The sequence below is a fragment of the Dromiciops gliroides genome, chromosome 5 (genome assembly GCF_019393635.1).
Source record: "Dromiciops gliroides isolate mDroGli1 chromosome 5, mDroGli1.pri, whole genome shotgun sequence".
Classification (NCBI taxonomy): domain Eukaryota; kingdom Metazoa; phylum Chordata; class Mammalia; order Microbiotheria; family Microbiotheriidae; genus Dromiciops; species Dromiciops gliroides.
In genome coordinates this window covers 222,002,006-222,071,371 of record NC_057865.1, presented here as the reverse complement: position 1 = coordinate 222,071,371, position 69,366 = coordinate 222,002,006, and the positions used below count along the sequence as shown (strand labels likewise).

Genomic DNA, 69,366 nt, shown 5'->3' with positions numbered 1-69,366 from the left:
ATTTTTTGTTTTGGTTTTTGGGGGTTTTTTTTGGTGAGGCAATTGGGGTTACTTGACTTGCCCAGGATCACACAGCTAGTGTCAAGTGTCTGAGGCCGGATTTGAACTCAGGTCCTCCTGACTCCAGGGCCGGTGCTCTATCCACTGTGCCACCTAGCTGCCCCTAACTCATATTTCATTGAAAAAAATCATGAAGGGGCAGCTAGGTGACACAGTGGATAAAGCACCGGCCCTGGATTCAGGAGGACCTGTGTTCAAATCCGGCCTCAGACACTTGACACTAGCTGTGTGATCCTGGGCAAGTCAAGTAATCCCAATTGCCTCACCAAAAAAATAAATAAATATATGAGGTAAAGGTGCTCAGATGAGAGAGCCACAGGAGGTGTGAGGAGGGATGAAAAGGTTTAGAAAAACCACTGTGGTGCTCGCTTCGGCAGCACATACACTAAAATTGGAAGATACAGAGAAGATTAGCATGGCCCCTGTGCAAGGATGACATGCAAATTCGTGAAGTGTTCCATATTTAAAAAACAAAAAAACCCCACTGTGATGATTGGAATAGGCATTCAATTTAAGGAAATGTTAAGATTGCCTTGCCACAGTGAGAGCCCACTTGAGAGTATATAACATACATTCACAGCAGACCTGGTCAGCACAGTTTCATGATTTTCTCCGGCTTTGTTCAGTAGCATGTGGATAGGACTGAAGGCAGCAGAGGGTGAGAGTAACCCACAACTGAGGCTTGGCAGGACAAAACGGACAATAAGATAAAGGAGCAGAGGTCTCTAGAGAAGAAGACAGGCTAGGGTTGAAATGATTCACTAAAGGGTCAAAATGAGGAACTGAGGAGAGTGTAGCCAGTGCAAGGGTGATGGTCTGGGAAAGAAGAGAGGGGCAAGGGCAGCTAGGTGACACAGTAGATAAAATACCAGCCCTGGATTCAGGAGGACCTGAGTTCAAATCCTGCCTCAGACACTTGATACTTACTAGCTGTGTGACCCTGGGCAAGTTACTTAACTTTCATTGCCTCACAAAAGAAGAGAGGGGCAGAGAGTTTGGAAATTTTGATGAGCACAAAGAACAGTAACAGCGGTTTCGAGGCAGAGGTAGAAGGGGAATGACAACAGATTCAAAACAGATGAGGGAATTTCAGAATTTCCTCCCATTCCCTGGTTCTCACCTCCCATCTTCCTAACGTCTGTTTTTCCCTCATCTCTTTCTCACCTACCCCCAAGATCCCTGACCTTTCTATGGGCTGGAGGGAGTGTGTGTGGTGGGGGTGGGGGCAGATAGCCATGGAGAGCTTAACCTGTGTTGCCGGACTATATTGTGTAATTTAAATTTCTAAATGTAGGTTCTAATCTGCCCCCACCCCCAGTTTTTGGGGGAAAACTGACTAAAATCACTGACAAACAAGTTTAGGTTTTTAAGGGTTTATTGAAAGATATTAAAAGAAAGAGAAAGATTTGAGAACAGAATTCCTATAACCTAGCAATCCTAGCTTTCCTAAACTCCCCTGTGAAGTCTTCTCTCCACCATAGCGAAGTCTTGCAGCCAAAGTGACTGAGCTCTCTGCAGCCTCCGCTTCCCCCTGCCTGTTCCCCTCCCAGAAATGGGAGGTTCTTCAAGCTGATTGGTTGACTGGGCCCGAAGGTGGTCAAAGTTCAAAGTTGTTAGCTTCTGAGAACCATGCTTTCTTCCAAGTATGCTTAAGTACCAGCCAAATGTGCTTACAATCTAGTTAACTAGAAGTCAGCCAGTAATACAGTCAACCTCTTTATCCAATTCAATCAGTTTAAATCTCCAGGTGGGTCCCTGAGTATCTGCTAAATCCATTACCTTAACACAATATTTTGTGGGTCCTCTTTCTCCAGCTTCCAGGAAAATATGGGCTTTGATATGATCTCTAACCCAACCTGCCCTGCTCCCTAGACCCCACTATTCCTCCCAAAAACATACCAATCACTAGTGGGTAAAATATTCCACAGGGATACTGCTTCCTTTCTGTGGATTGCCCGTGCTTATAAGAGTCTGGCTTGAGAGAGTGATGACCCTACGGGAGCTTTCATTGCTCAATTCCCCAGAGGAAATGCCTGGATATGTGTGTCAGGTGGGCTAGGAAGCTTGACTGTTGTATACCAGGGGGCGAGGCTAGGTGTAAAGCTTGGGAAGCCTATGCAAGGAGAATCCAGAGCTAAGAAAGAAGGAAGTGATTATAAGTAAATGGGGGGGGGGGAGGGGGACAGCTAGGTGTTGCAGTGGATAGAGCACCAGCCCTGAAGTCAGGAGGACCTGAGTTCAAATCCAGTCTCAAACACTTGACACTTACTAGCTTTGTGACCCTGGGCAAGTCAATTAACCCCAATTGCCTCACTAAAAAAATAAAATAAAATAAAATTTTAAAATCTAGTTAAAAAAAAAACATAAATGGGGGGGTGATTATAGGTGATGTCAGCTGAGGGCTGACTTATAGGAATAAGAGGGCTAAGAAAAGGAATAGGGGTTAAATGTGGGCAAAGGGACACTGGGATTGGGCAGAAGAAGGGAGGTTGCATGTAAGGGATGGGGCTGAATGTATAGGTGATGAAGAGCTGAGTGGAGCAGATGGGGGATGCTGAATGGAGTGGGAAACTGGGTATAATAAAAGGGGGAATGAGTGTGGGGAATATGAAGGGGAATAGAATGGGGGGGGCAGTGATCATAAAGGACTGGTGAGGGGTGTGGGAAATAGGAGCTTAGTGCTAGAAATGGGCTGTGATGGACAAAGTCCTTTCTCTGGCCTGGATAGGTAAGGCCTCTTTCCCAGGGAACTGACCCCTGTCTTTCCTTCCACAGGGCCTTGATATCCAAAATGAGCCAAGCTTTGAGTCCCCAGTGCCATATTCTGGGCCTGCAGCTCCCCCTGCTTATGGACCTTGCACAGTTCTCGCTGACACCGGCAGTCACCTCACCTCACCCTATGAGGGTCTCTACCAGGACTTCCACCCCCCCTCAGCCCTGGTTCCAGACTCTCCCTATGCCTACAGCAGCCTGGCCCTTCCCGTCTCCAAGCCCATGACCCTCTCAGGACTCCTCAGCGACCCTCTCCCCAAGTCCCTGTCCCTGCTGGACATGGGGTTGCCTGTGGGACCCACTAAACCTCAAGAGGATCCTGAATCTGACTCTGGTTTGTCCCTCAACTACAGTGATGCAGAATCTCTAGAGATGGAGGGAATAGAGGCTGGGAGACAGAGAGGAGAATATGTGGAGATGTTCCCAGTGGAGCACCCCTACCCACTCATGCCTACCTCTCTAGTCCATCCCAGCTATGCTCTGCCACCTCCTGAGACTCACCTGACTTTTGAACCTACGCTGTGTCCTGGAAGGGCCAAACCCTCAGGGCGAGCAGAGTCAGGAAGCAGGGATGAACGCAGAGCTCTGGCCATGAAGATCCCCTTCCCCACCGAGAAAATAGTCAACTTACCCGTGGATGACTTTAATGAGCTGGTGGCTAGGTACCCACTGAGCGAAAGCCAGCTTGCCCTTGTCCGGGACATCCGGCGGCGGGGCAAGAACAAGGTAGCTGCCCAGAACTGTCGAAAAAGGAAGCTGGAGACCATCGTGCAGCTAGAACGAGAATTGGAGAGGTTGAGCAATGAGCGGGAACGGCTACTCAGGGCCCGAGGGGAGGCCAACCGGACCCTAGGGGCCATGCGCCAGCAGCTGTCAGAGCTATACCGAGATGTCTTCCGGAGGCTTCGTGACGAAGCTGGCAATGGCTACTCCCCAGAAGAGTATGCCTTACAACAGGCTGCTGATGGTGCCATCTTCTTGGTGCCCAGGGGAGTCAAGATGGAGACATCAGACTGAATGGGGAAAGAGAAGTTAGGAGGGAAAAGAAATTGGAAGTAGTAAGGTGTGCTTTTCCTTCTTCCCCTTGCCTCGCCCTTCTCAGAAAGGCATTCCTCAAATTTGACCTTCAGGACAGAGGTTGGAGAATTGAATTGATTTGGAGGACTCAGGAAGAAGAGCATCTCTGGGGAAGTGAAGGGTGGAGGTACAGCTAGGAATGGCAGAGAGCTCCAGGGGCCCTGGAAGTTGTCTGCTTCCTTCCTGGTCACCCCACTCCCTTCACTTCCCCAGACAGGCCCGTCCACCTCCAAAGACTCAAATTAAGCTTTAAAAGATAAAGCGTGATACAGAAAACTTTATTTGATCTTCTTTCACTTGTTTAATTTGGGTAGCACTGGGCATCAACACAGAGCCTGCTCATGGCCCAGAGCTGTTGGGGGTAAAAGAGGGGCAGGGGCATGGGAGAGTGGGTAGAGGATGAATGGAGAAGGTATTAGTCAGATCCTGAGGAATAGGTCTTGTCTCTATTCCCCAGTAACCAACAAGGTAGGTTCTGGAGGCTTGATGTCCATCAGTTATCTTTTCAGCCCCTTCCAAACCAGGAGACCTCTAATGGTACAGGACTTCCCCCATCCCTCACTTCCCAAGGATATTTCCTCCTAAAGGGCTTGGGATCAGTGAAGGGTGGACAGTCAGAGAGTGAGAAGGAAGAAGACACTAACATAGCCTCTCCTGTCCTCTTTGTGAAATCCATCAGCCTGTATTCCAATGATATCAGCCCAGGGTCTAATTGTAATAGAGAACCCAAACAGAACTAACAGGCAGTTTTCAGCGGGCCCCTCCACCACTGCTGATTTTCACTGAAAAACGTGTGAAAAAAAATCTCATCACTTTATGATGAGCTTACTAAGTCTGTTTGACCTAGATCAACTGCCTGCATTCCCTGAATTACACACACTACTTTACCCTCCCGTGTCCAAATTAACTCAGAATTTCAGGAGAGGAAGCCACTAGCCTAGGAGGATACCTTGGTTCCAAAGATACGGGTCACTTTGCTGTGCCATTTATAATAAAGAGATGACTACACACAACTATGCGATGGAGGAAAAGACTGGCAAAGCAAGACAACAGAAAGACTCTGGTACCCCCAGAACAGATCCCAAACTGCCAGAATGGGAACTTCTACCAAAGAAAAGAAAGCTGGTGGGGGTTGGGGGCGGATCTAGAGGGGCTAGCAATGTCATTAAGCAGAATGGAGAGCTTGTTAGATGTGGAGGTGTTGAGTTTGTTTTTGTTTTTGTTTTTTGCGGGGCAATTGGGGTTAAGTGACTTGCCCAGGGTCACACAGCTAGTAAGTGTTAAGTGTCTGAGGCCGGATTTGAACTCAGGTACTCCTGAATCCAGGGCCAGTGCTCTATCCACTGTGCCACCTAGCTGCCCCAGAGGTGTTGAGTTTGAAGGGGATGTAGAAGGGGAAATAAAAGTTATTCAAAGTAATTCAAGCGTGCACTCCCATTTCCAAAGGGAGTCCTGAATTAGAGCAAGGGAGTGTAATTAGACAAAAGGATCCAGACCCTGAACAGGATAGGAGATGAGGATCAAGGTAAAAAAAAGAAAAAAAATCAGATTGACAAACAGGTCTTGAAAGCAGGGGGTGGAGTTAGACTATTTATAATTTTGAAATCTCACCTTCCTCTCTCCTCCCTCTTAGAAATGCCACCATATCCCAGGGTTTGTCATTACATTCCAGAAATTCTAAGTCTCCTCATAATCCATCATGCTGCAAACCTTGCCTATTTCCTTTATAAAGCATTGGTTCAGACAACTGGAAATCCACAAGCGCTCCATTACATTGCATGGTGATTTAGAAATTCCAGGCTAGGAAGTGGACCTGTGATCTCATTGGTATAGGGCACTTCCAGACAAGGAAATAATTTACCTGGCTTTGAGACCAGTTTTCTGTCCTGATTGGGGGGGGGGGCAGGGCAATGAGGGTTAAGTGACTTGCCCAGAGTCACACAACTAGTGTCAAGTGTGGGAGAATCCAGGACCAGTGCTTTATCCACTGCACCACCTAGCTGCCCCCATCCTACTGATTTGTTTTTGTTTTTTGGGGGGGTTTTTGCAGGGCAATGAGGGTTAAGTGACTTGCCCAGGGTCACACAGCTAGTAAGTGTCAAGTGTCTGAGGCCGGATTTGAACTCAGGTACTCCTGACTCCAGGGCCGGTGCTCTATCCACTGCGCCACCTAGCTGCCCCTACAGAATTTTTTTTTTTTGGTGAGGCAATTGGGGTTAAGTGACTTCCCCAGGGTCACACAGCTAGTACGTGTTGTGTCTGAGGCTGGATTTGAACTCAGGTACTCCTGACTCCAGGGCTGGTGCTCTATCCATCCTACTGATTTCTAAAAGCAAAACCTCAACTTATTCAACTGGAAATAGGAAACAAAAGATTTCATAATAGTTAACAATTAAATAGAACCATGTGCCACTTTACAATGAGTAATAGTGAACATTCATATACTGCTAGGAACCAGGTATACTTATGTGGGCCTTACAACCCTAGGGAGGTGCCATTATCCCCATTTCACTGATAAAGTGATTATGACTTGCCCACGATCAGTGTCTGAGGCCAAATTTGAACACAAGGTTTCTAGCCTCCAGGGCCAAGGCTGGAAACTGTGCCACTTAGCTGCCCCCTGCTAGCATAGGACATGGGTTCAGATCTTGATAGGGATTTTTAACCTTGAGATGTCATAGATGGGAAAAATTTCATCTTTTATCAATATAACTGGTCCATTGTAATCCCAGTGAAGACAGCTCATGGTGAGCCCTGAGATTTGAGGTTTAAACTCATGAACTACTGGACAAATGATCTGAGGACTTTTCTGGACCTGTCTGTGCAAGATACCCCTTTCTTGGTAGATGGACAAAACAGACAAACTACTCTTCACAGGACTGTCTCATAAGGAGATAGATGCATAAATGTAGTGCTACAAGTAAATTCAGGGGGGTGGAGGGGGAGGGCTGTCAGGGTAAACTTCAAAGAAAGCATTTGATTTGAGCTTTATTATTTATTCTAGTAGGTGTGGGTTGGGGAAAAGCTCCTCAAATGCACAGAAAAAAGCCAAAGGCAAATAGAATATTTTGAAGTTGACATTAAGAGTAACAGCCTCAGGGGGTGGCTAGATGGTGCAGTGGATAAAGCACCGGCCCTGGATTCAGGAGTTCCTGAGTTCAAATCCGGCCTCAGACACTTGACACTTACTAGCTGTGTGACCTTGGGCAAGTCACTTAAGAGTAATGGCCTCATCTGAGGACTAGGGGAAAAGATGTCCGGACCTGAAGAGGCAGGAGATAGGTCATGTATTTTGGGGAGGCCTTTTTTTCTTTTTGAGGTAATTGGGGTTAAGTGACTTGCCCAGGGTCACTCAGCTAGTAAACTAGGACTCCAAGGCCAGTGCTCTATCCACTGTGCCTCCTAGCTCTGCCCTTGGCCTTTTTTTTTTTGGGGGGGGGGAGAGTTGTTTTTGGGTTTTTTTTGCAGGGCAATGGGGGTTAAGTGACTTGCCCAGGGTCACACAGCTAGTAAATGTCAAGTGTCTGAGGCCGGATCTGAACTCAGGAACTCCTGAGTCCAGGGCCAGTGCTTTATCCACTACACCACCTAGCTGCAGCCCCCTTGGCCTTTTTTTAATGAGGAAATAGGAGCCCTGAGATTTGAAGTAATTTAATGGTTCATTAATAATATTCTTTAATGGCTCATTGATAAGCCTATTGACTTGCAGCTAATCCCCAACCCGTGAAAACCCGATGCACGGGTTGTGAAGCCCATGCTAGAATTACCTCAGGTAGATGACATAGAATTGAGGCCTCCATTGTAGTTATCATGACCACCTAGCAGTGTCCAAGGAGAGGCCCTGGGAACCAACTCCTGCCTCCTTGCTACTTTTCTATCCCTACCATGACCTACCTCAGAGCTATGTACCAGAAAACACTCGCTGGCTGTGGAAACCTTGGCAAGTCACTTGACCCTGATTACCTTCCCCTAACAAACCAAAAAAAACCCCCTGTACCAGGGAGGGGCAGCTAATTTGTATCCTAGACTCCAATGCAATTTGTTACTTGATTTCTTCACTTAGGGTTATGTAATCTAAACCAGTGGGGGCTAAAAGTCACAACCCCAAATACAGTTGCAATGATCAAAATACCTCAAAGGTAAACAGGTGAGAGAAGACCCAATTTTAAGACTCTTCCCAACAGCCAATATATTCAGGTTTGAGATTCTCTGTTCAGGTTATCACATGCCTTCATCTTACTCTTTAGGGCCCATGGAACTAGGGAGTTGCTGTTGAGTACACTCATGTGGAGCAAGAGACTAATCAAACAGGCAGCTGGTCTCCACGGAGCCAATTTGAGCTACTCTTATAGCTAGGAAGTGTCTTCTTCAGCAAACAAGCTGGAAGCACTTCAAACCTAGGTGTCACCAGCTAATACCGGGCACTTCTTTACGACCTTTTCATTCTAATCTGAGAGCCCAGTCCTGGCTTCTCCTACCCTTGTGTGGCAGTTCTCTGCTGATGGATTTTCCAAAGCCACCCTAATTATTCAAAAGCAGCTAAGGTCGAAATGGAGTAATTTCACCTCAATTTGCCAATCTATAAAATGAAGATAATGGCACCTGCCATTTAGGATTATTGTGGGGATCAAATGAGAACTGTAAAATGCTTAACAGTGCCTAAAAATAGTTAAGGGCTATTCTTCTAAGAGTAGCCAAAGTGACCTTGGATTCAGGTGTGGGTCCTGGTCTCAGGTCCTCCATAAACTAGCATTGCTACATGGGTCACCTCCCAAGTTTTCAGAAAGTCCTTGTATGGTGGAGACTAAATTATGACAGGAGACAGGTAATAATTCATTTAAACACATTTTACTAAAACATGTCCATTCTTAAAAGTTGTGAACTGCATGGCAGTCAAGAATCAAATGAACTGGATACCAGCAAAATGTACAAAGTGGCTTCAAAGTTCTGGACCTCAAATGATCCTGCAAAAGAAAGATTCTATTTAGCAGAAGCATGAATAAACAAGCACCTCCTGGATGTACAAGCACTCACTGTACCCTCCCCCCAGATAAAACCTGGGTAATTCACTTGTGCAACTGCTAGCACCCCATTACTATTCGCCTCGGTTTCCCTAGTCTCAAAAATAGTCACTGCATTTCCAGAGTTAACTTACATTTGAAGAAGCCACTCGAATATGCCAAAGGCCTCTAGTTTTTAGAGGGCTGACCTGGTAGGAACAGGAACTTCCTTCCTGGAAAAGCAAGAAAATCACTATTATCTCTTCCCTAGGCTAAAAACCAAGCTCAAAATACCCCTCCCCCCAGCTCCCCCCCAACCCATTAAGGAATATACTCCCCAAGCTAGCCCTTTGCAAATTAAATTTTAAAGAAAAATGCTTAAAGGGCATTCCTAAGGCATTACTGTGAGCCACTGTGAAGAGAAAAGGGGAAAGAGGGCAACAGAGGCCAATACTTGAATATTAAGATTTAAAGTGCCTACTGGCTCTCATGGGTATTAATGACAGATTTCATCAGGGCAAGTGAAAACACTGGAAAGGGGTTTTAAAGACCCTAGATGAGTACCAACTAGACTGGACTATTTTATTTGCTGGGCTCAATGTTATTTTAGCAGAAAAGAAACAAAACAAAAACAAAACAGAAACACAGAAAACTATAATTTCAGACAAACTATATGGACAGAAGTAAAATCTGTTCTTACCTACCAGTATAGCAATAAAACCTTTCCTTCTGGCTCTGACTGCTAGTCCTAAGAGTCAGATGTGCCTTACTCTTGTCTGCCTCCTTCCTTCCGATGGGCACTGAAACTTCTCTCCCTCCTAGCTTTCATGGATCGTGCCGAGGCCTGCCCCTGGCTTATCTCTGTACACTTGACTCCATACCACAAGTGTCTAAGCGCGGAGCCATTCGCGCTATACTTGCTAGCAGTTCCTAGTAGCTGAACATCTCCTGGATCTTTAAAGCCATTGATTGTCACGATTCCTGAGGTCTCTGCAAACTCCCTGAACAGTTAAGGTTCCACCTGCCATTGCAAACTCAGCCAATATCAAACCCAAGGGACTAGAAAACTTTAACAGCGTAACCATGCTTTTCTCCCCCCCTCCCCACACCCTCCCCTCCCCAAATCATCCCATCCATCCACCCTTCCTTCCCCACCCAGGTTTTTCAAAGATTAGTTAAGGGAGAGGGTAACAAACCAATGAAATGGAATACACACACCTATTAAATAAAAGCTTTGTCTAGTCTACTGGGTACAAAGTCACTGGGATCAACAGAACATGAATGGACTAAATGTGGGAACCAAAAGGTTTAAAAAATGACCTTAGAACATGTCTTCTAGGAAAGGGGACTGAAACTGGCCCAACCTCAAGAATACTACACTGACAGGCAGCCCCTGGAGTGCATGAGAGCCTGGGTGACAAGTTACACTTAAAAGGAAAACTGCAGTTAGGAAGCCTCAAACACGGCCAGTTAACTACTTGCAACCCCCCATCCCCATTTAACTCGGAAAGTAATGAACTCCCCCCAGATGTTGAGGATGTAGTCTATAAGCCCCACCAACCTAATGCTAGTTTCATCTAATTTATAAAATGTGCATCATTTAAGAAAAATTTTTAACCACTGCAGTTTTCCTTTAATGATCCATAAGCCAGTACATGCCCCCTCTTAAATCATGAACCTGGTTGGTCTGCAATGTTATTTACCCCAGCTCCCCCCACCTCCCCCAATCAGGGCCTTTACTGGGGGGCGGGGTTTGTGTGGCACACACAAGCCAGCTGATTTGCTGGCTAAGTGGGGAATGGGTCGACTCCATAACACATAGGGTCCTTGAGTTTTCACTCTTAACAAAATTGGTTTTAAATCATTGCCAATGAGCACACACATTAGAGGGCATGATCGTCTTAAAAAAATCAACTCTGAAGCCTTGTGAGTAAGCAGGGTTCTAAGTTTGAGGAATCCATTCATAATAGCCCAATTTTTGTGATCAGAAATCTCCATTTTAGCCTAAGTATGGGGTCTGGGTTTTGGCATTGTAACTGCCAGTCTCAACATGGCAAGACTCTAAAAGGTACTCAATGATTCTGTAGGAATTCACTCACAATGAGTTATGGTTATTTTAGAAGTGACCTGCAAACACCTTGGGTCTAACTTGATACTGCATGCTTGTTGGGGCATTTATTGGGAGGGGGACTTCGAGTAGACTAACTTAACACAGCACATTTAAAAAAGACACATTTATTCAGCGTCATGATCAGACTATTACATTTAGCAATCAACAGCATGGGTGCAAAAAAAAAAATCTACATTAAAACCCTTTGTTGGAATGCTTTACACTTTCCACAGAACAGAAACTAAAATAACCTGTTATACAATTAGTCACAAATACAGTCCTGGTGTTTTTTTGCCCATACACAAAAAGTATTGTCTAAAACATGTCTTCTTGTAGCAGCTAGGCCCTGCCACCACTGTGCTTGGCTGAGTTCACAAATCTGTTGTAACCTGTAGCTTCCCTGTCACTTCTCTGGCTCTCCTCTCCTGCTAAGCTTTGTTTCCTGTTGAACAATACGAATAAAGTTGTTAATCTAAACACATATTAAGACTCAAAGCTATAATCCAATAGCAAGTTTTGTTCCCCATAGATTTTGCTGATCTGAATTATTAACATCCACAAATTTACTGCAATTAAAAATGTTAACTATGTTGCACTGCTAGCTACATTAGTATTACTGGGTTCATTAATAACTGTAAGCTCAAGTGTGAGGTGAGAAGGCTTAATACTTACCTAACAGTAATTAAAATCTTCTGCCACTGCCGTAACTACTGCTACTACTGGAGCCACCATAGCCACCTAGGGACAATTCTTTCCATTAGTTCAAGTTCTCATTTCTCTCCCAGGTAAGAATCTTACCTATACCACTATTGGATAAGGAGATGGTTTGATTGAATCATGCCTACAGTTAATTGTCCTGACCCTAGGCCTAGTGTCTTGGGCTACTCAAAGGTGCTTTTGGTAGTCGGAGTTTCTCAATCAGGAATTAATATAGACTGTAGCCCTAAGGCTACCTTTTTTTTTTGGGGGGGGGGCCCGCCGGCAATGAGGGTTGAGTGACTTGCCCAAGGTCACACAGCTAATGTGTCAAATGCCTGGATTTGAACTCAGGTCATCCTGAATCCAAGCCACTGCACCATCTAGCTGCCCCAAGGCAGCTTTTTATTTTTATTTTGGCTTTTCAACCAAATAGTGAGTAACCTCCCTAAATGGACCCGTAAAACATTCCTGAACCATAACCATTAGCTATGCACAAGCAGCTTTGGAGCATTTCTACCATGCTACTTTATTCAAAGGAACTTCCGCATTATCATTCAAAATAAGTAAATATTCTACCTTGGTTACGTGGTTTGGCAAAATATTGGCCTCCACCATAAGGGCCTGAGCTCCTGCCTCCAAAATTTCCTCCCTTCATGGGACCAAAGTTTGAAGATTGATTGTTGTAGTTGCCAAAATCATTGTAGCTTCCACCACCTCCAAAGTTGCTTCCTAGAACAAAGAGGGACCCTACTAGTTACTAAAAGACAATCAGGAGTTAAATAAATCATTGCCATCCTCCCACAGTTCTATGAGTCACTAACAGACTACATGGCCCTTTGTGCACTCACTTTCCATACTGGTTGAGACAGCCTGTTGAGTAATCCAATCAATCACTATGCCACTGGGTAAATAAAATATAGCTATTTCTCCAAGGCTCTGGAAAAACTCAACTGGTCTGGTGCATATAATCTGATCAGACCACCACTGCCTAACACTGTTGGAAAACGTAGTGTCAAAGGACCCAAAAGTCACACACTAAATCCTGCTATGGAAGTGACTCAGTAACCTAAGACACCATCCTGCTTTATCTAAAAAACTTAAGGCAGGGAGTGAGGCGGCCCAGCTTAAAGCTGGGAGGAGGTAGCTTTTTGAAAACCAGGTTTCATGCAGTGTACTTGTTCAATGCTGTTAAGAGCATCAAACCCAAAACAAGATTGAGAATTTAAAAAAAAAAAAAAAACACCACTACAATACTAATCTAGACTACCACACCATAGTACTCATTTGGGTTCACTTGATACCTACCACTACCACCGCCAAAGCCGCCTCCGCCTCCTCCGTTGTTATAGCTGTCATAGCTGCCACTCCCGCCATAGCCACTGCCCTGGTTTCCATAACCCTGTCCACCACTTCCATAGCCTCTGTTTCCTCCAGAGTAACCAGGGCCGCCTCCTCCATAACCACCTACAGAAGAATACAATTCTTCTCAGTAAGACAAATTTGACAGTCAAAAAAAAAATCCATGCAAGCCTTAAAGGCCCAAGGCCATAGACAGCATGCATGTTATGTTGGGACAATCAGGTCAAGCTCAACACATGCAGCACTTAAAACAACCCCAAAAAAAAAAGAAAAAAAGCAAAAGAAAAAAAGCAACACTAGGCCTGTTCTAATGGGGGAGAGGAAGGGCCAAGAATCCTCCATTTACCCAACTTATATATAACTAAGTAAGGGAGCACGTACCATCATTTCCAAATCCATTGTAGCCATCTCCACTTCCACCATATCCTCCACCACCACGACTGCCACCAAAACCACCTGGAAGAAAAAGGGCTTTCAGTTGGGCAATTATAAAGACTATTTGAAAAAAAAAAAACAAAGCCCACCTATCCGCACAATTAGCCTTTACTATAACAAAGTAACTTCTTGCTAGATACCAAAGAGTATCATATTCAAAACAAACTACCTGACTCAAAGTAAAAAGCCCAAAGGGGGAGGAAATCACAAGAATGCTACCCAAATAGGCAGTGATTGCTTAGTATCAAATGACAAAACCCAGAATGGGTAATAATAAGGATGGTCACTAGACTGGAGAGAAGTTCTCTTTTCCATATGAATTAACACCTAAAGGCTTTTGCTTAGTATGAAAACACATACCACGACCACTGAAGTTTCCACCTCGGCCAAAGTTATCATTTCCACCAAAGCCACCTCCACGGCCACCACCAAAGTTTCCAGAACCACTTCGACCTATTATCAAAAGACCACCATCTTAGAACTAGAAATAGGTACTAGATAACCACCGCCCTAGTGGATTGGAAAAACCTCACCTCTTTGACTAGATGAAGCACTGGCCATTTCTTGTTTAGACAGGGCTTTCCTGACTTCACAGTTGTGGCCATTCACAGTATGGTATTTTTGAACTAGAACAAAAGGTCATTATTAGAAACAGTTAACTGCTGGAAATCTCAACAAAGTAAATTTTACAGAGCTTGGTTATTTCCAAGGCCATTTGTGACTGATACTCACTGACAATCTTATCCACAGAATCGTGGTCATCAAAAGTTACAAAAGCAAAGCCCCTCTTTTTGCCACTGCCTCTGTCAGTCATGATTTCAATCACTTCAATCTTTCCATATTGCTCGAAGTAGTCTCTTAGGTGATGTTCCTCAGTGTCTTCCTTAATGCCACCCACAAAGATCTTTTTCACAGTTAAGTGGGCACCCGGCCTTTGAGAGTCCTAGACAAGACAATTGGTGGAAATGGCTAAGGAGTTGCCTGCAAACCTTAATAGGGACCAACCTAACTTGCCTGACTTCTAAAAGATGAGGAAACATACCTCTCTGGAAACAGCTCTCTTTGGTTCAACAACTCTGCCATCAACTTTGTGAGGTCTTGCATTCATGGCTGCATCTACCTCTTCCACTGTGGCATAGGTAACGAAACCAAAGCCCCTGGAACGCTTGGTATTTGGATCCCTCATTACCTGAGACATTAAGAGAGCACAGGCACCATGTTAATGAGCAGCAGAGACAAACAAAAAGCACAAAGGCATCGAATGGGCCACGCAGCTGCTGGCGTTCATTTTCATTTAATACAAAGCTACTTCCAGTGAAAGCAGATTTCAAAGACCCTCCCCCATGATTTTTTCTGATTCCTTGCTCCCGGACTCAACACTCACCACGCAGTCAGTAAGCGTGCCCCATTGCTCAAAATGGCTCCTCAGACTCTCGTCTGTCGTCTCGAAGCTCAGACCTCCGATAAAGAGCTTCCGGAGCTGCTCGGGCTCCTTGGGGGACTGAACCGAAACACAAAGAATTGAGAAAGGGTCGTTAAATCGTCGCCAGTGGGCGGGAGGTCCGAGCCGCGGCCACAGCAAAATGGGCGCTAAGCTTTAAAGGACACGTGCCCCCCCCTCCCCCAGCCCCCACTTCAAGTAGGGAAGGACAAAGAGTAGGCCCCGAGACCGCCCAGGACGCCTGTCTGTCGTCCGGCTTCGGGTGGGGAAGAGAAAAGAAATGCAACGCATGCGCAACAAAGAGGGACAAGGACGACCGGGAATATCCAACGGAAAAAAAAATCGGTGTCGGGCAATCGAAACTGGCCCCAAGTCAAGTAGAGATGAAGCAAAACCAGACAAAGGGTCCGGGCCCATGCAAGTAAAAGAGCCTGTAACCCAGGGAAGACCGCGAGGGCTGGAGGCTCATGGCGGCCGGGCCTACAAAATGGCGACCCCGAAGGAGGGGGGTGTGGGAAGGAACAGGCCCGGGCGAGAACGGGCTACGGAATTCCCCTAGAGGAGTCGTGGTAAAGACGTATGGAGCTAAGCTCCAGAAAGGAATAGAGGAGAGGAAACGGGAATAGAGAGGAAACGGAATTTCGGAGCTCCGACTCCCTTACCTCTGACTTCGACATGGCGAGAGCGGCAGCAGACCCTTCAGCGATCCTTCTCCAACGGCGTCGAAGACAGAAAGGAGCTAGCTATCTAGCGTATCTGCCTCCCCACCTCCGGCCTCGCTTTTTAATCCCGCCTCCTCGCGTTAAGCATTGGTAGACTCCGCCCATACTAGGCAACTATTGGATAACTCCAATCATTCTACCTAACGATTGGTCTGAGGCAGCATATCTTTGCGTAACGTAATGCGTTGCGTAAATTCTGCCCCGAAGAGGCTGCCGATTGGCTTGCGAAAAGTTCTTTTTTTTTTAAAGTGCCTGATTGGCTCTCCCGCCTGTCACTCTTGTTTGAATGTAACCAGTTTTTTTAAGGATAATTTTAATTTTTACTTCCTTAAAATATTACGCTATATTTAGACGGGAAAATACGATTAAGCCTTAAAAATTAGAAAAACGACGAACGACTAATAATTACTTTTGGGGCTGCTAGTACACTCAGTACGCATGCGTGGTGCCACAGCCAATTAACGCAAGCGCAGTAGAAAGACCTGAGGGCTATTTGTAACACGTGTAATGGCGGGGAAGAACGGACCTATGTAATACACCTGCGCAGTGGCGGGAGTCTGGCCCCTTTCTGCGCAGGCGCAGTGGGCGGAGGAAGGGTCCTTCCTTGGATCGCGTGCGCAAGCGCAGCGGCGGATCCGTTTTGGCGGGCGGTTGGCGTTGCGCAGAAGGCGGCGGTGGTTCCTTGTGGTCCGGCCTCTTCGCAGAGGAACGGGGACAAGGTTAGGGTGAGAGAACGCTCTCAGTCCCGGGTAAGTGGAAAACAACAACGTCTACACTTCTAGGTCCTTGGAGCAATTCCAATCGGGCCCGTTATTGTGTGAAATGAATGGACCGCTGGGGTGGGGGGGCGGCGGAGGAAGAGCGACAGGGTTGGCCAACCAATAGGAGAACAGGGGGCGGGTGTAGTTGTCCTGATGGTCTGTCCTCTTCTCCAATGGCTGTATAGGAGGGAACCCAGTGGATGAATATGATTGACAAGACCATAGACCAATTGAACCTTCATTTGGTGGTTCCGAGCAACTGACATCGGTCCTTGGGCCACAGGAAGGCGGGAGGCGGGTTCTTCTTTCCTGAGCTGGGACGCTCTAAGCAAATTGGAGAGAAGTGCGCGGGGAGGTTGGGCTCGCCGGAGAGACAAGGGTCTGAGCCCAATGTTAAGGGATGAGGGTCGGGCCTTTCAGATAGATGGGCGAAGCGAATAGCCAATAGGAGGTCAAACTAAGGAAAGCGCGCGGGGAGACGGCCCAATCAGCCCTCTAGCAGGGGGAGGGTTTAGATTTGGGGTTCCAAAGGAGGATTGCCTTTTGGGGGTGGGGATCCCCAGGGGATGACTTGTTTTTCACCGAGGCCTATGGGCTTCCCCTATCCTATCATCTACCCAACCTGGTGTTCGTACGCCTGATTGATTGATCATTAGTGCTTCCCTGAGTTTGGCCCTTGTCCCTTAAGGTTCAATGCAAACCAGGGAAAGACCAAGACCACATGTTTGTCTGGAACCTTTCTTTGTACACCATGCACACATACCCCAAGACCACATGTTTGTCTGGAACCTTTCTTTGTACCCCATGCACACATACTCACCCCAAGATCACACGTTTGTCTGGAACCTTTCTTTGTAACACACATATTCCAAGACTACCCATTTGTCTGGAATCTTGCTTTTTAAAACACACAGCAAAATCACATGTTTATCTGGAACCTTTCTTTGTAACACACAAGAACTTTTTAACACAACATACATATTTGTCTGGAACATATACTCACGCACCCCCTTTCCTTTTGTGCAGAAAGGAATTTCAGACCTTTCTCTACCTAGTCCTTTACTTATCTGAAAGCTCCTCACTTGAGAAATAAAGAAACTGTCCCAGTAGCCAGCCCTTGGTGAATCCAGATGCCGTTTGATAACCAGGATGAATCCTTGAGGAATAAAGGTGATTTGTGGCCCACACCTTCCTATTCATGTGTTTTGTGAACAAAGATTCTCAAAAAACAGTGTCAGTTGAGTTGAATGAAAGAAACTTCATCAAATGCTTTGTTCCAAACAGATTCAGTAAGGGTTAATGATTGAACTTCTTTGGAAGTAGGATAATTTAGGAAAACTTATTATATGGTCCACTCCGACTTTATACAACAAAAGAAATGAAATTTTAAGGGGCAGCTAGGTGGTGTAGTGGATAAAGCACTGGCTCTGGATTCAGGAGTACCTGAGTTCAAATCCGGCCTCAGACACTTAACACTTTGTGGCTGTGTGACCCTGGGCAAGTCACTTAACCCTCATTGTCCCGCAAAAAAGAAAGAAAGACATTTGGTAAATAAAAACTGAAGGTTTGCTTCCTTTTAATTTCCATTTTTTTCTGACTTATGTTCTGAGAAGGTCCTGTAATTTCATCGGTTTAGGGAAGTGCAGAGTAAGGAAATCAAGAAACTCCTTAAAGTGTCAGTTGCTGAGACACAGAGATTAAGTGACTTGCAAGGGATCACCCAACCAGGATATATGTACCTGAGACTAGACTTGAACCCATGTCTTCCTAACACCAAAGCCACCTCGCCATCCACAATAACAATGCATCTGAAGTGATCTAACCAACTATAATCTCAGTATTTGACCACAGGTTGTGATATGGGATGAGTTAAAACCAATCTCTCTATCATTTGATTTAAAATTAGGGGGAAAATGAATAATTTGATTTTAATAAATACCACATTTGAAGATAATCTCATCTTAACCTTTATCTTCTCATATAAACTGGAGGTTAAACATAGGAAGAAAGAGGTATGCCATATTTTGGTAGTATTTGAAAAACAGATTAACAATTGTGTGAGCTCTTTATTTAAAGATCGGCCTCAAATTATCACAGAAGAGTGTATTATAATATATTTTGTGTTTTCCATGCCTGATTAAATAAAAACAAAATTCATTAAAATTTTTTATTATTGTTACCAGTCATCGACCAGTTAATACATTTTTATTGTGTTCACAAGTGTTTGAATGCTTAAAATGAGTGTGAATGTGCTTTTGTTCAAAGTGTGCTTCATTTACTTCGTTATTTCTTGTATTTTCAGCTAGGTTGGGCTTCTTACAAGCCATTTTAATTAAGTGGTTTGTTCACACTTTCTTTTGGAAACTAGGTCCTCAAATCACTTCCTCCTCTAGTCAAGATTGGACAGCTGATTTACCATCTTTGGGAAAAGGTGTCTACCTTGTCTGTGGGGAACCATCTTTGCACCCTGTTAAATATGAAATGTGTGAACGTGGCAGTTTGAATGACAGATTAAGAGAATAAGGACTGGCATGTTCAAGCCCCAGAAATTCCTGGTTATATAACTAAAGTAAGCAGCAGTCCTTGATTTATTAGTCTGTTTTGGTGAGAGTTTTTCACTTTAAAAAAAATTTTTTTAGTTACATTTTAAGTTCCAAATTGCTTTTTTTCCTCCCTCTTTCCCTCCTCATCCTGAACTAGAGAAGACCACCATTTGAAGTATATGTGTGTAAAGCCGTGCTGTACATACTTCTATTTATCAGTTCTTTCTCAAGAGAGAGTGTTTTCCTTCATAGCTTTTTTGTAGTTGATTTGAGTCAGTAATGAGAACAACTTTGTCTTCACAGTTACTCTTTGAACAATATTGCTGTTACTGTATACAAGGTTCTCTTGGTTCTGCTCATTTTGCTCTTCCTTATTTCATGCTAGTCTCTTCATGGTTTTTTTTTTTTAATCAACCTGCTCATCATTTCTTATAGCACAGTGATATTCCATCACGATCATATACCACAACTTGTTTGGCCATTCCCCAATTGACAGACATCTCAATTTTTCCAGTTCTTTGCCGCCACAAAGAGAGCTGTTTTAAGTATTTTAGAACACATTGGTTCTTTTCCTTTTACTCTGATCGCCTTGGGAAACAGACCTAATAGTGGTATTGCTGGGTCAAAGGGTTTTATAACTCTTTTAGGCATAATCACAGATTACTCTCCAAAATGGTTCAATTAGTTCATATTTCCACCAACAGTATATTAATGCCCCAATTTTTCCACATCCCCTTCAACATTTGTCATTTTCCCCTTCTATCGTTTTAGATACTCTGATAGGTATGAGATGATATCTCAAAGTTTTGGTTTGTATTTTTCAAATCAATGCTGATTTTGAGCATTTTTTCATCTAACTATACATAGCTATGGTTTTTACATTGAAAAACTGCCTGTTCATATCCTTTGACCATTTATCAGTTGGGGAATGACTCAGTTTATTCCTCATGGAATATTTTACTGTGATTTACAGATGAATTTGTAAGTTTAATATGAATTACCTTTCAGTCCAAGGTGCTAAGTAAATGGTCTAGTTACCCTATTATACAGATTACTCCATATTAAGCTCCATACTATTATTCAAGTGGGGACTATTTAAAATTTTCCATCTATAATTGCTAACTCAGGCAACCCTGAGTTGAAACAGTGGTGGTGTTCTTTGTGCCAAAGAAATTCTGGTATACAGAGGGATTTGGTTTTCTGTTTCTGCCATTGAAGAATCCAGGAATGAGGTGGTAAAGATTCTGTTAACTACATTGAGCTTTCAACCCACCTTAAAAAAACAAAAGGCCATTTTTCTTGAAGACTGTTTGGGACCAAAGAAGACCTCTATTTAGGAAACTGGAGAGCAGGATAATGGTTAAAACTTAAAGCTTATCTCAGTAAGGAGAATGGGGATGAAGGACACCCAGCAAGTCGGGCTGTCCTTCATTCATTTTCCTTACTGAGCTATAAAAGCTGTAGACACTCAGATACCTTGTCGAAGGGAGGTAAAAGAAAGTAAAAGCCATTTATTAAGCTTCTTCTATGTGCCAGGCACTGTGCTTTACAATATTTCATTTGATCCTCACAACAACCTGATGAGGTAGGTAAGTAGGTGCTGTTATTTTCCCCATTTTGTAGCTGAAGAAACTGAAGGAGACAAGTTAAATGACTTGCCCAAGGTCGCCCACCTGGTGTCTAAGTTCAGATTTATATACATGTTCCACATATATCCTTGGTACCTAAACCATCTAGCTGCCTATGGTCCCTGGATTATATTGAGGCAAATGAGGCTTATTGATTTCGGCATTTCTAACATTGAAGTGGTTTATGAGTCATATTGTAGGGTAATAACACCTCATCCTTTTTCCCACCTCCCCCAAATGTCTCTAATTACCAGTTAGCTTCTTCTCAGTGGTTCAATCCATGTTCTAACTCTCCTCCTAGTGGTAGGGAGTGTTCTGATTAGAGAAACCAGGGAGAGTTAAGAAGTAACCAGAAGAGTTGCAGCAAGGTTTTCTTGTAACCACCACTCACACATTATCGATGAACTTGGACTCTGGCCCAAGCATCAACTTTGATTTCCCTTGTCTACTTGTAAAAGCTGAATCTTCCCTTGTAATTGCACCAATGGGAAGGAATCCAGGTCGTCCAGAGAAGAGTTGGCTGGTGAGGAGTCTAAGACACAGATTTGTTGGGATTTCTGTAAGCCACTGTAAGGCACATATTCATTTCTGATGACAGCTTTACACTTGTGTTGGCAGAACACCCACAGTGACAACTGCCTATGTTTAGTCTGTCCAGGAGCTCTGCCCGCCAGCATGTTTGGGGAAAAACCTACACTGTTCTCTTAGCAGCTATGTCAATAGTAGACCATTCTGGATTTGTCAGGCTGCGTCTGCCAAGGGTTTATTTGGAAAGTTGCCTCAGTTTACCTCTGAGTAAGGAGGGGTGATGGGTGTTGCCTCCTTAGGCATCTAGACAGGATGTTTCAAAAAATGTTAGTGCAGTTTTCCATTTTTAATAGCTTTAAAGGACTCTAACACTTTGGGGACACTCTGTTTGGCTTAACATGTGCCCAGGATAAGATTAAAAGATGGTTGATTCACGAGTGAAATTCTGCATCTAACTTAAGAATGTGCTTTTTGCCTTCATAATTTTTTTCACCCATTTCCCTCACACATCTCCACCTTTCTGGAAGAATCAAATTTCAAAAGAAAAATTGAAGTCTTTATTTGAATAATTTCTCGAGAACCTTTGTTCAGTCAGGCTGGAGGTGGGTCCATACTGTTTGGTAAAGTGAAGAATTGGCTTCCTGAGCAACCTCCACCCCCCAGGTCCTGGTCTCTAGGTGCCGAGTATTTAATTGAACTCTCTCTGCATCTCAATGACTTTATCTGTACCATGAGGGCTTGTTGGTAAGCTTAATAGCTTGCTCGAATCTATATACTTACCTCTCCCTTTAGTGAAGTAAGCAGTACCCATTTTAGAGATTTCTTGGGTGTGTCAGGTAACTTTTTTGTAGTCAGTTACTCCCAACTTTTAAATCTTTGGCGCTCTGTTCACTACACCCTAAAGGCTCATTCTTCCTGTTTTAATATCAGGTGATTTAATCAATAATTGCCAGGTTAATCAGTCTTTGGGGAGTTTAATTTAACTAGCTGTGTTTCCAACTAAAGCTAATGGATAACTAACTCACTCTTTGGCCTGTTCCAACTGGTACATAATAACTGGGTCTTTAAAGCTCTTTAAAGAAAGAGCTTTCTAAATTGGACTTAATGGGCTAGCTGGGCCTTTTCACTTTCAAAAAGGTAAGAGTAGTCCAGAGCACTTGGAAATGGAGGCCCTGCCTTCCAAGAGACCAACCCAGGCTCTGCTGCAAAGTCTGGTTTCACTCCTTAGGCCAGCCCCTTGACCTCTGAGAATCTGAGAGCTCTGTAGGACAAGTAGGTGACTAATTTGTGTGGTCTTAAAAAAGAGATTACATTAAAGAACCTGATGGAAATAAAGGGTGATGAGGAGTGATGGCATAAATAAAGGAAACCCAAGAGATAATCCAGAAACCTCATTTTAGTTAGAATTTCCTTCACTAACACATCTTTGTATTTCTCTAGGGCCTAGCTTCTTAAACTGGGGATCCCGATCCCATATGGGGTCATGTAACAGAATGGAGGGGGTGGGTCATGTATATACCTGTAATGTAAACATTTCTCAGGTGGAAAGGAATCTTGAGCAGAAAAAGTTTAAGAAGCCCTGGACTGGGGTACAGAATCTTAATCTTTTTGTATGTCGCAGACCCTATGACAGTCTGGTGAAGCTTACGGACCCCTTCTCAGAATCATGTTATGTTGCCTCAGTTCGTAATGGAAGGATAAACAATAAGCAAATCATAATAATAAGAACAATAAAGAAGCCTTTGTTCTCATCCAAGTTCATAGCCCCCCACCCCCCTAATCTCTATAGACCCAGGGCTCTGCTCTAGTCATTTAGACTCTTCCTGCACTCTCAGAGTGGGGAGTCAAGTCCGCAGTGCCACATTGCCACTGGAAGGATGGTGGGGCCCAAAACAAAAATAGGGAAATCTGGGGACTGAGATAAGTGACATTTTGGACACGTTGAATTGCAGATGTCGACAGGCTATTCAGTTTGAAATATAGTAGGCAAGCGGTTGAATCTTTACCAAAAACCTAGGCTACATCATGTCTAGTACTAGATCCGAAGGCAGCAAAACCTGAATTCTGGTCTGGCTTCCAGGCTTCTGACAATATGACCATGGGTAAATCATTTCACTTCTGAGCCAGTTTCCTTATCAACAAAATGGGGGTTAGATGAAGTGCCCTTTCCCCATCCCATCTCTCCCACTCCACCCTTCCAAGTTCCTCCTCTGACTTTGAGAGGTGGGGAGGACAGAAGTAACTAGCAGTGACAAAGGGGGTTAGCTGGATTCTCAGCCCAGTAAGTACCCTTTCTCCTGTGCACAATTGACAGGTTGTATTTTTTATGCTTAACGGCCTTTGGTGGAGGTGCTAAAAGATAGCAACTTAGCCAAAAAGAAGAAATCTGTCAGCAAGTTTTCATTAATCAGCCTACTGTGTTCCAGTCTCTTGGGGGTATACAAAGACAGAAATGAACTTGTTCCCTGCCCCAAGATGAGCTCACTTGACAGTTTGTCCAAGGAGACAAGTGCCGAAGTATGTCCATACTAAGTAAATTCGGTGTACTTGGGGGAGAGGGGTGGCAGGCAATGTGGGGAGCACGTCTTGAAGAAGGTGGTACTGGAGCAGAGTTAGAAAGTCAGGGAGTCTGAGAGGCAGAGGCATTGCAAATATGGCAGGTTAGCACATGCAGTGTCCCGTGTGAGGAACTCCTAAAAGGCCCATTTGATCGGACTGAAACATACAGGAAGGAAGACTGGAGAGGAAGATAGCGACCAGGTTATGAACAGCATTAAAACTCAAAAAAAAAGAAGAAGCTGCAGCTTCTGTTAGATCCAAACCAGTCAGGGGCCACTGGAGTTTATTTAGCAGAGTAGGGATATTAGTCATCCTGTGTACTTGAGGAAAATCAGTTTGGCAGCGGTCTGGAGGATGGATAGGAAAGGGCAGGAACTTGAGGTAGGGTGACTGATTAGGAGGCAATTGAAAAAAGTCTAGGCTGGAAGTGCAGAGGGCCTTAATTGGGGTAGTGACCCACTGAATAGAGAGCAGGTAATGGATGCAAGAGATGGCTGTGGTAGAAATGATCAGATAGAGCGATTGGTTAGATAGGAGGGATGAGGGAGTGGGAGGTGTCAACAATGCCTGTGTTGCCAACTTGGGTGACTAAAAGAATGGTGATGCCCTCGACAAAATAGGGAAATTCAGGGATGAAAATAATTCAGTTTAAATTTGAAGTGTCTTTAGGATATTCAGTTTGAAATACCCAAGGGGCAGACAGTTGAAAATTTGTAACTGGAACTCTGAAGAGCCTGGCTAGATAGATTTGGGAGTCATCTGCATAGAGATAATTAATCCTTCAAGGCCTGATGAGGTCCCCCTCAGAAAGAAAGTAAAGAGAATTGGGGAGGGCTCAACACTGAGCCTTAGGGAACACATAGGGCTGTGGTATGGACCATGAAACTGCCCAGAGCCTGAAAAATGGTCTGACAAGTAAGAAGAAAACCCAGAGGAGACTCTGAGTATCCAGGAGGAAAGTAGTTTAGCAGTGTTATGCTTGAAAGAAATTGAGAAAAGGCCGTGGGGGAGTGGGGAGGGAACGGAAATACATTAAGTGCCCTACTAAGCACTCTGCTAAAGTCTTTACAGAAGCTTCACAAAATCCCTTCGAAGCAGCTGCTTTTATCATCCCCGTTTTACGAGGTGAAAACCTGAGGCTAGCAGGTTGTGACTTGCTAGTAAGTGTATTTAAACTGGGTTTTCCTAATACCAGGCTGAGTGTTTAATTAAAAGTGCCTACTATGTGCCAGACACTGTGCTGGAGATACAAAGGGGAAATGGGGGGGCGGCAGTTCTTGCCCTCGAGGAGCTTACATTCTAGGGGGAGGAGGAGAAGGTACCCCAAATGGAGAAGTCCCAAAGTAGTTCAGCCTGGGGAGAAATGAGTTGTTGGTGCTGAGTTCTTTCCTTAAATAGAGATTTGAAGTGTGTAGGCCCAGGCTCCTATCTGAAAAGGTGGAGTATTTGGCAATTTAAAAATCCCTTGGTAACTTTGGAGAGTGCAGGTCAGTTTTTGTTTTTTTTTTTGTTTTTGTTTTAAATTAGAAAAGATTTGGAGACTCTGAGTTTCAAGGAATTTAACTGATAAAATGAGGGTATGTGTTTGTGTGGAGGGTAGTGGTAGGGTCGTCTAGTGAAGGGCTTTCTCAATATGGGATAGATAAATAACTTTATAGTCTTCTGGGAAAGAATGAGTTACATAAGTGAGTGTCTGTTTTGGGAGAGGATCAAATTTGCACAAAGAGGTACTGGCCTTGATGAGGACAAAGAAGATGAGTGGGTGCAGAGGATAAGGGTAAATAGGAGTAATCCTGAGCTGGGATTTGGCTAGGGAGGAACTTGAAAAAGGCGGGGCCCAAGAGATTAAAGGTAGACTTGAACTGATTAACTATAGAGTCAGGATTAAGACAAAAGGAAAGAGTGGTTAAATCAGAATTGGTGAATTGGGGGAGGGGGAGGAGTGTGGGTGGGGACTAAAAATGGATTTAGATAGGGAGATTCTGATATGATTTCCAAATTTTTTATCAAAAACATGCTGTACTTTTTGGATGGCAGTGAGATCAAGTGTTTGACCATCCTTGTGTGTGTCTGAAGTAAAATGGAGGAGTAAATCTTGGGAGGGGCAGATAGACCCAGGTCTAGAGTCAGGAAGACCCAAGATGGAGTCAGGAAGAGTCAGACATTACTGAACAATGAGATCTTGGGAGTGGAGAAAATGGAGTAATTGGGAGGTATTTGAAGGAACATTTCACATGTTTGTTGGAAGTCCTCAAATATAAAGGAAGAAGGGGGGTTGGTCAAAAGGAAGCCTCCAACCTCTGAATAGTAAGGACTTAACTGCTTAATTAGATTTGTTTTCCCTGATGTGGTGGGAGTGGGAGGAAAATAAATTAGGATTCAGAATTTTAAAAAAAATAGTTTGGGCAGGTAAAATTCATTGGAATACGCAATTGTGGAGCCCAATATTGGAGATTAGCCATGCCTTTAACCTACTCTCTAGTAGTGGCCTTTGTGTGCTATTTTAAATATCAATATATCTGGAGCACTGAGAATACTTTTATGAGACTGTGGCACAGTAACTCACACTTAAATGTCAATAGAGATACTTGCAAAGACCTGCAAGGTTCAATAAGTTCTGGTGTGGGTTTGTTTCTCCTGTCATCACCCATTATATTTTTTTTACAGCTTTTAAATTGCTACAGAGAGCAATTGGTCTGGATTGTAATGGATGGTTAAGGAGCTGCCAAGGATACCCTTGTATGGGGTAGGGAAAAGTTCAATACTGTTTTGATTCTATTTATCTAAATTGTAGGCTATGGCTTGAATATAATTCATGTTGCAGATACTCCAGAGTGATGGCAGAGCACAAAATTATACTGTACATTGAAGGAATGTTGGCCATTTTTCCAGTCCCTGAAGTTTTACAGTATTTTGAATTACATCTCTCTTAGTTGTACTATATCAAATTCCTTTTGCCTTACCAACATTTGCCAGAGTTTAATTATGTTTGAAATTCCAGGTTGTGGTAAATACAAATCCAGTTTTCTATTTGTGGCATTTCTGTCGTTGGTTAATAAAATGAAAAATCCCAAATTGTGTGCAGTGGTTTCAGCACGCTTCTTTTTTAGAAGTAGAGTCTTGAGGGTAATGACCCTGACGATCTCTTTCACCCCCAGAGCTGCCGATTTCCAAAATTCCTGCTTACAATGTGGTGTGAGAGTAGATGCTAAGTCACATTATTTATTATATAGCAATTGGTGCTTGAAAAATGTTTATGATGACAAGAATATGGGCATACTCTTGACTTCTGTTTTAACCCGTTGGCTGTGTGGACATGCAGTCTATCAAAGTGGCCTTTCCTCCCCACAAATTACAGAGTAAGCCAAACAAAATGTCACCTAATAATCACTAATAGTTTCTATAGGGTTTCACAGTGAGCAAAGTATATTTGATCCTTGAAAGTTGGTTAAAAAGGTAGTGGCAGCTATTCTTTCTTATCCCTGTATATGGAAATTGGGGTAAGACTACTTTTCTTTTCTTTTTTTTTTTTTGGCGGGTCAATAAGGGTTAAGTGACTTGCCCAGGGTCTTATAGCTAGTAAGTGTCAAGTGTCTGAGGTCAAATTTGAACTCTGGTCCTCCTGAATCTAAGGCCGGTCCTTTATCCACTGTACCACCTGGCCACCCCCAAGACTAAATCATTTTAAAGTGCCTTCTAGTTGCTGGGGATATAAAAAAGACAGATCCCTGCCCTCAAAAAGATGTGACTGTTTTCTACTTTTTTTTTTTTCCCTATGGTGCTGTTTAGTAATTTTTCAGTCATGTCTGACTTTGTGGTCCCATTTGGGGTTTTCTTGACAAAGATACTGGAGTGGTTTGCCATTTTCTTCTCCAGCTTATTTTACAGATGAGGAAACTGAGGCAAACAGGGTGATGTGACTTGCTCAGAGTCACACAGCTAGTAAGTCTCTGAGACTAGACTTTAACTCAGAAGGATGAGTCTCCTGACTCCAGGCCACTGGGATACCTAGGTACCCCCTGAAAAGTTAAGGGATCTGTCCAAGGTCACACAGCTAGTTCCCTCCTACTAAAAATTGTTAATTGTGGTGAAATGTAACATCATAGGGAATTGCCTGGTCTGTTATTGGGAAATGGCAGGTTCATTAGTTGATCCATCTTGTCCTTAAGATTGTAAGGGGAAATTTTCATTTAATTACTCACATGGGTGTACATTTAGATGAGTCTAGCCGGTCCAAAAGCTGGCATTGCTGGAAGGCAGCAGCCGGAAATCATATTCTTTTGCTAGATAGGTGTCTGTTTCCATATTCCCATGAAGTCTCTGCCACTTGGGTGGCGAAGTGCTTACTTCTTAGGACTGCACAATGTTCCATTACTACTTCGAATTTTAGTCAAATGTGATTGACTCATTGATTCATGAGGCATGCGATCCAGTACAGTTGTTGATTTTTTAAAAATATATCTAGAGAACTGTTTAATTTCTAGAATTATGATCTAGTAATCATCTAGTATCAGTACTTTGGTTGTTAAATATTTCATTTTATCAAACCATTCTTTGGGATTACAGACTCAACAGTTTTTTGTGGTAGTTTAAGAGTAAATTGATGAAATCCTCAAAGTAGCTTCCTCTTTCAGCAAATTAAAAAAATAAGCAAAGTAAAATGCACTATTCCATGAATAGTGGAGGTGTAAATAATCCAGGAGGTGGCCCAAGCAAGGTCTGGATAAACTTTTAAAAAAATAATAATAATTAGTCCCTGGGTAATTGAATTGCAAGTGTAGCTGAGTGTATTTTAGCAAGACTTTTAGGAGATCTTCTGGAGCTATGCTGACCAGAGATCTTCCTTTCCTGTCACTCCTCTCTGTTAATAAAGTTTGTGTAGTCTATATGTGGCTTGTTAATGATAGGGGTGTTAACGACCACAGTTAATCTTCCTCCCCAACTCTTTCCTAATTCAGTCTTTTAAACAGACATTTAAACAGCTTTTAACTTCTTGAATTGGGTGCTCATGAGCTTTTTGGTGGAGGTGTAGTGATAGTTATCAGCCCATTTAACAAAACCTGAGACAGCTGGGACAGCTGTAATGTGCAACTCTATGGTATGTTTTTGTTAAAATGCCACCCGGCTACTACTTTGGAAATCATAAATCCAGTGGAAGAAAACATCTTTATAGATGGTGTTTTACTTTTATGCCGTTCATGTAAGATACCTAAGACCATCAGTGCTCAATTCCATAAAGAACAAAGAACAGATATAGAACAGATTAAAGCACTCTTTAAATTTGGGTTCTTTTCATGAGCTCATTTCCCTGTCATGAGGCTGGATGGGACGGAGTGAAGGACTGGTTATATAGTATTTGTGTTGTAGGTGATATTTAATCTTCACCCAAATCGTTTTGCTGGTCTCATCCAGGCAGGATCTCTATCCCCTAGAGCAGGAGACCTCGAGCAAGGCCCCAATCTGATTTAACCATCCAAGATTTTTTGTTGTTTCATTTCTCCCATGTGGTAAGAGATTTTATTTATAACCTTTTCCTCTCCTGACATTTAACTTTGGGCTTTTCACTAATGATGATGTAGAAAAGGTACTGTATTCTTTGTGGGCTAGGAGAGATTTTATTGGAACCTTAAAAAAAACTATCAAGGCATCATTGTAGTCCATCTTTTATAGTAGTTGGCCTGTCTTCTTCCTCAAAAGAGCTGCCTTTGGCTTGCCTAGTGGTGCAGAGCATGCTAACAGATGCCTTATTTTAAACACTACCAAGCTTCCCTAAAGGCATGCTTAAGGACATACACTGTCTGCCTTCAGTCATGGGGAGGTCATGAAAATGTGTTCCACATGTGGCCCAAGACAAGCCACAGAGGAATCTGGCATTGAAAGCGGTGACCGAGAAGCAAAAGAATAAAGCAGGATTAGTATAAATACTAGTGGTCCAATGTGGGTGGTTCTGGAGCTTAGTTGTTTTGTGTTGAAAGAACCAACCATGAAATTCATTGTTAACTTCCCCCAGCATTCGCCACAACCTCCTCTGTGCCCAGTTGATGAGGATTAACCGATATTTTAAACATTCTTTACCTTTTTGTCTTTCCTCCCCCACCTCCCCAGCTTGCCCCTTCTCCTTTTTGGAGAATTCATCCGTTGGATGATGTTGCTTGTCAGCAGCTTGGAATGTGAATTCTGACTGTGCCTGGCTATAAAAGCCCTTTGATATCTTTCTGGTGGTTAGCTCAGCGGCAGTCTGGCTCAAGCACTTTCTCCCAGCAGACTCCTGGAAGGAACAACCCTAGCGTTCAGAGATCTGTGTGGCAAATTTGCCTCTCATTGCTGAACCAAAGCCTTGATCAAACCTGACAGTACCCCTAGCCTCTCTTGTCCCTTGGGGTCCTAGCTGCCGGAATTGATCTATGGATGATGCCTTTACCAGAAAGCTCTCCACCAGTGCTCAGGAGAGACAGGGTGGAGAGCCGTTTTGCTTGAAAGACTTTCTCCAGAAACATGAGAAGCATCAGGCCCCATCCCGTGGCAATTTCCACAAGGATAAGGTTGCACTTGGATGCTTGTCCTCAATTTCTTCCTGCTTGGTATCTAGATTCCACCTTAATCAGTCCATCATCCTGCCAGCACTGTCTCATTTCTCATGCTGGTGAGTGGCCTCCTCCCATGCTCAATGTGAACCACCAGTCTTGCTGCTTTATCTGGTGAGGGCCATGGCCCTTAAATTGTCCATCCAGCTTTGTGTTTCATTTGACCCTAATACACTGGGTCGAGCTGTCGAGGAGAGAATTATGTTCCCTCGGCTGTCTGAGTGCATTTCTCATTTCTCACTGCTGCTCCTGAGCAGATCTGTAACTTCAAGGTTAAGATAAGACACATTCCATCAGAACCATGTCGTCATCCTTGCCAGCTTCTGATCTGTGACTGTCCGGGAGATTTACCGGACAACTGCATGCCATTCTTTACGGCATATTAGGGTTGGACTCTGACTCTTGGCAAAAACTCAAGAGTTGATCTGTCAGCTGTTGCAGAACCTGTTTCCCAAAAGGAAAGTGGCACTGCCCCCATGCCCCTCTGGCATTTCTTAAAGGTGTCCCTGGAGGAGTAACATGACTGGGGCTGCCTCTCCCTCCCAGTTCAGCAGGCAGAGGGAAGGGGGGCAGAAAGGAGGTAGAAAGCTTTGTGTGTTTCCCCCTTTGCAGTCGGTTTGTTTTGTTTTTCCCTTTCTTGAGTGATCCCACAGAAATTCACTGCTGCCACCGCCATTGTCCCCCACCCTCTTACTCCCTTATGCTACCAGTTGCTATTAGTTACTCTTTACAGCCTGCAGTCCCCAGAGCAATTCTGCCTCTCCAGTAGTGATGATGAGTGTTTGTGAGAACTGAACATACCTGGGCTTGTTCTCTGAAGGCTTATTAGTTCCTGCTGCTCCAAAGCACAGTGCTTCCCAAATCCACTCTTGTTCCTCTTTGCTTCTTTAGCTCCAAGGGTTACTTTACCCCTCAGCACGTGATAAAGTTTAGCAGTTCTGGAATTTAGAAGGTCAGAGATTCCCTGCTGGTGTTCCAGCAGGATCCTAGCATACCCTTCCCCTACTCTTCTCTTTCAGCTTTTTGGTTTTTCATTTAAACTCACTGCCTGGAAGGGAAGGAATGGAGTAGGAGAAAGTCAGTTGGTTCATTTCATAGGTAGGGAAACTGAGGTTTACTGTACTCACAAAGCAAGTTAATCCTTTTTCTTTCCAGAGCAGTGCTTTGCCCACACTCCCCAGATCAAAGCTATAGAAGAATCAGTAAGAAAAGGCAAGGTTGGTACAGTCATTTGACAATTTGTATTCCATGGATCGTTTTGATACAAGGTAATTTGAGGAATTCTTGTAATTTTTGATCTTGTCATTTCTCTGATGCCCCAGAGTGATTTTCTTTTTCTTAATAATCTCAATAAATAACCACTGGCCCCAGCTTCTTCACATTTGAGTGTTTCTGTTGTCCATAGACTTTACGTTCCTTCTCTTCTTACCCTGGCAGCACCTCCCTGCTCTAAAGACAGGGCCTGTGAGCCATAGGGGGATTTTAGGGCTCACAGGATGAATTCTTTAGAGCTACGAGAAATGATTTATGGAATTCCAAATTTGCTGGTGTTTCTTTTCTCTTTGTCTGCATCAGTCTTCGTTTTCTCACGTACTTGTCTAGTTTTTAAATAATGATTTCAGAAGCATAACTTTGAACCAAAACACCAGAGATCATACATGAAAAGGTTTACTTTTTCCAATCATATTAAGTAATCTCTAGGTAGCAGTGGATTGAGCCCTGAGCCTGCAGTCAGGAAGACCTAAATTCAAATCTGGCATCAGACACTTTATCAACTGTAAAAGGGACATAATAACGGTACCTACCTCCCAAGGCTGTTGTAAGGATCAAATGAGATGACATTTATAAAGAGTTTTAGCACAATGCCTGACACATAATGGGTGCTTTAATAAATGCTGCTTCCTTCCCCCCCCCCCCCTTAATTTATTTCCTCAAGGTTTTTTTTGTTTGTTGTTTTGGTTTTTGTATTAGAGCCTTAAAATTCACTTTTCTATCTTCACAGTGAACCTAGTATCATGGGACCTGAGTTCAAATGGTGGCTCTGGCATTATTGTCTTTGTGATCTTGGGCAAGTCACTTTTGTTGGCTTCACTTTCCTCACCCGTAAATTTTAGGCTTAGGCCTCCAAGGCCGCTTTATTCATCTTAGCCTGTGATTGAGCTGACAATAGAACTTCTTGGGAAGCTTCCTATAGGGTCAGATTAGGAGAGCAGCGGCAGGTTGTCTCCCATGTCCACCCCTTTGGACTTGATTCCTTCTCTCTAGCGCTTCTGCCAGACTCTGCCCTTCCTTTCCCCCCCCCTTTTTTTTTTAAATCCAACTTCCCCAACTTTTCCCTGGGAAGTCACTTGCCCGATTTGAGCCTTGCCTATAAAATGGGAGTGAGACCTACTGCCTCCTTCCTTCTAGGATTGATGTGGGAGAGTGTCTGGAAAGTCTTTGCCAACCTTTCCGGAGCTCAGAAGGCCAACCGTTATATATTTAAATTTGTTCGATCGTTCCCCCTGGGTTGGAGGAAGAAGTTTGTGTTTTTGTTTTAGAGGTGTGGTATGGCTGGGCTGGCTGACTGCTTTTTGGGGAGAGTTTAGGTGTTAGCCCTGAAGCTGTCAGGCCGCCCACCCACCCGCCGCCTGGGGCCAGGGAGGCGCCAGCCAACCTCTCCTCCCAGTTTTCACTGAAAAGGAAAGTTCAGCCTTTTAACTTTTCCGACTGCCTCTCCCCCTCAAGTGCTGCTGCCAGTTGCCTTGGCAACTCAGTATGGCAGTTGCGCAGTGGCGCCTAGACAGCTGGGTGGGGGCGGGGGAGCTGCCACCCCGACAGGCCCCAGACCTGTGAGGGGAGGCCCCTCCTATATTAGCCCAGAGGGAAAGAAAGAGCTGGGGAGATCCGGTAGGTAAAGGAAGGGGCCAGCCTTCTTCTTGCCCCTTTTGGGCCTCTTTACTGCCTGAAGGTGCAAGGGGAGTTTTGTCTATTCTCCCTCTTCAAACTGAACCAAACAAATGTAAATCCCTCTTTTCCCTGGTGAGGCCACAAGGCAGTTAAACACCGAGCTGGTTTTAACCCCAGCGCTCTTACCCAAACTGCCATGCTCCCGGAAATTCCAAGGTGAGTGGGGGGAGCAGGGGGGGGCGCTCTGCTGGAACATGACATTTCCTGTCTTTGCCAAGGTCGGTGGCGTCTTTTATTGGTCATTTGGTATTTCAAATAAACCACATTTCCCCCTAGAGAAGCTTACGGAGTTTTGCCATATTGGTGGAGAATGAATTTTCAAATGGCCCTGCCCCTTTTGTCTTCTTTTCTTCTTCCTTCCCTTCCTACCTTCCCTTACCTTCAATGTGCAGAAAACTCTTGAGTTTTACTCCAGGAACAGTGCTGGGTGGGGGGAGTGTTTGTGGGTAAACCAGGACTCCTTCTGGGCTGGATTTTTGAATCCCAGGAATTGTCATTTCTAACTATATCCATAGATGACTTCTTCCTCGATCTTGTTTATTTGAAATTAATTTGTAAAAGCAATTTCTGCAGCCACCTGCCTTTCCCCCTCATCAACTCAAATCATAGTGATTATCCTGTCTTACAGCATTACTTTTTTTTTTTTTGGTGGGGCAATGGGGGATAAGTGACTTACCCAGGGTCACACAGCTAGTGTCAAGTGTTCGAGGCCAGATTTGAACTCAGGTCCTCCTGAATCCAGGGTACCACCTAGCTGCCCCCAGCATTACTCTTAAGAGCTGTCCTCTCTACTTTTCTGGAATGATCTGGCCAGAAAGAAAATTTTGTTTTTTTCTCAGGGCACACAGAAGCCCCTCTAAAGATGATAGCAAAGCCAAAATGGAGTCTTGCCCAAAAAACCAGTTTCTCTTACTTCCTTACCCCAGAAGGGCTGGACCATTGAACACAAATAGAAACCCCAAAATGATGATGCTGCTGATCCCTTGGAGTACATATATATCTCTCAGCTTATCTCAGTTTCTATTTGTGTTCCTTTGCTTTGCCTTTACTCTAGCTTGTGAATAGCCTCTCTGTATTTCTAGTTCCCATGTTGAAGCTTCAGATTGGAGGCTCTTCTCTTTTTCCTCCTTGGCTCAAGAGTCAACTTCATTTGAGAGGAGGGTTGCCTCCCTAACTGTTGGTATTGGTTTAGTCTTGGGAATTACTAAACAGATCATCTTCCACTTTGGGTTCCTATATCTAATATCTAGGCATTTCCCCCCTACCCACTCTCCTATCCTCAGCAGAGGTAAGCTTGCCACAAGCAGAGTTTTAAAGGTTATGGGTGGGGGTAGAGAGAGGTGTTGATAATCATCTTCAGTTTTGTAGGTTAATATCCCCAGGGAAAGAAACTTGGGTTGCTTAAGGGAGTCCCTAAAATCATATTGCTGAAGAGCCATTGTGCTACAATTAAGGGCCTGGTCACAATTATCAGAATAGGAAAAAATTATTATTTAAGTTAAGGCTTTAAAAATATTTTTTAAAAGAATTGCATTCTGGGGCAGCTAGGTGGCGCAGTGGATAGAGCACCGGCCCTGGAGTCAGGAGTACCTGAGTTCAAATCCGGCCTTGGACACTTAACACTTACTAGCTGTGTGACCCTGGGCAAGTCACTTAACCCCAATTGCCTAACAAAAAAAAAAAAAAAAAAAAAAAAAAAAAGAATTGCATTCTTTAAATGAAGAACAGTTTAAGTTGCCCCTGGGCAGGCTTTGAGGTGCTCTGGCCTATTCTTTCATTATGGAGATTTTTTTTATGTACTTTTTAAGTTTCTTGGCTTGGATTTAGATACCAAAATAAATTGGCAGTGTTCACTTCCTGAATATCAGGCATTGAGGACTTACTAGGTTGGCCTTCGGGGCCCTTTGGAACCTCCAGTTACAATTTTGGAGAAAAGGGTTTGAGGGCATAGAGTTGTTTGGAGTTGACCCATTTATTGAAGGACTTCTTAAAACCTGTCTCTCAGATTCGATTCCTCAGTTTCCCTGGGGGCAGGGATTGAAAAAGCTTAAGCCCTCACTCACTGTGGGTCCTAACTGTCTTGCCCTTCCCATTTGCAGGAACCGGGTGGCCTTCGTCCTTCAGGTGAAACATCGTGCGCTATGGGAAAGAAAACCAAGCGAACAGCCGATAGTTCATCTTCAGAGGATGAGGAGGAGTACGTCGTGGAGAAGGTGTTAGACAGACGCGTGGTTAAGGGCCAAGTGGAATACCTACTCAAGTGGAAAGGCTTCTCTGAGTAAGTACCTTCTCTCTCTGTCTCTGTCTGTCTTTCTGTCTCTCTCTCTCTCTTCTCTCAGGCATTAGTGCCTTGAGGGGATCTACAGTGATAAAGGTTTCTCTTGGTCCTCTTTTCCCCCTCAGACTGCTGGGAGTCAGGGAGTGCAGTGAATAAAATGTTGGACTAGGAATCAGAAGACTTGACTTTACTTTTTTCAGCTCACTTGAGCCATCAACCTTGGTGTAGTTGCTACAGTTTGCTCTGAAATGATAACTGGTGTTACATACAGTGAACTCTTGGGGAGAAAGATAACCGTATAAGGCATTTTTCTTTGCCTAGGAATGGGGAGTCAGTTTAGGTAGGGAGGTCTCCATTTAATATAAAGGGGAATCTTTGCTAATCCAATGGTTTAAAAATGAATTTGAACTCTCTAGAGAGCTCTCTGTAGATAAAATGGTTCTAGACATCTTGTTTAAATCATAAGGCAAGTTGCAGAGGTTTTCAGCTAGACCTCCCATGGGTGTCTAAAACAAAGCTTAATAGCTTTCCATAAAACCCCTTTCCCTCTTTTAACTCCTTTGTTGTTGTTGTTGTTGAGAGCATACCATTGTTCCAGTCCCCTAGACCTAGGTTCCTAACCTCCCAACCATGTTGGAAGCTTCCCTCTCCCTTAGGCCTCATAAGCAATCAGTTACCAAACTCTGTTCTGTCTCCAGACAGATCTAGCGGCTGTCATGTCTTCTCCATTCACTTCTCCATCCCCCTAGTTCAGGTTCTCAGGCATCTCAGCTATACTTTTCCACTAGTCTTCTGATTGGTCTCCTTGCCTCCAGTATCTTTTCTCTCCAGTCCATCCCCCTCACTGCTGCCAAAGTGATATTCCTAAAACAGCAGGGCTGACCCTGCTCAAGAAATTCCAGTGGCCCCCTTTTGTCTTTAGGATCAGCTACCAACCCCTCTTCTGTTTGCCTTTGAAAACCCTTCGCAATCTAGCTCCAGTCTACATTTCCAGGCTTATTTCATATTCATCTCATTCACATATTAACGTTCCAGCTAAATGGGCCACCTTGTTGTTCCATCCCTGTCTCCCCTTCCTAGAATGCACTCCTGTGATCCTGGCACTGGAGCTAGAGAGGACCTCATGGCCTTCTCTTCCAGTCCCCTCATTTTCCAGAGGAGAAAACGGAAGCTCAGAAATGCTAAGCGATTTGCCCAAGTTGGCAGAAGCAGGATTTCAACCCCTGTACACTAATGCTTCTCCTCCCATTAGACCATATTCTCCCCTCTTCACCTGTGTCTCTTAGACTTCTTAGTCCTTCAGACTTCTGTCCTAGTGCTCTCTCCAATGGAAAGCCTAGCCCTATCACCCCACATGCTTGTGCCATCCCTCTGCAACTGAGTTTGTATTTTATTGTTCCTGAGCCCACCCCTCCCCTTGTCCCATTGATCTTTTGATCCCTGGCACCTAGCAGTGTGCATATCTAGCGATTCATAAGTGCTTCTTAAATTGAACTGATTGCTGTCCTCTTCCCTTTGAAGGAACCTTGGTTATAAGAGCTATGGGGATGCAATGTTCTCTTTATGTCTTGTCTTCCACCCTGACTAAACTGTAACCCCCCCCACCTCCTGCATTGAGGACAAGGGCCCATGATCTCCACACTTTTCTCCATTCCCCAGCCTTAACACACTCTTGGGTGATCAGTCAGTGTTTGGAGCAACACCTGTCCTTAGCTATACTGAAACCATTCTTATGGGGGGGGGGGGCACCACGCAATCAGAACAGAACTAGAACTTGTGGGCGTGTAGCTACATTTTTTGACTGGAACCCCAGAAACCATGGTGTCTTAAAGAGAGTACTTGGAGACTGTCCAAAGCAATCAGCTACAACCTTTGGGCAGAGGCAGAAGAGAGAGGGGGACGTCAAGGCCCTTTGGGGAAAGTTCTGGTTCTAGAATCAGGAGCCCAGTTCAGATCCCACCTCTGATGCTTAGTTAGTGTGACCTTAGACAGAACACTCAACCTCCTTAGGTCTGTTTCCCCATCTGTGAAATGAGGGAGTGGAACTAGATGGTCTTTGAAATCCCTTTGAACTTTAGATTTCTGATCCTCTGACCCTCAAGCTGCCCGAAGTATTGAGATTTTAAAAGAAAAAGAAAAGCTTGAAGAGGCACTGGACTTGTCTCTCTAACTGGAGAGGGTAGACATCCAGGCCTCGTGGGCAGCTGAGCTCCCTGTTCTGATTCTTTGTGCTTGAAGAGCAGCTTTCAGATGGGTGGTTAGAGAAAGGTAACAGCAACCTGGAGGCATTTCCTGGCCATTAGCCTTTCCCTGAGGCCTGCCTGGTGACCTGGAGTTCATGGGTGAATGCATTGCTATAAGGATTAAGAACTCTGGAGAGAGAAACTCCCAAAGTTTCTCTGCTTAACTTGATTAAGTGCGAACTGATTCAGTGAACCAAACAGAAAACCTGTTCACATTGGGAGAAAGCTCTGATAGTTCCTAGAATTTGACCTATACTATTCAGTTGGACAACTACCAAGATCAAGATGTTTGTTGTAACCTAATAAAGCAGAATTCCCATTGGCTTGGCTTTACAGATGTTGGGAAATTACTGAATTAGATAGTCATTGTTTTTAAAATATCTTAAAACTCCTAAACAACATTTTAAGTTTACAGATTCAAGCTCTCTTATCACTGGCTTTCTCTACTGAAGTCCTTCTTCACTGTAGATGTGCTTCCTCGTCCCCCAATTTCAAAAGTGACAAATGGGCTGTCTTTACAATAACTCTGGAATGGGTTTTGTAAATTTTATAGGGGGAAGGGGGAACTGATTTTTAGAGAACTTGAGTGACTAGTCTCTGGTCACATAAGTTTTTGAGTCAGATCTGAGACTCAGACCTAATTCTGTTTTCTTCTGCCAAGTTGAAGGCTCTTTCCATTGCCACATTTCTAGTGACTCATTAAATTTAGGCCCTGGAGCAACAAAGAATAGTAAGATGCTATCCTTGCTATGATGATGTGGGTGACTTTTTAGTTCTTACTGTTGGTTCCCCTAAATAAAGGGCTTGAATGAATGTGTAACTTCGTTGCCTGAGTTGTCTGACACTTACTACTACAGGATATGAATTAATATGTGAACTGGGCATTTTTAGGATGATTTACGAATCCAGTAGAACAGCACTAGAAATGCTTTTAAAGTCATTGATAGGCAATCTGAAATCTCCAAATGTGAATCTTCTATCGCATGTTTCAGCCTAGAGGAAGGAGGAGAGGCCATTTTTTTTTTTGGTTTCCTCACCCTGACTGGAAATTGTACTTAAGGTTTTCTAAAAGTTGCAAAATGCAGAGATCGTACAAAGTCTAGGATGTAGAATATGTAAGGTCATTGGCGGACTTTGTGACAAGTAAAACTAAATGTGTAGTGATCTATTTTCTGTCCCCACGTGTAGGGAAAGCTAGCTAGGGTTTACTTATAAATTAGAAACTTTAGCACCAGTTTTTTGGGCATTAAGAGAGAACACGTGGAGTTCAGAAAGATAGGAAAACCTAGCTAGGATCTACTGGAGAGAGAGGAGAAAAAAGCTGCCTTCACCCTGGCCACAAAGAGGAAGTTCCTGTGCCTGTTAGAGCGGAAGCTCCCTGTGGGTCTGGAAGATGGGCGGTCCCTAAACACAGCTCCAAGCTAATTGGCTGATAGCATTCAGGTCCATTGATTGACATGACTTGAAGGTGGTCCATCAAGGTCGGAGTTCAGATCTTCTGGTGGGACCTTCCTGACGCTGGATTAACCTTCAGCCCGGTAATTTTTTCACAACTTTTTGTCAGCAGGACAAGGAGACTGGTTAGATATGGCAGACTTCTAAAAGCAGAGAAATTTGGCCCCATACAGATGGCATCTTTTTTCACCCCACTGATTTATGTCATGTGAATTTTGGGAGTAATTATGATATGAGAAACTTTATAACTGAGAAGGGGAGGTTCAGTATATATTTAGTCCACAGCAGGAGAATCAGCCCAGGTGATTCTGAAATGGTTTTTGGGTGTGTGTGTTTGTTTGTTTAATTTTTTAAAATAAGTGTTTTATTATTTTCCAGTTACATGTAGAGATAGTTTCCAGCATTTGTTTATATATAAGATTTCCAGTTTCACATCTTTCTCCCTCCCCCCCTCCCCTAGACAGCAGGTAATCTGATATAGGTTTTTATATATATATATAACAACATTAAACATACTGAAATGGTTTTGAATTCAACGCTTGAGGTCTTGGTTGTCTTTAGGCTATTTTCTGTACCATAGGGCAAAGCTGGGGTTCTTAGGTGGCTTCCTTTAAGAGCCTGGTTACTGGAGCCCAAAGACTATGGTCAGCCCTTCCCTGGCTGTAAGGTGAGCCTGGTAAACCTGTGCTGGTTGAAGTCATTCTTTGATTGGGAATAGAGGCTTTTTCAAAGAAGTGCCCAAGGGCAGGCAACCCTTTAATGGAAACTAGATGTGGGTGTTAAGAGTTTGATGCAGGAATATGATGGTAGTTTTTTATGCTAGCTATGGTTAGGGGAAACAGGAAATGGCTAATTGGACTTGGCTTGCTGATTCCTTACACTTCTCAAACACTATTTAGAGTGTGATTTTTTTTTTCTTTAAGACAAACCCATGAATTTTATCAAGTAAATGCAAGCTTGAGACTACTTCTCAGTTATGTGTTCACTTCAACAAATATTTCAGAGTTCTTTGCCAAGCCAGTGGGCAACAAATTCGTTGTACAGAACACTCACCCCAGTCCCCATTGACTAAACTTATTTATTATGTTTGTTGTCCTGGTGTAAAAACTTATTTGGGCTGCCGCAGTGGGCACGGAACAGTTTCAGAAACTTACTGGAGACAAAGCCCACAGTGATAGAGAGTGTGAATCTCACAGGCACACACCCTTTAAATCACGCTTTGTGAGGTTGACATGTGACTGACTGATCACTACCCCTTTTAATGGTCCTTCCTTGATTTAACTATTATTGGTGTTTCTTGATGAACCAAGGGGAAATTGGTGTGATCACAGACACAGTTTGCCACGCTATGTGGCCATTATTTGACAATAATGCCCACAGCAGCTCCTCTCCAGCCGTAGTGCGTTTTCTCACTCTTCCTTTCTTTCTCCTTCCCAGGGAACATAATACCTGGGAGCCTGAAAAAAACCTGGACTGCCCTGAATTGATCTCAGAATTTATGAAAAAATACAAAAAGATGAAGGAAGGTGAAAACAATAAGCCCCGGGAGAAATCAGAAAGCACCAAGAGAAAATCCAGCTTTGCCAACAGTGCTGAAGAGATCAAGTCAAAAAAAAAGAGAGAGGTGAGCTGGCGTATCATCTTTTCTTCCTCTTTCCTTTTCTCTCTGGAACTTGTTAGGTGGGATCTGATTTCGGTCCTCTTAGCTCTCTTCCCAGAATCCCTGGTTGAGGGTGAAACACTGGAAGGAACAAAGAGCTTTCAGGGAAGAATCTTGTCTCCTGCTAGTGCCCCCCTCTGGCCGAGAGAGACACTGTGGTCCCATTTGGCTACCGCTTGCTGTTAAACTGCTCTGTGTGGTGGCTCCTCTGTAGAAGTAGAATATGATGGTCCCAGGGAGTGTGGGATGGTGAGTTTTGGTGATGGGAAAAGGCTTCCAAAGTGTCTGAAATTTTACTCTGCTCCCCTTCCTCCTTTGTTGCAAGGATCATTATCATATTTTGCTCTTTTGAGGTATTTTTACTTCTTTGATACTGTTTAACTGTTAGGCCTGGAGTTCATGTTGTATTGTTGTGTTTTACACACACACACACACACACACACACACACACACACACACACACACACACACGGCCTCCCCAAATGAAATGCTGCTTAGATAAGAACAATGCAGGTGTGTTTGACAAAGTCACTGGTTCTTATCCTAAGACAGTGGTAAAGGTCATTTCTTAGGCATCTGTAACCTTCAGCATTTTTTGGTGGTCTGGTAGAAATTTACCTTATTGGTAGGATAGAAAAAAAGAGATCGCCTTTACTCAGAATTGAAATTAATTTGAAAGATGAGGCTCTGCAAATAGGAATGTGCCATGGGTTAAGTGTCCCTCTTTATATTTCCCCCCTTTTCACTGCCTTATTTGAAGAGCTATGCCTGCACTATTCTGACAGGTGTGACCATCGTTGAGGCATGTTACTAGGGATTTCAGTGTGTCTTCCTTCTCTCTTTAGAAGGGGAAGTCTAGTGCCCTTTCTCTTCTTTCCTCTACTTCCCCCCCCCACCACCCCGTTAATTTTTCATTTCTCATGGCCGGCAAGGGTTAGCAGAGAGGGGATCCTCATAACTCATCTTAGGCTTGGTTAAAATTAGGGAGCAAAAAGTGCCTAGCACTTAGCCTTTTACCAAGCCATTGGTTGGCAGCTGCTGCTTTTTCATCCCTGTGTGGCTGTACTACAAGGAATGGCTTGGCCTCTAGCCACTGACCAGGGCACCAGGTATTCACTGGGCCAGATTCAGAATGGAGCTGACCTTGAGAACAACCCTCAGCCATCCTCTGCCTCTCACCTCCCATCTGGGGGCCCCTGGCGGCATTCTCGCTAGTGCTGGCACATGTCAGGCAGCTGCAATGATCAGTGAGTGTGTGTGTTTTAAAGGTACAGGAGGGGATTGCATTTCTTTCCTTAAACCACCACAGAAGAAATTTGTTAGTCGGCATTATGCCTGATTTAAGATTACTGCCTGTGTGATGATTTTAGCATTTTCCTCGCCTCAACTCCTTTTTAGCAGCTTGAACATTTTTCTTCCGTTTTTTTTTTCTCCTTCCCTCCCTATGTGGCAAACTGTTTTCAGCCGCCTGCTATGATTTACAGCTTAGTCCCTGCGCCAGCATTCCAGCTGTGAGCAGCTGTGTGCACATCTGGGAACCTTCTCCCCTTCATCCCCCACCCCCAAAAAAGAGCTATGTTCTTAGAGCCAACATCTCCCCTTGATCCATGGAATTTCCTTCTCAAACGAGAGTTCTGTTGGGACCTTCTGAATCCTTTATGCTTTGTTTCTCCCAGAAGAGGGAGAAATGAGTATCAAATTAAAGATTTTATTATGAAAATGAAGCACTAGAGAGTTCATTTATTCAGGTAGACTCTTCAAATCTGGTTACATGTTGCTACTCTATAGGTTAACAATTATAATCCTGTAACAGACTTGAAAATGAGCTTTTAAAAAATTCATGGTCTGTGAATTTCAACTATCAACTTACTAACAGCCAAGTTTGCAACTAGGGCTGACAATTGAGGAAGGACTAGAGAGAACATTGCATTTCAGTCAACTCTGGATAATCCCCTAGTGAATTACCAGTGACCTCATCCCTCCTCTTCTCCATCCATCCCCATCCTGGAATGTAGACTCTGAGATGTGAACCAGGAGGGGGCCTGGAGTGTAATAGGATATAGATGTGGAGGGGGTTTCTCTGCATCTCAGTGCCATAAATCCTGTGGCCATTCCTATATTAGCACAGCTAATTGTTAAGGTGACTGTTGGAAAAGTAATCTTGCAAATGGCAGGCATTATTTGTAAGTGTCTGACAGGATTCCATACCGGTAGTCCTCCACTTCTGTTGAGGAGAAATGGATTTTCTCATTGGTTCCATGGAACTAAGATGGGTCATTGCATTTAATCTGATTTCTTAAGTTTTCTAGTATTTTTTTTAAAACAACATTTTACATTGTTGTAGTCATTGTGTATGTTCATTTGATTTTTCTTTTTTATTCTTTATCAGTTCAGACAATTCATATCTCTGAATACCTCACAAAGACATTCTATTAGATTCTATTCACATATCACACGTTGTTTGGCCATTCCTCAGTAGTAGCCATCTCCAGTTTTTTATCCTGCTCTGAATACTTTGGGGTATGTGGAATCTTTCTTGTCGTTGACTTCCTTGTGGAAGGGGATCTGGGGTTGTGACTAGTGTGGTGACTTTTCTCATGTGATTCTACATTGTTCCCAGAATGGCTGGGCTGCTTCACAGTCCTACCAGCATTGGCTTAGGAGCACTGACTTGCCACAGCTTCTCTAACACTGACTGTTTTGCATTTTTTATCATCCATGTCAATTTGATGGATGTTAGGTGAACTCTCGGGGGTGTTTAATTTAATTTCTTTTATTATTGATTTGGAGTGGGGTTTTTTCCCTATGGTTGTTGACAGTTTGCAATTTTTTTATCTCTTGGAAACCATTCATATCCTTTGACCAGCTACCACCTATCTCTAACCTTTTGAAGGCAGCCCTGCCTTCCTATAAAATGTCCATCTAAAAGGACCATTGATCCAGAGCACGGTCCTTTGCAGGTAGTAAGTGGCAAGTAGAACTTCTACTGAAAGGAAGCTGAGGGCAGCTAGGTGGCACAGTGGAGTCGGGAAGACCTTTGCTCACATCTGACCTCAGACACTTAGGAGCCCTGTGACTCTTAGGTCACTTAACCCTGTTTGTGCCTCCCTTGCCTCATCTGTAAAAAGAGCTGGAGAAGGAAGTGGCAAATCACTTCAGTATCTTGACCAAGAAAACTCCAAATGGGGTCACAAAGAGTTGAACATTGACTGAAAACAACTCAACAACTGAATGGAATCGAGCCTTTCCCCAGAGTTGTCGGAGTAAATAGAAGTTTAAATAATTTGAGCTGGCAAGAATGTTCTCAGCTTAACTTAGGTTTCTCTTAGATCAGAGAAGTGGTCAAGTATGCTTTCACCCAAATTGTAATGCCTCCGTTTTTGTGTTTGTAGCAGAGCAATGATATTGCCCGGGGCTTTGAGAGAGGACTGGAGCCAGAAAAGATCATCGGGGCAACAGATTCCTGTGGAGACTTAATGTTCCTAATGAAATGGTGAGAGTCTGGGTCTCTTTAGTTCAAGCAGGCCAGCATTTACTGAGGCTCTGCTCTCACTGTGCCACAAACATCTGTCCTGTGTTCTCAGGAAGCAGAGACAAAAGAGAAACCTTTTTATCACTGACTTCAATTTATATGTAAAGTAGAGCAACATTCGGGAATATTGATCGTCTTCAGGGACCCTTAACCCTTTAGATGTTCGTAGAAAGTCCCCCAAATTAAACCGATTTCTTTTTTTTTTTTCCTGACAGTGCAACTTCACTCTTAGGACGAACTCTTCCGATAGGGCACATGCTGTTTACCAGGGTGACTATGATGTTGTTATTTGTTGTTAACTATGATTGATGTTACATAGTATTATGTAACTAGTCTTTTTTGTGGTCAGAATAAGTCACTCTGTCATGAGACCTGGTGTAGCATTGGAGAAGCCAAAGCTGAGAAAGAGATTTGTAAATGAAAAAGAAAACAACTGTTTCCACAATCAGCATTATTAAGGCCAATACTGTCCAAAGTCAGCTCATCTGGAAGAGGGAATGGCTCTTAGCAGAGAGTGTAATACTTCCCCTCACCTCTGTTCCAGCTTTGCTTTAGAAATACAAGGTGATTTATGATATGTCCTTTACCGGCCACTGCCTTCTCTCTGATTCGGAGTGCTCTGGGCTCAAGCTGATGTCTGGTCTCTAAACATTGGAGGGCTCCAGCTTGAGTACCACGAAGGAAGCTAATTACCTTAAAAGTGGTTTAATCAGTCGGCTTAATATTTTATCTGCTGGAAGAACTGGTAGTAAATTACCAAGGGGCTTGTGTTTGAAGAGCTGCTGCAGTCTATGGGGAGGAACTGGTAAAGACTGTCCCTTCTTGTTCAACCACATCTACTCCCTGCGGTTTTTAAAGTCAGATTAACTAGTTTTTCTACTTAAAGTCCAGACTTGAGTCCTTGCCCTAAGTAGGCTTTCCTTCTGCACAAGCAGCTACATTCTCCTTAACTTCCTGCTCCCCCAGTTTAATAGTCGATTTTCCTGTAAGACTGGAAAGTGTAGCACTTGCCGGCCTTTCTGCAGAACCTCATGGTTACAATGCAAGGAATATATGAAGGCTAGCTCTTGGTGCTCCGTGGTGGTGGGAGAAGGGTCATCCAGGATGTAGGGTAACTGAAATGCACATTGAACCCAGATTGACCAAAACCTATTTCCGTTTCCTTTTGGTCTTCATACCCCTTCCTCTGGTAGTGATAGTTTTAATATGATCATGAGGAGGGTAGGATCCACAGGTAAGTTAAATCAACCTTTTAATAATTAAAAACTGGCTTTGTATTTAAAAGATCACAGGGGCAGCTAGGTGGTGCAGTGGATAAAGCACCAGCCCTGGATTCAGGAGTACCTGAGTTCAAATTCGTCCTCAGACACTTGACACTTACTGTGTGACCCTGCTCAAGTCACTTAACCCCCATTGCCACGCGCCCCCCCCCCCAAAAAAAAAAAGAAAAAAAAAGATCACAGCCCTTGTGACAGAAAGTGATGATGTTCAGCATGAACTATACAATTTGGGGTTCAAGCCTAATTCTTTGTTTCTAGTTATTGGAGTAAGTCTCTCGTGATGAGGTTGAGGTTGTAAGCACCGTGAGCTCAAAGTTTTCAGTTCTCTGAATAGCCATGAATTTCACTTGTAAACAGCTCTGAGGTTTCTTCCCTCTCTCTGGAGACTAGGTACCACACAAGACTCAGGAAATGTTTGGAATTTGCCTGTCAGTATAGGAAGCTTCTACTTTCCCTTCTGCCTTGAAATAGTATTTCAGGTTGATAGTTCAAAGGGCCGGGGGTTCATATTTTTCTTGCTGAACCACATTTTTCCTCTTCACAAAATGGGTATTGTCATGCATCTCATTCTGTGAAGCTGCTCACTGTTGGCACAGCCCTTTCTTTTTGTATGCTTTTTCTGTCATTATTCTCATGCTTGTTTTCTCTCTCCAGGAAAGACACCGATGAAGCTGACCTGGTCCTTGCAAAGGAAGCCAATGTAAAATGCCCACAGATTGTGATAGCATTTTATGAAGAGAGACTGACGTGGCATGCATACCCTGAGGATGCGGAAAACAAAGAGAAAGAAACAGCCAAGAGCTAAAGCAGGGGTGGCCTCAGTCATTTCTCTTTGTATATATAACACATTCACTTCCCCACTGCCTCTCCTTCCCCTTCCAGCCCCACTACCCCTTCTGTCCTAAACACATCCATAAAAAATGTGCTTATTACTGTGCTACACAGAAGAAATGTTGGTATTGGTTCTCTCATAACATAACTGATGGTCTGATTCATGATGTGTCTCTAGTGAAGACCAGCCATTTACATACTGTGTGTAATCCGCCCCATTCTCCCTTTGCCCTGACTCCTCCCTTCTCTTCTCACCACCCCCCTCCATGCCCTCCCCTAACCTTTGCCCCAAAAGATGTTTAACTTTTTAATCATCTTAGAGTCTTGCTCTTTTTCAGGATTGGATTGGAGGGTTTTGTTACCATGGTGATCATTTTAGTTATTTGCTTTGGTTTCATCCAGTGTGTTGATGACCAACAGGCCTCAGGTGAGGTGTTGGGATAGGCTGGGGAATTTGGGAGATCACGCAGGCGATCCTCTGCCTGGTTTTTATAAAGCCACTAGCAACTACCTACCTGCTGGGCTTTCCCCAGCCCCCAAGAATGTAGTGTGCCCAGTGAGGTCCTGTGGGCCCTGCTCCCTAACCTCCCAATAGAAACACTTGGGGCTCTGGAAACATTACAAAAATATTTCCTGAAGTACCTCGGACCCCTAAACTCATGTCTTTTAGCAGGCTTTGTTTGTATCTGCAGAAGAGTCCAAAGTGACAGGATTGTTAACAGTTTGAATTGTTAGCTGTAGTGCATGTGGATGGGGAGGAACCCTAGTTCATTTTTCTTTATTATTATTATTAACATGCGGTATAAATATTACTCCTTTCCCTTCCTCTTATCTGGACTGTGTATTTATGTAGGTGTGAGTGACTACCTGGTGCTTGTGCCAAGATCCTGGGTGTTCTCATTCTCTCTCTTTCTCTCTCCCTCTCTCCATCACTGCCAATTCTTGTAGCCTCCCAAAGCATTCTTTTTAACTACCAAAGAGGCTTCAAACCATTCTCCCAACACTTTGTTCTCCTTACCCACTCCTAGGGAAGCTAGGTCTCTTATGATCCCCATTCTCTCCACACACCATCTTTAACGTGGATAAGGGGATAGCTCTCAGAGAAGAGCCATTGGCTACAGCACCAGCTATGAAGATGTGTCGTATTTAAGGTTCCAGATATCCTCACTTCCTGATGTTGGTCTCCATTTGTATTCTTTCTTTCTTTCTTTTTGGTAAGGCAATTGGGGTTAAGTGACTTGCCCAGGGTCACACAGCTAGTAAGTGTTAAGTGTCTGAGGCCGGATTTGAACTCAGGTACTCCTGACTCCAGGGCTGGTGCTCTATCCACTGTGCCACCTAGCTGTCCCTTTTCTTTCTTTTTTGATGGGATTTCCTCACTTGTTTTCTGGAATGTGACCATAGTAAGGAACTAGTTGGACAGAAGGTGGCTAGACATTTGCATCTTGACCCAACCTCCTGTTGACCTCCCCATCAAAATAGGTTCCCCTTTGGTTTCTTGGTGTAGTATAGTCATATCCTGATCCTATCTTCCCTCCCAGCTAAGAAACAGGTCGCTTCTTTTTTTCTTTGTGGTTGGGGTTTAGCAGATCAAGTAAGAAAAAGGAAAGAACTTAGGGGACCCCTAACCACAGTCCTAGTTCCTTAGAAACATAAAGAAATATTAGAATTAGCCTTAATTCCTTAGGGATCAGCTGCCCCTGGGGCTGGTTTTGGTTTTTTACACACTTAGCTCTCTGGCCAGGATCATTGCTAGATTGTTCAGAGTAAAAGGAAATAGATATCTTTCTCTAATCTGTCGATTTCTAATCATGCATCAATTCCTAGCAGTTCAGCTACTGGTCTGAGTTCCCTGAATTTGTATAAATGATCATAAACACTATACTGTACTTCATTGTAGACACCCCAGCTGTTTCTTTCTGTAGCAGCCTGATAGACAGGAATGGTGACGCTTGAGTTGGTCACCAGAAAGTGTTCCCTGTTTATATGGCAGTGTGATTTCGTGAGAACATGCACTTCCTTCCCTCCAGTGGCTGGAAAGTTTTCATCTCTTCTCTCCCTTTGCTTCCACTTAGCAGCAAGGACCTAAATAATCCAGGCACAAGAAAAATTAAGAGTTCATCATACTTGACTAGGGAGGGAGGAAGAAAGAGATGATTCAATAGGTACCCAAGGGCATTGATTAACTTACTCCTTTGTAGCAGGAAAATGGTAGGTCCCAAACCCTCTGAGCAGGTGGGATAACTCTGGGCTTGCTGCTGACAACAGTTGGGTCAGGCAATCTTCTGAATGAAAATGGAACAGCTTCTAGGAGACCTATACAAAGTTCATCAGAATCTGATGTTCTTCTGACAAATGATTCCTTGGCTGTGCACTGCTCCTCACCACTTTCATTCCCACTCTTATCCTCAGTCCTGCTTATTTTCTCCTCATTCTGTTGGATACCAGTGCCATGCTGGATCTTTGCCCATGCTGCTTTCACCTCTGTCCCTAAACCCTTAGTTCTGTGATAACTGGTTTTTCAGGAATGTAGGGAGGCCCATAGCCCCAGGCTAGGTGACTGGCTCTAGCCTCCTACTGTAGTCCAGTGGCAACAGCAGATGTCTGCCCACCACCCTAGACCTTTTTTTTTTTTTTTTTTTAAGCAGCTGGTGTAGGCTTTCTGGGTCCTTGAAAGAGTAGCTTCAGGTAAGAGCATATTTCCTTGGAATCCTGTGCCCTTGGCGGAGTTAATAGCTGTGGCTTAAACACAGCTTAGATGTCTTAGATGTTAAAAATGCTTGTTGGACTCTGGAGTTGTCATTCACAAACCAGGATCCTTCCTAATAACTGGGCTTTTAAGTCTCCCGTTCTGCCCTGTGTCCCCCAGACTAGCCAAATGGGATAAGTTTAGAGGGGGGGGTGGGGCAGTCAATTAAAGCTACAGGGCAGCAGATGGCCCCCATGTTGAGATCTTAAACTGTCCCAGCTGCTGGGAATACCGGCAGGAATAGAAGTACCTCCCTTGAGTTCAGGAAGAGCAACATCACCCCTTTCCCTCTTCTATACAGAAATCCAGTTCCTATCTGTCCTAGGAAGCTGCTAACCTCATGATTGTCCAACACTCAGATCATCTGAAATCCGAGAGATTCCTACTCGGTCCTTACACTCGTTGGCATTTTTTCTTTCAATGTGGCAGATCTATTAAAATCACTAGAAGAGCGATTTACGAATTTAAAAGGTAAATTTTACATGAAACTGTGATGAGTTGTGATCATCTGAGTTGTGCCCAATCCCTCTGGTCTGGTTCTGTGATTCTGGTGCAGAGGTCTATGAAAGCGCCCCCAACAGATCCTGTGATCTTTCAGGACTGCTCTCAATCTAAATGCATGATGTGTTCTTAGATAGTCACTAATGGCATGCTTTCAGCTTTTAATTGTTTGCTTGATGGTTGATAACTGGGAACTTGTTTTGTGGCTGGCAGAGAGTTGAGATGTTGCCACAGGTTTTTACTGCTTTGTGGAGCAGGGATTCCTTGATGTGCATGGGATAACAAGAAGGTTGTGTATACTGAGATCAGAGTCTGTTGACATTTGAGGTGCTGTATTATCCATCTTTGCAGTTGATGTCCCTAGAGCTGAGGCAACATCATCCCTAACAGCCTTTATGTTGTGGTGTAAGGGCAGATAGATGGTATTACTAAGAAGCCATGAAGGAGAAGGTGGGTCCTTGGTGCCTCTTAATTTGCTTAATGGTTCTAGTTGGTTTTGCTTGCAGTCAGCGTAAGCCCCAAAAGTCTCCTCTGGTTCAAGAGGTCCAAGCTTGAGTGGTGTTCCATCAAAGCCAGAGGAGGTTTTGATTTTGAAACCCTCTGATGGGACTGCTGGTGCTCCAGCTTGAATCAACATCTCTTTGGTGCAGCCTGGTCTTTGCCCTTAGGTGGGCCTAGTGGTGAAGCCATAGGTGAATCATAAGAATGTGTGAATGTTGTAGTCTGTGTCTTTAAGGTCCACCTCCCCTGTACTCTTACCTTGCATCTTTGGAAGGATCTCACCTTCTTTACCAGTTCTATTCACCCCGGCCCTTCTGAAGCCCGCCCTCCTTTCATCTCCTGCTCATCAGGTCAAATCATAAAGACTTGGGCGTGCATAAAACACTTTGTGCCATATGCATCAGGAAATCATTCAAGCCTATTTCTTATGTTTTTCTCGACCCTAAGGAAATGATAGATTTTAACCACTACAATTTAGAGTAGCTACAAGTTAGCTAGTAAGACTAGGTCCTTCCAAAATGTGATAGTCATTCTTCATCCCTTAGATTTGGGTCTTTGTGGAAATTTGTCTATGGGGAACATGAGTCTCTATGTTTATGTCAGGCAGGTGGTGGGTAGCTATCTCTAGATCTAGTAAGGGAGTTAAGGGGCAGGGCTGTGTGGAGGGGAGGCATTTTCTAACAGTCTCGGGGCTTAGGTTTGGGGTTAGAGGAAGCTAAAACCATTTTGCCAACTTTGCCAGAAGACTGTGTAGTCTACCTTACAGGTCATGGAAAGTTTCATAACAGGTCTGCCCCACCATTACTAGGACAGATTACTAGTGTGGTTTGTTCACTTCTCAGATTACAGGTCTTTCCATTTGTAGCCCTGCCCTAGATTCCTGGTGGTCTGGATTGAAAGCTGCTGCTGTTGGAGTACATTTGGTATGTCCCTTTACAGGGAGAGACCCAACTTGGTGCCCTTCCTACTGTTGGTAGAGAAACACTTCACATTTTGGATTATTTGTGTTCCTTAAGGTATTTTTGGCCTTATCTCCTCAGTGCCCAACTCATCGAGGTTTTGAGGTGACGATAGAGTGCCTTATGGATCAGATTGAGTATTCGAAGGTTAGAGACCTGGTTTGAGCAGCAGAGTGATTGGAATTTAGGCATTTACCTTCTGTCGAGAGTCTGCTTTATCTTCTCCAGTCATAGGGATGGATTTATGCTGATCCATTCTCTTGACTAGTCCTTTGTTACCAGTGGCATATGTCTGCAAGATGTTGGCTCTCTGTCAGGGGTTATCATAGCCTGTGACCTTGGAATAGGACACTAACAATTCTAACCAGGACTTTAACCTCTCCTATTGGTCTTACCATGAGTGGTGTGTTCTCAATTGTGCTGAGCTGATCATAGACCATATCTGTGCTTGATTCATTTGTGAAGGTAACTCAAGGCTAGAAAATGTTTTCATTCTGGAAAAGAGGACTTAAGAGCTTCTTGGTGAAATGGGAGTCTTTGACCCTTGTCCCAGCTTAGGGTCTTGACTAAAGGAGTTCCTGATACAGTTGAATCTCCATGACTTAGGGTCATTCAGGGCAGAATTGGAATAATACTTCTTTTGTCAAATTTCCCTACAGACCAGGACTTTGTCCCACACATTTTTGTGTCCGTCCTAATACCTAACATAGTGCTTTCTGTATGAGAGATGCTCAGTAACTGCCAGATTTCCCCAAACCTCGTTTGAGCTACTATCCTTGTTGTGAAAAAAACATTTATTTTGATGAATAGTTCCGTGTGTCCCTTTGGTAGCTAACTAGAACAACTTATCTTCTTTGACAAACTTTTTCCAAGCTATTCAGTACCCTCTTAAATTCCTTTCCTTGGTAGAATTTTTAAGAGTAATCAGGAGGCCTGAGGACAAGAAGGAAAAGAGAGTTAAATGGGAACCTAGATTAGCCACAAGAGCAGAGCATCTTGGAATGGGTGAAGGTTGCAAAAATATTTCCAGTTTCTTTTCCTTTCAACTGAATTTCTTGGGTTTTAATCTACCTCATTTTATCAAAATCAGTTTCTTCAGCTTGTGTCCTTGCTGCTTTCCAGGTCATCAGTGGCTGATCATTCCCTAAGGGGTGTTTTTCACTTCTAGGTGACTGCATATTCTTTTGCCTTTCTTCTCCCCATCTTTGTTTTCCTATTGCTTCCGTCCTTTTCCTGGAGCAGTCTTTTCCATCTAACTCAGTCTGTGGGAGGCAGCACTCCTAGGGCCTGTTGGCGCCAAGATTAGCAAGGGAAGGAATTTTGAAACAAGGCGTTAAGGAAGGCAAGGGCAATGACTGGAGAAACCTGTGCTCAAAGGCAGCTTCCACAGAAGGAGCCATTAATGAAGACATTTCAAAGTCAACTGATTGTGGTCATTAATGTCACAATAGATCAAAACCTCATTATCGCAGGCTCAGTAAGAGGCGTCAGTATTAATCGGAAAATCTAATAGGAAACTATTATCGAGAAATTAGGCCAAATTGAATCCAATGAACTTCCCATCTCGTTATGCTCTGTTTTGGGGTATGAACTGTGAGGCCCGATGCAAGCCCAAGTAAGTCCAGCTTGTGTGTCAGGGGTGATAGCCTCCCTGCAGCCTGAAACTAGCCAGCTAGATTGTCCTTGTTTCAAGCACCCAATTCAAAATGTTCACGTCTAGATCTTGCAAGAATTTGTTGGTTGATCTTTCTGGAACTAGCATTTCCCAAAGTTGTGTCCATTGTGTACAAACCCCAGCTGGACACTGAGAAATTTAAAGAGACAGAAATTCTCTTTTTCCTAAAAGCAGTTCAAGTGTGATTGAATCGCTAAGTTTGAGTTTGAATGTTAACGGCCTTTTTTGAGGCTGACTCTGGTGTTCCAAGTTTGAACCTAAGTCAAACCTATGGAAATGATATTTTTGCTATAGATGAGATTTCTTGCTTCAACATTCAAAGCTGATCAGAAGAACCGAGAAGAGCTGCTCTTTTTCCCTTCTTTCTAAGGCTAAATGATTGCTTGAGAAGGAAAGAAAGAAACAAGATACTGTGTCTAGTTGGGGAGAAATGAACTGCCTCATGAATTGGTGAGTTGGCCATCACTGGAGGTATTCAAGTTGGAGCTGGTTACCACTTGTTGACAGGATTCTGTTGATCTTTAGTTGTTTTGAAATTGCCACAGTAATTGGAGACGAGATGTTACAGAAAGAAGGGTGTCTTTTCTCTGGGGAGGAAGAGGAGGAGAAGGCAGCACAGGACGGTACTGACTGCTGCAGTCCTTGTCCTGCTTAACTTTGTCCAGAGATCGTTTGAAGACCTGGCAGCTCAGAATACTGCAGAGACCTTCCTCCTCCCTCTCAGAAAAAGCATCTGCTCACACATGGGTTTCTGACTAGCACATGATTTCTGACCCTGAAGCCTTTCACTACAGTACCCTGAAGAATCAGTGACTCAATCCTCTTCCCTATCCCCAGTCCTTAGTGCAGGTTTGCCTTGATTTAAGCAAACCTGATCACACATAATGGTAGATGTTAAAAGCAAATAAATTGGAGTTGAATGGAGGTAGGAGAATAATTTTTTACCTTACCAAAGGGTTTGTTTAAATAGAAAAAAAAAAGACCAACACCTGCTGAATCTGAAAGATTTGATTTCCTAAAAACAAAAAACCATGCACAGCTTTACCAGAGAGTTCTTGTGAGCAAGGACTAATCTGTCGTTCCCTATAGCTGCTTAACTGTCCGAGGTGCTCAGTAGGTGCTCGATATTTGTTGTTTGAGAACATCTTTTGTGCACACATTTCTATCATGCAAACCTTCAGAGTCCAAGGCCCACTCTAGGAAGTAGAGTAATCTCGTAGGACATGGCACAGGAGTTGGGTGTGGATGCTAGGTCTGGTGTCTGCTGACCCCCCTCAACTGACTCATAATGGATGACCTTGGGCAAGTCATTTTCTCTCACTGCCTCAGTTCCCCCATCTGCTAAATGGGGGCAATAATACTGACCTACCTCACAGGGGTGTGAGGCATTGCCAATTGCTCAAAAGTACTTTAGGATCTTTCGATGGAGAATGCTGGGAGCTGAAGTCTAAGCCTGGCCCAGGCTTTAGTCCTCATTCAACTGTCTCCAAGAGTGGAATGACTTAGCAACCCAGGCCAATTTTCTGTGTATCCCACACTCCCCTGTCCCTCTTTACCCTTTCATCAAAGCTGCTAATTCAGATGTTGACAGTGTTTTCATAAATGTTGGAGTCTAATAGCCAAGAAATAATTGTGGACTTGTAAGAGGGGGAGGCACTTTCTATTTTCTTTGTCTTTCCACAGAGAAGGTGGGGGTGTTTCTCTTGTGTTTGGATTCTAGTACCCATGGGCTGAGAGCAGAGGCCCAGACTGCCCCAAGAGCAGAAATGACCCCAACAGTTTTGATTCCATTCTTTCTTGACTATATCCATGCATTTACAACTGATCTGATCTTAGGACAGCAACATCCTTACCACCATCTTTTTGGAATCCGTTCCCAAGTTTCCTTCTGGGATCTTGTGTGCCTCCCCTTCCTATTTCCTATGTAAGGGAAGAATATGTATATTGCCACATTGGAAATAACCATTTTTAGAGTATTGTTACATTGAACACTCCCAAACTAGGGTGTTGATGCTCCCTAATATTTCATCCCAGTCATTCAGCATCTATTATCTCTTTTCCCCTAGGTTCACAAATGTGGACCTGACATTGTTTTTACTGGTCTGGTTTGGAATGACTTCTCTGGGCCCCATTTGGTTTTCCCAGACATGGGCTTATGGGCCTGGCTTTCTCAGTTTCAGGGGGCTCCTCTAGTCCCTGTCCCCAACAAGACCCATTTTTTCCTTCCTTTACCCCCCACCCTGGATCTGCAACCCACAAAAAAGCACAAGGTCTTGGCCCCTTGCTGCTGTTACACGTTCCTTTTTTGTGTTACACGGACTTTTCTCCTTGCTCTTCGCCCAGCATCGGAAATGCCAAGCACAGCTCTTGGAAAATCTGGATGTTGGAGAGTGCTCAGCCGCCACAGGCCAGGAATTAGAACTTCAACACTGGCACCGTAGCCCCTCCCAGCCTTCCCCAGAGCCTGGGAGCCAGGCTGGCCCAAGAGGTTGGAGCACCTCTGGGCACCATGCTTCAAGGTGGCTTTCAGTACCATCCAAAGCAGATTGGATTACAATTTGGAGCCAGATGTCTGGATGGAAAATGGGAGATTGAATTTTCAATGGACTTTGTTTTGTGGGGGAGTTTGGGGTGTGCTTCCTTGGTTTGATTTTAGCCAAGTCTGGCTAACTTTTTTTAAAGGAAAATGATGTATGTTACACCTTTTAAATGTAAATGTTTAAAAATAGGCATTTATGTGTTTCCATAACTGACATCCAATGCAGACCTCATTCTCTCCCCTTCCACCACCTTCCTCCTTTTCTCCCTCTTTTCATACTCTTGTATTGGTTCTAATAAATGGTTGCTTTTCAAATCTGTATCTTGGGTAATATTTTAAAGAGACTGGGTCAAAATACAGTCCTACATCCCTTCTATCGCTCATGTTCTGTTGTACCCTGTCACAGTTCCCAGAAAGCTAGTAGGTCTAAAAAGAGTTTGCTCTCTCAGTGTGGCCACAACCTGAGGAACGGAGAACTGGGTGTCTTCTAAGATGCAAGGCACTGTGCGAGGGCTATTGGAGAAATGGGGGTGAACTTGCCAATCCCTACCCACAGACAGGTGGTAGAAATAAGATACATACCAAAGGAAGAGGATTTGTGAAAGAGCCGAGTCCAGGACCCAGCTACTGATGACTAAGGTTTAGAATATTGAGCTCACCAAGTAAGTAAGTCTGTCATTGGTTATCCACACTAATGGAAGGCAACGCAAAAGAGAATAAAATGTATCACATTTGGCTATGGGACACATTTCCTTTTTGTGTTAGGCTACAATCTTGTTTTTATTTGGGAAAATATCAAAATGACTCCCTTCCCCGAGTGCACATTAGCTGTTGAGGAACATAGCCAAGAGCCTACTGGGTGGCAGTGAGAAGTCAGCGTAGGAGCAAACATACTACGGATGATTCAGATGCAGATAATTAAGAATGTGCCTATGTAGGTTGGTTGGCTTTATGGCCTGAGACCCCATAAACATGGGATAGTAGACCTGTTTGGTCCACTTCAGAGTAAGACCCTTCGGGACATTAGTCATATCCTGTTTTTTAGCCTGGGAATGCTGGTCTCCTGATCTCTTCCACCCATTTCCCCAGGGCTCTCCTTGATGCCCTTCTCTGAAGAATTGGTGCTGGAAGGATGCCTTAGAGAAATGTTCTTAACCAGGTCTTGGCACTTGTTTACTATTTGATCATTTTCAATATAATTGGTTCCTTTGTAATCCTCTGTATCTTGTCCATTTAAAAACATCACTCAGAGAAGGGGTCAGTAGATTTAAGCAGACTGCCAGAGAGGTCCAGGACACAAATTAAGAGCCCTCCCCCTGCTCCCCACCCACCACCACCTTAGAGCCCACATCCCTCTCATTTTAAGGTTAAGGAAACCAATCTGGTTATCTCTAGTCCTTCACCAAACCAGGAATAAAGCTCAGCACTCCTGACAATTCAAACATATTGTCTCCACTGTGCCCAAAGCATTGTACTAGACACAGTACAAAGAAGAAACTATTCAGGGGTCCGATTAGCTTATGAAAACATACTGGGGGATGCCACACGCACAGGTAGAATAGAAGAAAGAATATGATTAGGGCAGAGGAAAGATGAGAAAAGGACGTGGGGAAAGTTTGAGGGAAGGAAACTTTGAGCTCGAATGTAAAGTAATGGGAAATGTGGTTAGAAAGGCAGGCTGAAGCCTTAAGTACCACTAAGGAATGGGTACTTTTGCCTTGGGGTAAGAGAGAGTCCCTGATGATTTTGATGAGGGCAGTGATCCATACATGTAGAAGGTGCAGGTAGTTGGTTATAATGGTCCAGGTAAGAGCTGATCAGGGCCTGACCTGTGGCAGTATGAGTGGAAAAGTGGGAATGGATGTGGGAGCAATCAATCTAATGCTTCCTCTACTATACATACAGTAGAGGCTCATTTCCTTGCCCTGGGAACAACTGTCCATACTGTTGGCCTCAATTTCCCTCCAATATGCTACCCAGCAAGTCAGAAGTGAGTGCATCAGTTGGGCCCAGGTTCCTAGCTAGCTTATCTTTTCCCATATCCCTTTCCCTTTTTCCCTCCTTCAAACTTAGGACTAGAACCCAAGAATCCTTTCTCTCCTCACGTATAGTCATTTTGAACCCAATTGTCTTGCTTTCCACCTTCCCTTTAGGTCTACTCCAAAGTCTCCCAAACTCCCAAGAACCAATAAGATAAATGAAATGTTAGCTTGGGAAGCACAGGGTGCATGGTGGTGGTGGTGGAGACCTGTACTTTGCCCTGTCTCCCTGTATGAGTTGATGGGGCTCCAGACCGCCCCCGACAACATCTATAAAATAACAGGAAGGCTCTGCCCTCGGAGACAGTTTTAAGAGCTGGGGCTACCTAGGCATGTAATAGTCAAAGGCAGTTGCATACACGGCTGTCGGTCAGTGAGGGCATTATAGTCTTTGGGAGATGCTGCAGCTGGTGACTAGTGGATGAGGAATGTGTCCACTCTCCAGGTGCTAAGTGAGAGGGACAAGGGGGATTTGAGAGGAAGCTCTGAAAACTCCCAACCTGCTCTGAAGGAACAGATAAAGGTTTCTTTTGTTTGTTTTGGTTTTTTTTTAAATTAATCAGAGGCAGGAGACTGAGAGTCAATACTATTTTGGATCCCATCTTTCTCCCTCTTGACCCTCCTTAGCCCTCTCTCTTCTCCTTTTCCTCTGCTCTCCCCTCTCTGCAGATGTAGCCTCTTGCTTTCCAATCGCCATTTCCCTCCTTTCTCGCTGGCTGTGTCTGAGTATCTGTTATCATTTTTTTTTGTCTCTGTCTACTTCTGGGTCTCTATTGTTCCTGCCTGTCTCTGTGTTACTCATTTCCTCGATGCTTCTGGGCTCCAAATCTCTCTCCCTGTCTTCATTCCTCCCATCCTCCCTAAATTCCACAAGCAACCCTTATTTTGAAATAATTACTTTTCTCTTTTGTCCTTATGTTTATCCCTTACCTTCCTATTCCTCAATCCTCTAAAACAACAACAAAACAACCTGGGGCCCCTTTAAGAGATCCCTCCACCCCTTTCCCATTCAACCCTAGAAACAGGTGCATCTCTCCCAGCATGTAAATGGAACTCCCCACACAAGCACACCCTGGTTCAGGAGAGATGATGGTGTCTCAACAGCCTCATCATTCCTAACCAGAGAAAAACCTTATTTGCTTAGGAGCCAGAGAGAGTAGGAGAGATGCCGAAAACTGAACTTAATGAGGAATTTGGGGGCCATTGAAATAGGAGTGTTTGGGGTTATTTTTCTCCCCCTCTCTTTTGTTCCCCTTTTCTCTTGGTGTGTGTGTGTGTGTGTGTGTGTGTGAGATGCTGAGGTATCAGCCACAGATGATGCAGCCTCTGAAATTGCTCCTCCCTTTGCACCAAACCCTGGAGGGGGAAGGGAGCCTTGTAGTGTGCCACAGATTGGTCCAGGAGCTCTAGGGTTCCCCCTCTCTCCCGTTCCTTCTCAGGGGCCCTGATCCCTGCTTCCAAACCTGTGCTTTTGTTTTCTGACCAGAACAGAACAGAAGAGTACTTGGTTCTCAATGGGCCGTTTTCCCTTTCCCCGCCCCCAAGCTCCCCATCACCCTTCTTAGCATTCCAGGCATGTCAGCTCACCACAGAGCTGGGGAAGAAAGGGGATGGGGCCCTGGGGATTCTCTTCATTGTGGAAAAGGGCTGCTAGTGCCTGGGCTGGGCCCAGTTTCCTTTCTTTTTGTCCCATGACCAAGAGAAAAACTGAAAGATGCTTTCTCCTTTCAATGTCCTTCCTTTCCTTCCCTGTCCTTTTCCTTGGCCTCTCTCTCTGATGGAGTGTTGCGGAATACCAGGAGAGGTGGGTAGGGGATGGGCAACACTGAGAAGGATCAGAGGCAGGCAGAACAGTAAGAGGACAGCAAGAAAGGGGGCAGAACTAGGGGAGGATACGGGGAAAGCAGCAGGCCCTGGAGTGGTTGGGACCAGGCTTTATAGGGAAAACAATGGGGAGGGGATAGGAGCAAGAAGGCTGAGGGGAAGAGGGACAAAAACTAGGGAACTCTTGGACAGAGAGAAGAAATCAGCCTCCCTAGATTGGGTCTCTGAGGAGGAAGGACATTTCCCATTTCCACCAGCCCCTCCCTTTTAGAAAAAATGTAAGGACAGTGCCTAGCACCTAGTAGGTGCTTAATAAATGCTAGTTGAGGGCAGCAGTGGATAGAGCACCAGCCCTGGAGTCAAGAGGACCTGAGTTCAAATCCAGCCTCAGACACTTGACACTTACTTACTAGCTGTGTGACTTGGGCAAGTCACTTAACCCCAATTGCCTCACCAAAAATTAAAAAAAAAATGCTAGTTGACACCTCCCAGAAGACAAACACACCCAGTGGTTTTTGTTTCTCAAATTAATAAATTTGCCTTTTAGAAAATTTCATAACCCTTGAAGTAATTGGTGACATCTGGGGGTGTTTTGACACCAAGCTTTGGGATTTGCTGGCCTATAGTTCTGTCCATCTGTTCCTAATTTCATCAGTTCTTTCTCTGCCTCTGCTTCTCCATCCATTTTCCCCTTCAGATGAATTCCCTAGAGCTTATTCCTTTCCTCCTCTGGGTCTCCTCCACCCCAGCCCACAGGGGCTGACAAGACAGGCAGGAATTACTTCCCATTTCTCCCCAGAAGAAAGAGTTATGGGTGCCTATCCTGGCTGCAAGGAAGAGAAAGAAAGGACAGATTCTGGGATAATGAGAAAGACAGAAAGTTGACTTCACCTAACCCAAGACTCCCTGTTTTACTTTCATTTGTGTCTAACAAAGATTAGGTATCCATGGGGGCTTGGGAAAGAGGCCACAGGCTCGGTCTTGGGCTAGGTGAAGGGGTAAACTTGATTTTCAAAAATCTTTATATAATTATTTGTAATCCTGTGGGTTTTATTTTGTGCATTTAAAAACATTTTTTTGAGGAGCCCATAGGTTTCTATAGACTGCCAAAGAAGTTCAAAACACACACACACACACACACACACACACACAGAAGAGGTTAGGAGCCCCTGGGCTAGAGGAAGTCAGAGGGTGGGAAAACAGGAAGCTCATGGGCTGATGGGCTGTAGGGAGATGGATGAGGGAAAGACAAGAGGGAGAATCACCTCCCCCAAACCGCTCCCCATTAGAGCAGCCTTCACCAAGGAAGCTCTCCCTAAATAGCAGGAAGGAAGGTTATTTAGGGTTAGGATTATTGCCCACGGCAGAACCTGAAATTCCAGTGTGGCTCCCCTCCACTCCCAATTCCAGAATAGGTGTCTGGAGGAAAGGTCTGAGAGTCCGAGGTATGAGCCCATAGAAGAGATGTTTTATTGGCCAGGTAGAAGCATCACCCCAGGCCCCAGAGAAGTTAGCTCAGGGTGTGGCAACTCCTTTTCTTCTCCCCGGAGCGAGTTCAGTTTCAGCTTTCCCTGGAGCCTGAGGAGACAAGGAACAAGCAGCCTTTTTCCAGGAAATGATGAGTCTAGGGGAGGGGGCGCTGCAGTCGGCCCTGTATGGATCAATGTTCCAGTGACATGATTCTGATGCCTCAGCCCTCAGTTTTCTTTTTTTCTTTTTTTTTTGGTGAGGCAATTAGGGTTAAGTGACTTGCCCAGGGTCACACAGCTAGTAAGTGTTAAGTGTCTGAGATCGGATTTGAACTCAGGTCCTCCTGACTCCAGGGCCGGTGCTCTATCCACTGCGCCACCTAGCTGCCCCTGCCCTCAGTTTTCTACAGAAGTGGAGGTGGCAGCAGCCATTTGGATCACCTCAAACAGCCGATGATCCAAAGAGCCTCGACACATTTGGAATGAATGCATCACACTTGTGTGATGGATAGATAGATAGATAGATAGATAGATAGATAGATAGATAGATAGATAGATAGATAGATAGATAGATGATAGATAGATAGATAGATAGATAGATAGATAGATAGATAGATAGATAGATAGATTTTTTTTTCCACAGCAGATTTTTCAGTTGTGTTCAAGCTAATACTAAAAGGTACCACTTTCTTTTCCTCGACACATGCTTGGGGTATTGTGGGAGCCCATGTTGGAAGGGGTTGGGGAGAGGGAATTAAGGGAGAGGATAAGAGAAAGCCAGTCTGGAATTAAGTGTTTGCCATGGATAATCCACAAAGTGGATAACAGAGGGGAGACCTTTTATGGCACCTGTGCTGACTCACTGGGGTAGAATTATACAAAAATAAGGGAGTTTAGAAGGTGCCTTTCAAGGTCTGTGCTGCCTCTGGGCTCACTGGGCTCACTGGGCTGGGCTGGGCTGGACAGGGCCAGCGCCAGCACCAGGACCATACCTCTGGGAGAAGAGGAAGAAGTCATTGGCATGATGGAATGACAGCAGCTGATCTCGGTTTTGCACCAGGACGGCCACACACAGCAGGACATCAAAAGTCAGGTCTTTTCGGGGAGCGCAGCATCCAGTGACCTCCGCTGGAGGTGAACAGTCAGAGACGTTAAGGGAACCAAAGACCATGCAGAAGTTAAGAATTATGGAAAGGCTAAAGGATATGATAGCATCAAAGGTTACGGAGTTTATTGTAGCAAGAATCAAAGGATCCTTGTCTAAGATTGAGGAAGGAGTTTCAGATGGCCCAATGGATTGAAGGTAGAGTGGGCTGCTCACCATCCTTGGTCCTTGGATGTCGCCAGTCAGGGGAGTTGTCCTTGCCACCCTCCAACCCTCTAATTTCCAGCACTCGAAGAGCATCTTGGTGTTGCAAGTCCCTCTGGAAACACAGCAGCAACCAGCTTTGGGAGTATGGGGTCGGTGGGTCAGACTGTCTGAGCCTTATGGTCCCATTCCCTGGTCCAGCCCTCCCCAGCTCCCTTTAATAATCCCAGACCCAGCTTCCTGCATCATCACCACCACCTTCCTGCGCTCTCTGAATCCCATCTCCCAGTCCTCTGCCATCCCTCCCCAGCCTTCCAGGGTTTTGAGGCTGACCGGAGACAGAAGAGTAGCTTTTCTTTGGAGACTCTCTCAATGTGGCTAGAGAGCTCTGGATCGACGTGTCGTAGCAGCTCTTCAGAAACATCTGCAGAGGGGGACGTCCTCTGAGCACACAGACATCCCCTCTCCTTGCCCTCTGCCCCCTCAGTTGGTACCAACATCTCCTTACCAACACCTTCACTGCCAAAGGTGCCCCCATGTTCGTTCCCTGTTGATGATAACATCCCTACCCCAAAGCCTCCATTCAACACCCATCTGTATTTGATGCTACGCTGGGTCTGCCCTCACAGGGCTCATGGTCTAAAGACAGTGGCAGGATAGTTACTAAGGAAGGACAGACACATGCATGCATGGGTGAAAGAGAAAACAGAATAAAGATATGAAAAGATCATAAAAATAGCTCCGCCATGAACACCCCCACCACTGGCCAATTCCAAGGCTGATAAGCAAGAATGAGCCACACCAGGAATATCACTCATGAGCTGTCCCTGTCCAGACATGAGGATGGATGCCCTTTCCCTCCCCTCCCAGGGTCCATCTCTCACGGATCTTTCTCTTGATGCCTTCAGCTGTGAAGGTCATTCCTGACCAACGCATGAAGCCCACAAAGCACCAGAATGCATCAGCCTCTGAGTCCAGGGTCTCCAGGAATCGGCTCACAAAATCATTCATGCCCTGGCAGTAACCCAAGTCTGGGTAAGGGGAAAGGGAAGAATGTCCTTCGATTGGATTTGATTTAGCAAATTTAGTTAAGGGACTGTGCTGAGGCTGGGGGTATAAAGATAGAATGAAGACCCTACTTCTCAAGGGGTTTTCCCATATTCATTGGGGACTGAGAAGATGTAAACAAATAACTAACATATAAGGTAATGTGAGGTTAAGTACAAAGGAGAAATCCAGGCCAAGCACTGAGAAATTTGAGGAGGAAGAGATCACTTTCAGTTGGGGAAGGTCAAGGAAGGAAAGGAAGTGGGGGACAGGTGGTAGTGTGTGTGGACAGAATCAAGGAGCTGGTTTGGGATGTCTGAGGGAGGGAGCAGAGACACTTGGTTGGACAGAGGGACCTGGTTTGAGGGTTTAGAAGAGGCATTTGGGATATGAGAAGGGAGAGAAGAGAAGGAAATCAAGTCCCCAAAAAGGACAAATGAGAGAGGAGGAGGATGTATGCAAGAGGAAGAGAGGATGGAATTAACAAAGCTACAATGGGAAGGTGAGGCATCGAAGTCTGGTGACTTTGGCCCTAAGAGGAAAAAGAGGAAGAAAGCTTTACCTTGATGAAAGGCAGCATAGGTGATGAGTATCTCCCGGACAGATAGCAGCTTGACCAACCCCTCCTCCCTATGAGGTGGGAAGTTGCCACTTAGGCACTCCAATTACCCAATATCCCACTCCCATGACTTTGAATTCCTCTGTTCCCCTAAAACCATCAGCTCTTCATTCCTTTAACTCATTCAGAATGTGCTTGGGTTGGCCCAGTTTGGGTGAAGAAATACCAGGCATATGGGCCTCCTGATTTCTCACTAGTGCTGAGCCTTAGAGGCAATAGGGACTCCTTTCCACATTCTAGGGCAGGCAGGCCTAGGGGAATGGGGTATGGGGGTGGGATGTCAATGGGAGCCACGGAATCTGTCATGAGAATCTGAAACCCAGGAAATTTGAGGTCTATCCCTGCCCTGCTCTGGTCTCCAGTTCCTGGTGGCCTTGGCTTGCTCACTGGAAGTAAGAACGGTGTCGGTCAGTTCGGGGGACATCAGCATCTATGTATTTCTGGGCCTTCCTGAAGAGCTGGTCATTGAAGATGTGGTACCGAAGACTGCTCTGGGTGGGGGGAGAAGAGAAAGGGTTTGGGAAAAGCTCTGTTCTTCAGGTCAATGGACACTCTAGTCCCCAGCTTCCCTTCTCTGTGGCCCCTCATCCATCAACGCTTCCCCTTCTACAACTAAAGAGGTAAAGATGTCTTTTCTCTGCTTTTCAGTATGAGAAACTACACTCTTCCCATTTTTAATGGAAGGTGAAGTTGGGGGAATGAAGAAGAGATTCCTTTTCCCCAGCACATGAAAAACTAATAGGAGAGGAAAGACATTCCCCCCTCACTACCACCACCACCACCACCAAAAAAGATCCTCCTGGGAGAGAGAAAACCTCTCCATGTCCTTAGCTCTGGTCCTTCCTTTCCCACTAGAGTCTCCTTCTCTAACTTTGGATAAAATGGGATTGGCATGGCCCCTCCCCCATGGGATGGATATACACCCAGCCCCCATTTCGGCAGGGAGGGGGGTGGGGGCTGGTTAAAGTATTTTTCTAGGGAATCTACCATTTGACTCATGCCTCCTCCTGAGTCTCTATTGTAATTGTTTAGGTGAAGGCTCTCCCAGGGATTATTTCCTCCTTTTCTGCTGGATTCCCCCTTGCAAAGATTCCCCACCCCACCTCCATGACCAACAGCTCTCTCCCACCTCAACCAACTTTTCCAGGGGAGATGCATTTTCTCTTATCTGTGTCTGTAATGCTTCATACTTGTCGATGGCCATGGAAAACTCCTCTATGGGAGAAGGTGAGGGAGAAAGAAGTAGGGCCCTTATAAACCCAGCAGATGGGGAGGAGGGAAGCCTGTCCTGTTTGCCCCCCACCCCAACAAAGGGAAGATGACCACTCTCTGGTAATGAACTTGACCTTCTAATGTCTTAGGAAAGGCACTGTGATCATACTCCTCAACAGCCTGACATGAAGAAAGCCATACTCCCAGGATCCAAGTAAGATACTGATAACAATGGAGTTAACACTGGCTCTTTAATATTTGAGCAGCTGGATGGCACAGTGGATAGAGTGCCAGGCCTGAAGTCCAGGAAGACCTGAGTTCAAATCTAGCCTTGAACACTTGTGTGACCCTAGACAAGTCACTTGCCCTGTTTGCTTCAGTTTCTTCAACTATAAAATGATCTGGAGAAGGAAATGGCAAACCACTCTGGTATCTATCTCTGCCAAGAAAACCCCAAATGGGGTCACGAAGAGTCAGATACAACTGAAACAACTCAACAATAATCAACGAGATTCGCAAAGTGCTTTATAGATGTTATTTCATTTGATCCTCGTGACAACCTGATGAGGTAGGTGTTATCCCTGTTTTATAGATGAGAAAACTTTGGCTCAGAGATTTGTCTAGAGTAACAAACAGGCCTAACAAGTGTCTGCAGTAAAATTTGAACCCACGGTTTCCTGACTTCAAGTCAGGAACAATTCGACTCTATCCATTACCCCATGATGTCTCCCATAATTATAGGAAAGTTTATCTATCCCAGACACCTAATTTATTTACAGATCAGCAATATAAGGCCCAGGGTGATTAGGTAATATGTCCAAGATTACACAGCTATTAGGCAGCAGTCAAGATTGGAACCCAGAAACCAGGACTTCTAATCTAGTGCTTTTTCCACCATGCACTGCTTCCTCTAGTTCACAAAAGAGAAGAGACTGGAAGACTGGGTTTTCCTACCAGGCAAGCCTCCAGGTCTCCATATTCACCTCTAGAAAAAGCCAAGATATCCCTCTCCCCATAATATAGTAAAGCTAAAAGGGTCCCTTTACTCCCCTCTCTACCTTCCAGGCTTAGGGAATACTCACCGTCGGCAGGTACCCTGAGCCGAACGGCGCTAGGATATCGACCTCTCCAGGCCCACTTCATGCCATGGTAGTGGGCTTCCAGCTTGGTATCCAAAACCTGTCGCTCCTCAGCTGTGGAGTTGGGTGGGTATACGCCAAACAGAAATTTCCATACCAGCTTCCGCTCCCCAGCCTCTGGGCCTGGTGTTGCCAATACATACATCGTGGTTGGACTTGCCAACAGAAAAGGATCCCATTCTAGTATGATTTGTGGGCTGGGGCTGGGCTGAATGTCCCTTTTCTCTTTATACCCACAGCATTCAGCACAATGCATTGAGAGTAATAAATACTTATTGAATTGAATTGCTCCTTGATCCATTGAAGGACTGGCAAAAAGATTACTGGGCTGAGGAGAAGGTGTGGTTCCTGGCTGTCACCACAAGATGGCGCAGTGACTCCGCATACAGTCAGTCACTTTTAATCCCTATCCCCTAGACATCAAACTCACTCTGGGAGCTGGGAATCTGTTGGAGATTCTAGGAGGCTCCCGGCAAATCCAAGAGAGGCATCATAGCACAGTGGAAAGAGTGCACTGTACTGGGAGTCAGGAGACTTGTGTTTTATCCCTGGCTCTTCAGCTAACTAGCTTTGTGACCTTGGGCAAGTTACTTAACCTCTTTGTGCCTCAGTTTCCCCATCTGTAAAATGAGAGGGTTGGAACTAGAAGTCTCTAAACTTCCTTCCACTTCTCGGATTCTGGGACTCTATAAGGCTACTATAATAATCCAGGTCAAAGTTAATGAGTGCACTAAGTTTGTAGCAATGGGAACAGTGCTAATTGGAGAGATTGTGGGAGGAGAATGGACAATAGTTGGTGATTCGTTGAATGATAGCCATATGAGGGGAAGGAGTCAAGGGGGCTTCTTGGGCTTCACTGGGACTAACCAAGGGGCCAGTCATCAAGATCCAGGATCTAAGGGAGGACTTCAACTTCTCTCTTTGGTGTCTTTGCCCCCTAACTGACAATTTGGGCGACTCTTTTGGGCTCTGGGAGAAATTTGACCTAGATTGTACATCAAGTGGGCACAGTGCCCAGTATACGGTAGGTGTTTAATAAATACTTGATTGATCAGTGGCATCTGGAGGGAGCAAGAAGAGAATGTAGTCATGCAAATGTCCCAACTCCAAGAATTGCTGGACCTAGACAATGTAGGGGCAGGAAGGAAGGGCTTCTGTGGCAGCCCCCCCACACCTTTCCTCCTGACCTTTCTGGTACACCATCCTCCGGAGTCGAGGGATGTCTAATCGTCCCACAGGGTCAAAGAGGCTCTCCAGGGAGTCAGATGGCAGGGGCAGACTCTCTGGACAGTTAGGTGGGTTCTTCTTCAGGGGAGCTGTGTTCTTGAGGACCCTGGTCTTAGGGTGGCCCTTCTGAGGCTCCCTGCTCCCCTTCCCTGGGGGCTTCTGTTTGAGATCCACCGTGATGGTGCTTCTGCGCAAGGGGGACAAGAGAGAGGTCCACCAAACTAATCCTGCACTAACCTTCACCTTCCTCCAAGACCTCCACCCATGCAAGGCTTTCATGTTTGCAAGGACATGGTTCTATGTGGGGCTCCCGGCCAACTCAGATGTACACAGCCAGCATCTGCCTCAGCCTTTGGGACATGGAGATGCAGTGGGCATAGAGCACTGGGGATTCACCCTTAGATAAAAGGCAGCTACATGTGTTAGAGAGAGGCCCACTGCCTACAAATGTCCAAGTCCTCTATAACTCCCCAGGTCTACCCTAAGGCCCTCCAGAATCTCTGGGGATCAGATGTTTGGGGATTGCTGTTCTTAATCTTGGGGGTCCTCCCTCCCTGACTCATCCTCCCCCATGGGGCCTGGAAAGAGCCATCCTGGGGCCAGCTTGGCCCTGGCCATGCCCTTCCAGCCTGACCTTAGGTAGGAGCTCAGCCATGGGAGCAATAGGCCGAGCACTCTTGCACATGGAGCCAGGCCCAGGATTCTTGGGATCTTCGGGTTGGCCAATTGGGTGAAAACCTCCAGCCACTCCCTGTTGGAGAGATGGAGGCCTGCAGGACACACTCTATGAGCAGCACCCCCCCCCCAGCAAGAGCCTAGGCTCCTGGGGCTGGGAAAGATGGGGGACTGGGAGGGTCACCTGGGCTAGGGGAAGGAGGCACTTAGGGGGGAACAGAGGAAATGATGAGGAGGTGCACATCCTTCAGATGATTTGCAAAAGATGCAAATGAACCCAATTCTCCTGCTGAAGTCCCCAAGGGAGCTTGTAGGGCCCAGAAGGCTTGGAAGGAGTGGGGAGGGAAGGGCAATGAGCCGGCCTCTTTTCAACCAGGGGACAGGTCCTCACCTAACGGCCTGCAGCCAGTACAGGAAGAAGTGGAGGGCCAGAGATGGCCAGGTCCCCAGGGACATATCCCAGAGCAGCTGGGATGAGGATGATCCCTGGGCAGTGAAGGCCCCACCCCCACCCAGCTGCTTAGCTCACAGAGGGCATTGTGGGACCTGCTATCCCCAGGCTCTCTCCTGCCTCTCTCCAGCACCTCTCCATCCCTCCCTATCCCTTCCCCATCCTCTTTCCTGCCTTCCCTTTTTTGTGCTCAAGTGCTATGGCTTCATTCATTTATTTGTTTGTTTACTTATTTATTTTGGGGTGTACCGGTTTACCATTTCCTTCTCCAGTTCATTTTTTTTTACAATCTTTTTTTTTTTGGTGGGGGGGCAGGCAATGAGGGTTAAGCGACTTGCCCAGAGTCACACAGCTAGTAAGTGTCAAGTGTCTGAGGTGACATTTGAATTCAGGTCCTCCTGAATTTATCCACTGTGCCACCGGGTTGCCCCCCATGGCTTTATTTTTTATATTCTATATCTGGTTAGGACACAGCAGAGAAGCACAAAAACACTGCCCTGCCAAAGTGCATTCCCTGAAAACGGGGGGGGGGGGGGGACGCTACTAACTGTGAGTCCCCTTTCCACATTTGTGGTTTACCATTTGTTAAGCAAAAGGAAGTTCCTTTACTTTGTGCTGACTCACTCATCTTCCCTTGCCCATCCCTTTGTCTCCTCTTCCCCACGGTCCAAGCTTTCTCTTTCCCTACTCTTGCTCCTCTCTTCATTCTCTGTTCTTTCAATCCAGTACATCCTCTTTTCTTCTTTCTCCCCTCTTCTTCCTTTCTCCTCTTGATAGTCTTCCTCCATCCTCTCTTCCCCTCTCCTTTTGCTTCTTCACCATCTTGCCACTCTTTTTATCCTTACTTTCTCCTCCCTCTCTTTCCATCATCACCTCTCCATCCTCTCTCTTACCTGCATCCCTCCTCTTAATCTATCTCCTCCTT

At 44.6% G+C, this 69,366-nt stretch overlaps 3 protein-coding genes and 1 non-coding gene across 14 annotated transcripts in view; 3 read left to right on the top strand and 1 right to left on the bottom strand.

Annotated features, from left to right (window-relative positions):
* NFE2 (nuclear factor, erythroid 2) overlaps positions 1 to 5,666 on the top strand; it is a 15,798-nt gene extending 10,132 nt beyond the window's left edge. For all 5 annotated transcript variants that reach the window (XM_043965241.1, XM_043965240.1, XM_043965239.1 and 2 more), the window contains exon 3: positions 2,836 to 5,666. In XM_043965241.1, coding sequence (XP_043821176.1) covers positions 2,836 to 3,849 — 1,014 coding nt within the window. In that variant the 3' untranslated portion in view covers positions 3,850 to 5,666. The remainder of the gene's footprint in view (positions 1 to 2,835) is intronic.
* LOC122730311 lies at positions 422 to 527 on the top strand. Its single transcript, XR_006353495.1, has one exon. It is a non-coding gene; the product is annotated as a U6 spliceosomal RNA (small nuclear RNA).
* A 3,075-nt stretch (positions 5,667 to 8,741) lies between the features above and the next one.
* HNRNPA1 (heterogeneous nuclear ribonucleoprotein A1) lies at positions 8,742 to 15,746 on the bottom strand. Of its 3 annotated transcripts, XR_006353264.1 has the most exons (12): positions 15,616 to 15,746; positions 14,897 to 15,013; positions 14,555 to 14,701; positions 14,245 to 14,455; positions 14,046 to 14,138; positions 13,873 to 13,965; positions 13,459 to 13,533; positions 13,024 to 13,182; positions 12,295 to 12,447; positions 11,692 to 11,757; positions 9,065 to 9,142; positions 8,742 to 8,873 (listed from the first exon to the last, which is right to left on the bottom strand). XR_006353264.1 is itself a non-coding variant. In XM_043966751.1 (11 exons), the coding sequence occupies exons 1-10, from the start codon at positions 15,628 to 15,630 to the stop codon at positions 11,702 to 11,704; spliced, it is 1,119 nt and encodes a 372-aa protein (XP_043822686.1). In that variant the 5' UTR covers positions 15,631 to 15,746; the 3' UTR covers positions 11,129 to 11,461; positions 11,692 to 11,701. The 3 variants fall into 3 exon arrangements, 2 of the variants coding, with proteins under 2 accessions (XP_043822686.1, XP_043822687.1); XM_043966751.1 differs by lacking the exons at positions 8,742 to 8,873; positions 9,065 to 9,142 and adding an exon at positions 11,129 to 11,461; XM_043966752.1 differs by lacking the exons at positions 8,742 to 8,873; positions 9,065 to 9,142; positions 13,024 to 13,182 and adding an exon at positions 11,129 to 11,461.
* Positions 15,747 to 16,287: 541 nt separating this feature from the next.
* On the top strand, positions 16,288 to 49,251 carry CBX5 (chromobox 5). Of its 5 annotated transcripts, XM_043965619.1 has the most exons (6): positions 16,288 to 16,424; positions 35,327 to 35,505; positions 40,641 to 40,827; positions 44,256 to 44,356; positions 44,611 to 44,665; positions 46,330 to 46,480. In XM_043965619.1, exons 2-6 carry the CDS (start codon positions 35,369 to 35,371, stop codon positions 46,342 to 46,344), a joined length of 495 nt encoding a protein of 164 aa, XP_043821554.1. In that variant the 5' UTR covers positions 16,288 to 16,424; positions 35,327 to 35,368; the 3' UTR covers positions 46,345 to 46,480. The 5 variants fall into 5 exon arrangements, with proteins under 5 accessions (XP_043821554.1, XP_043821553.1, XP_043821550.1 ...); XM_043965618.1 differs by lacking the exon at positions 44,611 to 44,665 and having other exon boundaries at positions 44,259 to 44,356; positions 46,330 to 49,251; XM_043965615.1 differs by lacking the exon at positions 44,611 to 44,665 and having other exon boundaries at positions 46,330 to 49,251.
* The last annotated feature ends 20,115 nt before the right edge of the window (positions 49,252 to 69,366 follow it).

Coding starts and splice junctions, on each gene's coding strand:
- HNRNPA1 (XM_043966751.1), bottom strand. Junction 14,456..14,554: donor AGAGAGCTGTTTCCAGAGAG/GTATGTTTCCTC, acceptor TGTCTTGTCTAG/GACTCTCAAAGGCCGGGTGC. Junction 12,448..13,023: donor CGGCTTTGGCGGTGGTAGTG/GTAGGTATCAAG, acceptor TCTTTGTTCTAG/GAAGCAACTTTGGAGGTGGT.
- CBX5 (XM_043965615.1), top strand. CDS start 35,369: ATGGGAAAGAAAACCAAGCGAACAGCCGATAGTTCATCTTCAGAGGAT. Junction 40,828..44,255: donor AGTCAAAAAAAAAGAGAGAG/GTGAGCTGGCGT, acceptor TTGTGTTTGTAG/CAGAGCAATGATATTGCCCG. Junction 44,357..46,329: donor TTAATGTTCCTAATGAAATG/GTGAGAGTCTGG, acceptor TTCTCTCTCCAG/GAAAGACACCGATGAAGCTG.